Raw genomic sequence first — 72,089 nt, forward strand, 5'->3', positions numbered from 1 at the left:
CCTGCGTTAACTTGTTATTTATATGTTAAAATATTTAAAGTAGGCTCCAAATTCAAAAATGTGTGATTTTAACTTATGATTTTTAGACTAAGAAAGGGTTTTCCCTCAGTTTTTTGATTTTTTTTGAAAGTTCAACATATACTTCCTTAATAAAAAAAGAAACTTAACGTTCAGTAGTCTCATTGCTTTTAAAATTAGCTTAAAAATCAGAAAATTCCAATAATGACTTCTTAAGTGTTAAAAGGTCAAAAGTTTGACCGACTATAACTCAGGAACTACAAATATTTTGATATATATATATATATATATATATATATATATATATATATATATATATATATATATATATATATATATATATATATATATATATATATATATATGTATATATATATATATATATATATATATATATATATATATATATATATATATATATATATATATATATATATATATATATATTTATATATATAGGCTTCTTTTTTAGCCTACCAGCATTACTAGTGTTTTTTTTTTTAACTTTATTCAGGTGCCCCAAGAAGTCTTTACGGTCTTATCACAGAACACCGCGGATGATCATTTAATTGACCCTAAATCAGGTCGCCGAGGACCTCATATTTTTAAATAAACGGTAAATGATTAAATTAAGGTGGAAATTTGATTTTAAGAATCGACAAAATATAAATCATTCTCGAGGCTGTCCATTAATTACATCAATAAAATAGGTAAAGGGGGTCTAAAAATGATGTTTATTTTCTACTTTAAATATATTTAGGGGAGCTGGATAATAAAGTGTTGACAAAATATGGGGGATTTCTGGAAGTTTGACTAGCAGAGGGTGAGGGGGGGGGAAGAGGCAAAAATTGCCTAATAATTGTTGATATAATTTATGGACAGTCCTTACAAGGCAGGGTATATACCTAAAATATTAAAATTTTATGTCATATTTTTATTTACGTAAATAGAGTTTGAAATATATAATGGCGTTGGAAAAAGCTTTACCATGTTTGAGAAATTATTTAATGAAGCCTGGATGTGTGTATATGATAAGACTTTTAGCGATTTCTCTTAGTAAGAGAAAACGCGGAAAAAAAAATCTAAACAAAATTATTTTATGATTACATAAAAAATATATCAGATAAATTTAAAACATATTTAATGATGATAAAATATATTTTGATATTACATTATTAATATATTTACTAAATATATTTAGTTATACTAAATAATTTTGTATATGTTTAACATATTTTCAATATATTTAATAATATTAATTAATAAGTACATGTAAAAAAAAGTTACAAATAAAAGTATTGATACAATAAAATTAATGGCATAATAAAATTTAAAGTTACATATACAAATTTAAGTTAAGTGGCATAATATAATTTTAAGTTATATATATATATATATATATATATATATATATATATATATATATATATATATATATATATATATATATAATATATATAAATTAAGTCAGTGTATTCTACAAATCGATGTGCTCAATGTTCTTTAATAACAGAGCAATAGTAAATTAGTAAAAACACTTATCTAATTTTTTTCTTCAACAGCATGTTTCTCCATCAGTAGGTTCATCAGGAAGCTGATGAACTTCCTGAGCAACCTACTGATGGAGAAACATGTTGTTGAAGAAAAAAATTAGATGAGTGTTTTTTACTGATATATATATATATATATATATATATATATATATATATATATATATATATATATATATATATATATATATATATATATATATATATATATATATATATATATATATATATATATATATATATATATATATATATATATAGATATATAGATATATAAATCAGTGTGTGTATGTGGGTGTGTGTGTGTGTGTGTGTGTGTTTCAAAATCTAAAATAATTTATGCATAAAAAAAATATAAAATCTTTACATAAATTTATATGTATATTTTATTTTTATTCCTAGATCATTCAGTTATTTAAAATATAATTACATTTTGTTTTAATGGAATCAAAAGGCAATCTGTTTGGTTATGGTAGTTCTATATATCCTCCTATATTTGAAAATGAACCCCCTCCACTTGATGAAGAAATTCCTATAAATGATGATTGGTGCAACTTTGACTCAAATCTTGCAACAAGTCATAAAAATATAGAGGAGTTTTATGATTGGACATCTAATAAATATGATAATGAATTTGATGATAAAATAGTTATATGTGACAATGCAATGCCAATGAAAATAAAAGCTGAAAAAGATTTCATAAAGAACGATTGGTGTGACTTTAGTTTACCTGTTGCAAAAAATCATGAAAGCATAGAAGGATTTTCTAATCAGAAATTTGACAAAGAATGTGATGGTAAAACATTTTTATGTGATGATTCAATACCAATAAAACAATTTTCATTTGAAGATAATGAGAAAGTTGAGTGTGTAGGTACTTCAATGCTTGACAAAAAATCATTTGACTTAAACCAAGTAAACACTTTAAATAATTTGAATAGTACACTTTTTGCTGGATCTGCTAATAATTTTCAATCTGAAAAAGAGGGTCCAGTTCTAAAATCTGGAGCGTCGTCATCACACCATGATAATAAAGAGTTATATAGTCAATCATGTTACAAAAAAGTGACAAGTGAATACAATGATGTATTTAATACTAAAAATTCTTTAAATGATATTATAAAAACTATTTCTCTTGCTAAAATATCTCCTAATGAAAAGGAAGAGTTATTAGAATCAAATTTTATTGATAAGGATTTTATGTTTACAGCATTACATGAAAAAAAGTCTGTATCAGATATAGAAGATTCTTGTAGCCATGGTTATACTGAGTGTAATAATAGTAATAATTTGAATTCTACTGAAGAATTTCAAAATTGTCCTGATTCACATTCAGTTTCATTATTAGATAAATTAGATGAACATTTATGTAACAGTGAATTAACGAAAAATAACAACAAATCTCTTGAAGAGAATTTGAAATGTTGTAACAATACTCATGTTTCAACAGTTAATGATGATTTACCCATTGTTACCACTAGTAGTGTTGCAACTGTTAACATAATAACTCTTGATATTTGCAACAAAGAGTTAACCACCAGTGGTGTTATTATACCTGATACAACCACTAATGATGATGCATTAAAATATCATATTTTAAATCTACCTGCTGAGAGTTCTGAAAAAATTCAAGGAGGCTTGAGAGTTTCTAATCAGATATCAGAGTTTTGTGAATTTGGAAAGTTTGATCCAAGTAACTTAAATGCATTTCAATCAAAAGAAACTGATTTTTTTAGTACTGAAAATTTACAAAAATCAAAGGAGAGTGTTATTTCAGATAAATTAGAGAAAAATGTTTCTGCTATGATACAACCAGAGTTAGCAGAGTTTCACGATTTTGGAAACTTTGATACTAGCAACTTAGATGCATTTCAATCAAAAGATATCAGTTTTCCTAGTTCTGAAAATTTACAAAAATCAAAGGAGAGTGTTATGCCAGATCAATTAGAAAAAAATATGTCCACTAAGATACAACCAGAGTTTCATGATTTTGGAAACTTTGATGCAAACAATATAGATACATTTCAATCAAAAGAAATCAATTTTCCTAGCTCTGAAAATATACAAAAATCAAAGGAGAGGGTTATTCCACATCAATTAGAAGAAAATGTTTCCACAATGATGCAACCAAAGTTTGCAGAGCTTTGTGATTTTGAAACTTTTGATACTAGTAACATAGATGCATTTCAATCAAAAGAAATTGATTTGCCTGGTTCCGAAAGTTTACAAAAATCAAAGGAGAACATGTCAGATCAATTAGAAAAAAATGTTTCCACAATGATGCAACCAGAGTTTGCAGAGTTTTCTGATTTTGGAAATTTTGATGCAAACAAAATAGATACATTTCAATCAAAAGAAATTGATTTTTCTGGTTCTGAAAGTTTACATAAACCAAAGAAAAGCATTATACCAGATCAATTAGAAGAAAATTTTTCCACCATTATGCAACCAGAGTTTGCAGAGTTTTGTGATTTTGAAACCTCTGATACTAGTAATATAGATGCATTTCAATCGAAAGAAATTGATTTGTCTGGTTCCGAAAGTTTACAAAGATCAAAGGAGAATATAATGTCAGATCAATTAGAAAAAAATGTTTCCACAATGACGCAACCAGAGTTTCTAGAGTTTTCTGATTTTGCAAACTTTGATGCAATAGATACATTTCAATCAAAAGAAATTGGTTTGTCTGATTCTGAAAATTTACATAAATTAGAGGAGAGTATTATACCAGATCAATTAGAAAACAATTTTTCCACAATGATGCAACCAGAGTTTGCAGAGTTTGGTAATTTTGGAAACTTTGATTCAACTCAGTTTTTTGATTCTTCTGCTTTGAAAATAGAGCAAAATTTGAAGGAAAGCATTGTAATACCAAAATTAGAAAAACAAGACTCCATGATGGTAAAATCAGAGTATTCAAATTTTTCTGGATTTGAAAATTCAGGTAATAGTAACTTAAATCCACTATAGCTATAGTGTTCTGATTTATCTGATTTAAACAAATCTTTTTTGTATTTAGTTTCTATTGCAAAAATAAATACATTGGATAAACCTTTTTTTCAACCAATGCTTGATGTTAATGATGAAAAATATAAAATTAATAAAACTGACAAATATATAATATTTGAATTTGGAAAACAGAATGAAAAGGTATAAATTTTTTGTTATTTTGTTGTGTTAATATATATCTTATATAATTTAATGTCACCAACAACTCAAGAGACATCAAAATGTTATGAAGGTTTCAAAATTATACAGCTGATGTACAGTATATGATGTACGTATGATGTATTCATACGTACATACATTCATAAATACATACATACATACATACATACATACATACATACATACATACATACATACATACATACATACATACATACATACATACATACATATATATATATATATATATATATATATATATATATATATATATATATATATATATATATATATATATATCTATAGTTTGTTGTCTTTGGGAAGAGCGGAAGGAAAAAAGTGATTCTTACGCCAACACAGTCACTTTTAATTACTTTTGACTTTCGTCCAACATTTGCGTGTTGGACAAAAGTAAAAACTATTAATTTAATTACAAATAAATCGTTTTCAAAAAAAACCCACAAAAACGCAAATTTATTTGACCAAAATGTTTTAAAAACATTCTGAATGTTTTTAACAATATAAACAATATTTTTATTTTTTTTAATAAAATATTTTTATTTTTAATTTTTTTAATAAAATGTTTTTATTTTTAATTTTTTTAATAAAATATTTTTATTTTTTATTTTTTTTACTGTAAATCATGCGCGGAGTGTTGCTACATCGACTATCTTATAGCCTGACTCGCAAGGGAGTGCTGCTACATCGACTGACAAATAGCCTGCCCCGCAAGGGAGTGCTGCTACATCTACTATCTTTTAGCCTGACCCGCAAGGGAGTGTTGCTACATCGACTGAGGGTTTGGTTGGGGCAGGCAGTCTATCAATTAATAAAAAAAATAATTCCGGTCTTGCATTTTAATTTTTACTTTTTGTCAACAAAATATGGAAAAAATTTTGGACAACATCTACGGGTTGTATATATATATATATATATATATATATATATATATATATATATATATATATATATATATATATATATATATATATATATATATATATATATATATATTATATTATATATAACTACTAAGGTTTTTAGAGGTAGCTTATCAAAACTGTGATATGTTTTAGAATGTTCAGTAGCTCCTAAACTTGTCTAATTTTCATTTTTACTGGGTCTTCGGTACTTGGTACACTTCTTGAAATAATTTTTTAAGTTTTATTTTCTAAATAGTTCTTAGGTTTTATTTTTTCATTCTCAGAATTATAGGTCAATAGTAGATATTCAATTTAATAAATTGTTATTTATCTAAATGTTAAGATAAAATATTTTTTGATCTTAGGGGAAAAAAAAAATGTTCCAAATAGTTTTTAGCTATTTTAATAAGGTAACTTTTTCCTGACATTTTTTTAAAAAAGATCTACAGTTGACTCTTGATATTTTGAATACTCAAGTTTTTATCTAAATTTTGTACTTGCTTGGGCTAAATCCTCTTGATATCTCAATATTTCAAACTTTTTCTTACTTCAATTTTGGTCTCTGGGCCAATTTTCTTTTGTTATCTTGAACTTTTCAAAATATTTTTTAACAAGTGTTTAATTACATTCCTTTTTTTAAAATTCCAATTTTAAAAAGATATTCCTTAAAAATTTTTTAAAATTTGATTTTTTTAATAATTTGATCTTCTGAAAAATATACCTTTAAAAGTTTAATTAATTGTTTGTAATGAAACTTTTTATCAAACGCAAAAATGTGCCGCTGAATCTTACATTGGTTTAGATTGTGGTGTGGTAATCATCCACAATCTAAACCAATGTAACAGGAAACTCGTAACACGGCCATTTTCAAATTTTGTCATAAAAGAGCATTTAAATGTGATGGCAAAAAGTTCAATTTATCTACAAAAAAAAAATCTGTTCTTAGTACTTAACTGTGCTGTTAGGAAACCAATTCTTAACAAAATATAAAATTTCAATTAAATTTAAAACATTTTTACTTTTTTTGTTTTACGCTACTATGAGAAATTAATTTTTTTTTAATTTAGTTTGTAAAAATACCACTCTATTAGTAAATAATTATTGAAAATTGTTCATAGTGTTTTAAATATTTATTGACTATATTTTAGTAAATTCAATTTTAGTATTTGTTAATGTTTCTAATAAATAGTAATTAAATGTTTAAATAGTTGAAATAATTTTTAATCAATATTCACATTACATATTTATTTATTTATTACATTAATATATTTACATATATTAAATCGTAATATTTGTAAAATTAACAAAATAGTTTTATGTCTTGTATTCGAATAACTATTTGAATAAAAAACATAAACATTTAATAAACATTTACTATTATTTTTATTTTAAAATTTTGATATTAATATTAGCAAATCTGTTTATTTAACTTTTACTAAAGGTTAATAATTTTTAAAGTGATTTTAAGGCGCCTTTTAAATTAAAGATATTTAAAGAAGAGATAATTACAGTAAACATAATTTTAAAAGTATTATATTTTTTGATTAAAAAACATATCATATTTAAAAAAATATTTTTAATCATTAAGTATAATTTAAAAAATAACGTTTAATAAATAAGTTACATTTACTATGGGTTATTTTAAACAGAACTTAATAAAACATGGGTTATTTTAAACAGATCTAAATAAAACATGGGTTATTTTAACAGATCTTAATAAAACTTTTAATAAGTTATTTTAATTGTAATTTGTATTATTTTTCAAAGTCAATAAGAATATGGAAAAGAAACAAAACTTGCTAAAGATCAAAAGTTCATTCATTTGAAAATTAAATTTGCGCGATAGTTATTAAGACTGAAATTTTTTACTTTTGTTCATTTATTATCAAAAACAGCTTACTCTTAATTGCCAAAAACTAAAGTTAACTTAACTCTGAATGGATATTTTAAAATCGTTCTATCTTTCGAAAAAGTAAATTTTTTATACAATCCATTGCTTATAAAATTTTGCAACAAGTTTTTAAAATTATGTTTTGTAATGATATTCATTTTTTTTAACTAACGTTCAATTATTAACAGAAGGACAGTTATGTCATTATGTAAAATAGCAATTTCTTTTTAATTCATTTTATTGACCTGAAGAATAAATAAGGTAGCTAAAATAAACTGAATTTTTTTTTCTATTTTTAATAAAAAAGCAAAAAAAAACTAAAAAATTTTTTTTTGGGGACTTTTTTTTGGGTGCCCATACCGCTGCAGCAGTACTAAAACAAGTCTGGGTTCGTCCCTGGCTTTGTTTTTAAAACTTAGTTTTTTCTGCAATGCCTAATATAAAAAAAACTTGCAAACTGCCATGACCAAGTTGTCTAAAATAAAATACTTATGTGTAGAACTGCTTCTCTTAAAGCTTTCAGATTTTGCGCGAGCTATCTGTTTATTCATTATAAACATAACAAGCATTGTTTATTATGTCGTGAAAAAATTTTTTGCATTAGTGTTTCCTTTTGGTTTTTACACTTTCATTTATTTATTAACAACTTTACTTATTTGGTAAAAAAAATTAAACAAATAAAGAGCTATAAATGTTTTTACTGTTTATAAAAATATTTTTTACATTTTCTTACTGTAATAAAAAGCAGGAAGTTAAAAACTTATTACCCCAATTTACGATTTCTTACTGTAATAAAAAGCAGGAAGTTAAAAAATTATTACCACAATTTACAATTTTACAATAAAAGTGTTTATAGTTATAATTTTTTTTAGCGGAATATTTAAAAGAACGTTTTTTTATTTTACTCAAATTGAGACATATTTAAATAATTCATTATAAATAATATATAAAATATATAATTCATTACGTAATATAAAAATTAATATGCAGTAATTTAGTGTGTAATCATTTTATATTATATATATGAATTTGAGCAACATATAAAAAAAGCAGTTATACCACTCAAAAAGAATCTTTTACTTTTTCAAATGTATTTAAAAAAATGCATAATATGATTATATGATAAACTGAATTTTAAATAACATTAATATGATAAACTGAATTTTAAATAACATCTTTAATAGGAAGACTTAACATTGATGAAGAAAAAAATATACAACAAAATATTATCAATTTATTTTTTCAAAATGGCATTTTTATAAGAAACTGATTTTTTATTTAAGAAACCTGTCAGTTAGTCCAATCTAATTTAAAAATGTTCAATTTTTTTTTTCAATTCAATGCTCTTTAAAATTTTTGTTGTTGTTGCAATAACTGTGTATTTAAAAAAGCATTGCAGTTTATTATACAATTATTGTTTTGTTTCAAAAATGACTAAAATGATAATGGTTTTCTTTTATAAGTAACTTGGTGAACTTGACCATAATGTCATTTATGTTATAGTGTTACGCAAAAAAATAAATAGATAAATAAACAATCACATTTTGTAAGCAAAAAAGTCTGAAGCTCAAACTTTGTCTTTTTTATTTGATGTAGTTCGCAAAAGAATTAATAATTTTTCTAATCAATATCTAAAAAAAAAAATGTTTAATATTTATGAAACAATTATACTTTTGCGAGAGTTGCGAATTGCTCCTGTAAACCACTTTTGGGGAGTGTATATATATATATATATATATATATATATATATATATATATATATATATATATATATATATATATATATATATATATATATATATATATATATATATATGTATATATATATATATATAAATATATATATATATATATATATATATATATATATATATATATACAAACACATACACACATATATGTATATACATCTGGGCTGTAGAGTCGAAGTCGTGGAGTTGCAATAATTTTAGCGGAGTCGGAGTCGCTAAACAAAATTGTGACTTTGACTCCAATAGTAAAACTTCTCGGTATTGCACATACATGTAAATAATATTCAATAACCTTATATTCATATTAAACCTTCAAAGAACTTTTCATAAATTTGGCAAAAAAAATTTTTTTAAATTATTGCGTACTATTTTTTAAAGAATTCAAAGAATTTTTCAAAAATTTGTGCTTTGGAGTTGGAGTCAGAGTTGGAGTATATATATATATACATTTATATATATATATATATATATATATATATATATATATATATATACATTTATATATATATATATATATATGTTGTGTACGTGTATATATATATATGTATATATATATATATATATATATATATATATATATATATATATATATATATATATATATTATACATATATTTTGTTTTTCTTTGGTTGCCATCATGTATGTCTTTTAGCAATGTAAAGATCCCACTACACAGTATTTTGTAATTTATAACGGGTTTTTTTGTTTTTCATTTTGTATCCAATGGCTGATGATTGCCGTATAGGCATAAAACTTAAAGTACCATATAAAAAGTTGTTTTTTCTTCGTTAATATATATATATATATATTAGGGATATGACTTTTTAATTTTTTTTCAAATAAAATGTTTCCTGTATCATAAATCGATGAACTTTTACCTAAAATCATGAAAAAAGGCCCAAATAGCTTTCTGCAACAAAAAAAGGTCACCCCCAAAATAAAAATTTGATTTACCATTTTTATACATTCATTTTTGACCGATGTTTTAATCTTAAGCTTAATTCTCAGCTTAATTCTATTTATTTCATTATTTTGTTATGAATTTATAAATATAACGCCACACGTTACCATGGCAACGAAACGGCCGTGTGCCGGCAAATACTTGGAATTGTTATGTGATGACGTCATTGTGTTACCACGGTGATATAGACGACTGTAACAGACTGTAGAAGATTATAGAACTTAGTAGAACATTCTGGAAGCTCTAAATAATTATATAAGCGAGCTGCTGTCAGAGCTCAGTGTTGATAATGTGAATAGTTCTATGAAGTACTCTGCGTGTAACTGAGCTAATAAGGAACTACTGTAGCGAACTAAAGACGCTGTAAGTGTACGAAGTATAAGTAGTTGTAGCATTATCGTTAGGATACGGACTGGATTATCGAACTGTTATCAACATTGACTGGATTATCGAACTATAATTGGATTACTATACAGTTAAAGTATTTTATTAATTAAACGACTTTATTAAACGGATATTTACGCTCAGCTATCCGTAAAGTCGTAACAATATTATATGATGTCTCACAAGAAAAGTCATACCACAGTAACAAAGAACAAGAAGACTTGGACTAAAAATTTGGTGAGATTTCAAGAGTCACACAGAAGAAGAGGAAGCGTGGCTGTAGAAGAACATTCACTCGATGAAAAATCCAGAATACCACTTCAATTGCAGATCGTAGGAAGATACCAGTTTCTCGGAGCATATGTTAAAGGAAGAAAAGAACGAATAGACCAAATTTCTAAGGAAATTACAAAATTGTGGGACAATAAACTGAATTTTCCACGTGTGTCTGATCAAGTGATAAGAGCAAAGCTTATGAAGGTGCTGAAGGTCTATGATGAATGTGTCAAGCGTGGAAAATATGATGTTCTCAATGCATTATTTGACATCACGAAAGTGAATGGCCAGTGGTTATCCTCGGAAGATAAACGTCTATACCACCTACAAAAAGAAAGTAAAGGACAGGTGGGGTACTCAACAGGACAAGTGGCAAGTAAAGAAACCATTCACCCTTCCAAGAGAAGGAAAGTCCAGTCTGGAACAGCAATACCTTCCACATCACAAGTCCTGTCTACCACAGACAGTGGTACTGAATCTGAAAACTGCAAAAGTAAGAGTGAAGATGATGAAGACGACGACGGTGATAAAGACGATGATGAGGACACTCAGAAAAAAACTAGAAAGCACTACAAAAGTAAATTTGCTGTAAGTATGGTTACATCAAGTGGAGTTTCCACAAAGAAAGCTGCTAAAATATGCAATGTATTATCACAACAAGGTATTGATATTCCAACTCCAAGTCAATCAGCAATTTACAAGTCCATATTCAAAGAGGCAGGTAAATTAAAAAAAGAAATGATACAACAACTTAAAATGGAACAGTGGTCCTTACACTTTGACGGCAAACGAATAGATGATAAGGAATATCAGGTAGTTGTACTTCAGAATGAAAGAACTGACGTGAAACTTGATGCACTGCGTTTAAAAGATGGCAAAGCTGAAACTGTTGCTGAAAAAATTGCCAAACTTATTGATGAATACAATTTGTGGAATTCAATTAAGATGATCATTACTGATACAACAAACGTCAATACTGGGAAGAGAAATGGAGTTGTTGTGAAGTTGCAACGTATGTTTAAATTAAAGGGTGTCACAATACCACAATTTATCGGTTGTCAGCATCACGTACTAGACAGGATTCTCCGTCTGGTGATGGACGAAGAACTTGGGGGTGATACCAAATCTCCAAACATTGAATACCCATTTGTGTCTGAACTGTTGAATAAGTATGATGAACTGAAGGATAAGTTTGTGAATGGAACTGTAGAAATTCTTGATAAATCAGGGTGGAGAGACGATATGAAGTTTTTGTACCGTTTAACAAGAGTGTTTAGGTTCTATGAAGAACAAAGAAACTTCCCTCTGATTCACTTTCAGAACATTCCTAATATGAGCAATGCCAGATGGAACTCAAGAGCCATTCTCGCCATTCTGGCATTCATTCTTATGCCTGAAGCGAGAAAGAATTTGGAGAAGGTTTGCAGGTTCATTTCATATGAGTGGGCAGAACATTGGTTTAGTAGTCAAAAGTACAATGACAATGACTTCAAGAATTTATCTGATGTATTGAAGCCTTACAAAAAGGCATTGCAGTCATTCAAAAATCACTGGAAGAAAGAGCCATCCGTCATCGACATACCACGAAGTAATCAGATAGCTGAACGTGCAATCAAGGTGATGCAAGACCTGTATGCTTCCTGCAGAAAGAAAGACAAACTGCAACTTCGATTCATTCTAAGTAATAAGCGCTAGACTCTTTATGAGACGTGAGCATCATGTGACCCATGTACTAAACACAGTAGGCCTATAGACACAGACAGTTATGTATATTGTTGTACTAGACGCTTTGATACTGTTAATTTTGTAATACTTGTATAATTATATATCACATAATGTTTTTTGTTATATCACAGTACATGTTGCATAAATAAATAAAATAACAACAGGAGTATGACTCTTACAACATCTTCAGCCTTTAATATTCATTTACTGTACAAAAGTGTACCTATTGAAAATTCGATTTTTTGGTTTTGGGGTGACCTTTTTTCAAAATATGTCAAAATGAAACATCTATTCGTTCTTTTTACATAAAAGTTCATTGAATTACGATACAGGCCTAGTAGGTTGCAAAAAAGTCATATCCCTAATATATATATATATATATATATATATATATATATATATATATATATATATATATATATATATATATATATATATATATATATATATATATATATATATATATGTATATTGCTCTATTTGAAATATCTTTTTAATATTGAGCACTCTTTTACATTTATGAGTTTTGTTTTATTATTTTAATACAAAACAGTCTTAAATATCAATATACATATATATATATATATATATATATATATATATATATATATATATATATATATATATATATATATATATATATGCGGCTTTGGTGTTGTGGTAGAGCACTCGCTTTATAAGCGAGAGGTTCCGAGTTCGATCCCCACTACATTCCTGATAGTACCGCGCTCAACTTGTTTCTCTGTGCAGCGACCTTGTTCGTCAAGGTTTGTGTTTCGGAGTTATAGAGTTGAGAGAGGCTTATAACCACAATTAAGTAGCCTCCTCATCTGTAGTGGCCTTCTTGGCCTTGGGGAGGTGAATTGACAAAAAAAATACATATGTATATATATACATATATATATATGTATATATATATATATATATATATATATGTATATATATATATATATATATATATATATATATATATATATATATATATATATATATATATATATATATATATATATATATATATATATATATATATATATATATATATATATATATATATATATATGTATATATATTAGAGTGATTCTTTTTTTTTAAGTTTCAAATTTTGATTGTCCTACCTTTATATATACAAATAATTACTACCAAATATGGGCTCATTTGGAAAAAATTTAGAGGTAGCTCAATTCTCCCTAGTTCCCTTTGGGAGCGAGGCATACTGTAGAAGGGGTTTTCTTTTACCGGGTATGTGTAACTCTTTTCTCTTTATGACCCTGTGTGGTCCTTTATGCACTTTGTTGCTTGTTTTCTCTTGTTGGCTCTTCTGGCCTGTTTATTCCTTCCCATTTATTGGTTGGTTAAATCAACTTAAATGGTATTCTATTAAATGGTAATGCACATGGTAATCTGAATGAAATTCTTTTTTAAAACAAATTAATACAATCTGCAATATAAGGTAACTTTGAATAATGTGAATTTCTTTTTATTTTAGAATATAGAAAAATGCCAGTAGCAACTGGATCTAAACACAGGTGTATCTACTTGGAGATTCTGTGGCTGAACTCACAGGAAGTAAGCTTCCATCTTTGTGTATGGCTCTTGGTTTGTTTTTGTATCACCACATAGACCTGAAAGAAACTGTTTGACAATCATCATCTGTTACAGTTAATGAGATTGCTAAGTTTTGGCAGAAAGCTCGAATTCCGATGAGTGAACATTGAAATTTCCATACAAAACTGGAACAATCGTTTGAAGAATGGCGTTTGCTAAAAAAAAACAAAGGAAGAAAATCTGCAACTCAGCAAGCAAGAGAGGATTCTTTTATCTCCAGATTAGATGATTTATTTGATTTGGCTCATACTAATTGCTGTGAGCATGATTAACATTCAAGAAGACAAAGACTTCTTGTTTGCACAGTGAGAGAATAAAAGGCGAGGATCAATGGCCGAATTAGATCTAACTTTGACAATGAAAGAAAAAAGGGCAGCCGAAAGAAAAAGGAAACTGGATTTCAGGCGTCAACAAATGGAGGATCAGAATATGCAGTACATACAGACTGCAACTAAAAGTTGCTCATCATCCAAAGAAGATAGTTCAAATTAAATAAATTGTAGATAGATTAAATAAATTGTAGATAAATTGAAGATAGTTCAAATTAAATAAACTGAAGATGAGAGTGCCGCTGGAGCAGTTGGAGGCACCACATTTTGTACTCCAGCAAAAAGAAAGAGGGGCACAAAATCTGTTGTTACACCAGGTCTCAGTTGCTCTAGACAGAACCAAATTATCTCACCGCAAAGCTGCATTTGTTATTGCTAAAACAGCTAGAAGTTTGGGTCAAAATATTGACAATCTTGCCATAAATCGAGATTCAATACGCTGACAAAGGCAGGAGCATGGAGCCCAGAGATCAGTAAGTTTAAAAAAACTCATTCCTCATTTGACTGGCAAAGAAAAAGTGGATTGTCTGCCAGTATTGGTTTCTGGCAAAGGTGTTTCTCAACTTTTAACTGTTGCTAAGCTGTTATCTGGAACTGGGGAGGCTTAAGCTTCTGCCGTCTTATGGGCAATTGAAGATTGGAATATAACCAATAGCATCTGAGCAATGTGTTTTGATACGACAAGTTCCAATGCAGGCAGAATTGCTGGTGCGTATGTTCTTCTGGAGCAAAAGCTTGGCAAGGAGCTTCTGTACTTTGCATTCCGACATCATATTATGGAACTCATCATTGGTACCGTCTTACAAGTATGCATGGGGTCAACATCTGCTCCAGAGGTTCTTCTCTTTAAGAGATTTCAAGAGAAATGGGGATTAATGGACACTGACAAATATAAAACTGGAATGGCAAGTGATGTAGCTGATCTAGTGGAAGATATTCGAGAGGGCACAATCGAATTTTGTAACAAGAATCTTCAACAAAATCAACCTAGAGATGACTACAGGGAGTTTTTAGAACTCGTCATTATCTTTCTTGGTGCCATACCTGAAAGAAGAATTTGGTTTATGAGACCAAAAAATGACTTATGGCGAGTGCCATGCAGAATGAAGATTTAGAACAAGATCACACCAAAAGGCTTAGTGTTTCAATGGATGTATTAAGAAACAAGAATTTGGAAGATTTTGTAACTGCCAAATCTATGAAATTTCAATGATGGAATTACCAGATGGATTTCTAAATGTTGATCCTGAATTATGGAATGAATGTGACGATTTCAAACAAGCAACAGAGAAGGTAAAATTATTGAGGGGTAAACAATCATGCAGAACAAGGAGTTGCACTAATCCAGGAGTATAGTGGACTTATCACTCGTGATAAATCCCAGCTTCAGTTTCTGCTACAAGTTGTGGAAGAACATCGTCGAGCCTACCCAGACAGCCAAAAGCAAACTTTGGCAAAGAAGCCAGCAAAAGAGTAGAACATTTAAACTCAAGAGTTATTGTTAATTAATTTTAAAGTTCATATTTTTAATCAAAAATTTTATATTGCATAACATGACAATAATTGCGTATTTTACACAATACTTGTACGACGTAAATTTTGTATCATCTCAAAAATATAGTTTGTGAAATTAATAAACTTATTAAATTTGTTTATGTTTAATCTATGATTGTCAAAAATTATAACATTTTATGATTACTGTGATGTAACAAGAAATGAAAAATAATCGTTAATTTATTCTTTATCTGTCAAATTTTTTAAAACTTTCTAAACTTTGGAGCACTTGAACATAAATATAAATATTTTTTGCTGAAATTTTTATGGGAGTGTTTTCTAATTGAAAGGAACAATTTAAAAAGGTAGGACCATCAAAATTAAAAAAAAAATTTTACTCGCTAAAATAAGCTCCACCCTAATATATATAATATAATATAAAAATGTAGCGGTTATCTGTCTGTCTGTGGACATTTTTGTTTTCCAAGGTAAACTTTAAAACTATGTTTTCGAATGTTACGTAGAAAAAAAGTAAAAAATATGAACTCTGTTTATAATCCATCTGAATGTGATCTTAGCAAAAAAAACAATTTAATAAAGATTTATGGTCATTTTAGTGAGGAAAAAAAAAAGTTTTTAAATTAAAAAAAAAGCGCCATTGCAATTTATGTGATGTCTCTTGACATCAAATTAACATTTACAACTTTTGAATTAATAAAAAGTTGTGAAAATCAGATAATTTAAAAAATTATTATTTTTTATTAAATTTTTTTTTTTGCTTTTTCAACTTTTACTTTTAAATTTTTTATTGTATTATTGTATTTTATATAAAGGTGGGCTACATGCTTAGGTAGTAGCTATGTAGTATGTATGAGTGGGGTATATAGTAACTATATAACAGGTTATGTAATAGGTATATAAAAGGTTGTGTTGTAGCACTTGAAAAAAAGCCATGTATTGGGCGAGTACCCGCAAGCTATGTAGTACCTATATATTGGGCTGTTTAAAAGCTATATATAGTGGGCTATGTAGTAGTTATATCCTAAAAGTATAAAATAAAAATTACAGCCAAATTTAAACTTGAACTAATTCTTTCATTTGATTGGGTAGGCTATCCTACAAATTAAATCAATGTGGATAACTTTTGACTTGATATTGCTAAAGTTAAGTAATGTATTAATTAAATTTTTTTTTACTTTTGCAACTTTTGTTTTTACGGCACTAATGGTAGCGTCAAATATTTTATAAAAATTTATATAAAACATATTGTATTATATATTTTATATTGGTAGGCATTAGTGATGTGCCATCGGCTAATGTCGATTGTGGCTAATAATAGGTTTAATGTATTTATTTAAGGGTATTATAATAATATTAAAGATTTAAGTTACATATTTAACATGTTCCTATTCATCAGAAGTGATTCGACCTACTAGCCTATGTTATTGGTAACCAGCAACCAATTAATTGGCTTAACCATTGGCCGATTAATCGGCCGATGGTATCGGTTGATTAATCGGCATTGGCCGATGCATCGGTATTGACTATTAACCCAAACTAAACAGGTGCAAAGCACACCTTATATATGCAAGTTGCATAACTAATATTAGGATATTACCTTTATATACATACATTAAACCCTGTAATTAGCCTTAATCGGCCTTTGGCAATGGCACATCACTAGTAGGCATGTAGCAGGTTGTTTTGTTTTTTCATAGCTACTGCATAAATATGTAGCAGGCTGCATACTTATGTAGTAGCAATGTTTCAGAACACAGGCTATGTAGTAGCTATGTAGCTGGCTATGTAGTAGCTATGAGTGTGTTACTTAATTGCTATATAACAGGTTATGTAATAGCTGTATAAAAGGGTAATGTTAAATTATGTTGAATCTTTGCTATGTAGTGGGTGGGTAGCCTGCAGGCTATGTAGTACCTGCTATGTAGCTTGCTATATAGTAGCTGTATAGGGAGCTATGTAGTAACTATGTCTTAGAAAGAATAAAAATTTATTAATTCTTATTTAAAGCATTAACTAATTATTCCTGCGAATGCGCGGGCTATTTTACTAGTATATATATAATTTAACGTACAATCAGGATGTAATTTGGAAAATGCACTAAACTATTATTTCATAAAATCATTTAAATTTTGAAAAAGCATTTTAAAAAGTTTTATGATTTATATGCTTCTATAATTTGCTTTGTTGGCGAATATTATAAATGGTGTAAATTATATATATATATTCATTTTTTGACTTATTTAAATTTATTTTACTGGTGATGAAAATCTTTTTTTTCATAAATGATTGAAGTACTTATTTTATTACTATTTTCATAAAAAAAAGTTCATATATTACAGACCTTGTTTTAAAGTGTTAAGTTTAGAGTGATTTAGGTACGCCTTAAGTGATTTTTACTTAAGCAGTAAGTGATTTCGGTTAAGCTACTTTTTATCATTATTTAACTTTAATATTATACTATAAGCGGTAAGATAAAAGAAGTAATTAATTTTAAAAAAGTCACATTAACTTTTGAATGACGCTTATGCAAAAATATTTGTTACAAAAGTTTAAATGACAATTATTTTGATATAAGCGCTATCTAAATAAAAATTTAAATAATAAATTTTTTCATCAGTAAATATTTACTAATGAAAAAAACTCAGATAAAATTAAAAAGTTTATTTTTATTTTTTATTTGCTTGATCATAAAAACATAAATTAACTCTGATAAAAATATATATGATTTAATTTAAAACTAATTTAATAAAAGTATATAATTTTATTCTGATTAAAAAAAAAGAAGTTTAATTTAGATTTAAAAAGTATATAATTTAATTTTGATTTAAATAATATATTTAAGTTTATTAAAATTAAAGTTAATGCTTTGGGTTTAACTTAACTGTCATATCTATTTAAAAATATTAATATTGTTCAAATTTTAAATTTTATTATTTCTTAAAAAAAAATCAATTTATTTTTATCGCAATTGCTTTTCGTTTTTCCTTCTTAAACATTTTTTTTTTGGACTCAAAATTAAATTTTAAATATATGGCTGCATCAAAAGTTTGCACAAAATGTAAGTTAAATTTTTTTTTTATAACTAATTTAAATCACAGCAATTATTTTTTAATAAACAATATATTCAGCGATGTAATTTTAATAATAAACTAATAAACTTTAAATAAATAAAGTAAATAAATTAATGTAATTTTTTTATTTGTTACTCTCTAATTTTTTTAAAATAAAAAATCATTTGTAGTTAAAAAGCCGCTATTAGAAATTTAAGAAATAATCATTTTAAAAACTCAAAAATTTAACATATTTTAATTCATTTATGCAAATGTCGAGAAAAGAAAGAAATTTGTTAATACCAAACATTTTTAAAAATGCAGTATTAAATTTAATTATTTAATATTTATAAAAAAACAACAAAAAAACATTCTTTTATAGTAATAAAAAAGCTGTTAAATAACACTTGACTCATTTTGCAGTAATTAATATTATTGCTGTAATTTAAAAAACTTAATGTCTTAAAAAAATAAAAAATAAAGCATTAAGCATTTTTTATTTAAAACATTAAATAAAAAATGCTTAATGCATTAACCTAATGCGGCCTGTATTATTTAAATAATAATATATAAAAATTGCTGTATTTAACTAAAGAACATTTTTTCTTTCAATTTTACTTTGTCATTTTGTTTTTTTGTTTTTAAATCTTTTTATTTATTTTCTTGAAAGTTTTTGCTGTAAGTTGCAAAAAATGAGTGATTTTTAAATAAATTTAAAGTTACTACTTGCACGTTAGCGCTATTTTTTCTATAAGGATTATATATAAAATTAAAAAAATAAATATATTGAGTAAAAATCTTGTTTTATGTAACATTTTTTTTTTTAAAATCTGATTCACTCCCAACAAGGCTGCAAACAACCACTATTAATTTGGGAGTTACTAGAAAAATAATAGAGTTATGGAGCTAGGAAATGGTTGACAGAAGACTTAAAAAGTTGAAGGTTGTATGAATGAGGAAAACATGAAGCTGAGAGAGAGAGAGAGTTCCAAAGTGTTGAGGTGCAGGGAAAAAAATTAGACAAATAAAAGTATTTAGAGCATGCAGGGACAGATACAGTAAAATAATGAGACTTTGCTGAATGATGAGTCAAGCGAGAATGAGTTTTAATTGATGGAACTAGAAATGATAGCTCCTTTGAGCAGCGACCATGATAGTGTTTGATGATAGAAAAGAGAAAGAGATGCAACTTTATGATGATGGTAAAAGGCCCAAATTTAGCAGGTAGAGTGGGTCCAACTACATTTACAATGTGTATTTGGACCTTTTCAAGAAGAGAAAGAGCATCATTAGAAGAACCAGCCCAAATATGACATTAGTATTCCATACAGGGACAAATAAGAGATTTGTAGAGGTAGAGAATGGAATCACCTTAGCAGAGAGAAAATGGCAAGTATGATAAAGAGAAGCAACCTTAGCAGATGCTAATTTAGCAATCGATTATATTTTTGGTTTCCATAAGAGGTCATTAGTAAACATTATTTCAAGAAGACCTAAAGGAGAGGACTCAGTGAGAGGGTTGCCATTCATTAATTTAAAAATTTCAACAATACTGCGATTGTTATTTGCAGTAAACTGCTGAGTTTTGTTGCGGTTAAAATTTACAAGCCACTGTGAGCCCCAATCTGTTACAGAAATGAGATCAGATTCAAGATCAGCTGCCTGTTCTAAGCATTGGTAATTTTTATAGTAGTGTTTCATTAAACAATTGTCTTCTTATTATTAAGTGTTGAGTTTAAATAGTGCACACAAGAATTAATAACATTACTAATATTAGCAATTTTTAAAATGATTTTAATGAGCAGAAATGATATGTACATTATTTTTCTTCTTTAAAGTCATTAACTTTAAAGTTTGATTTTTTTGTTTTATTATTTTTTTAAATGTTGAGTGAAACTAATAAAATTTTCTTTTCCAACTTTTTTATTTATTTTTTCAACTGAACTTTTTTATTTATTTTTCTTTTACCGCCTTAAGCAAAGTCATTTCAATAAATAAATTTTTTAATTTATTTAAAATATTAATTGCGTGTTGGTACATTTCATTTTGTTTATGTTGTTTATGTAACATAAGTAATTTTTATAGTAGAATTTCATAGTATTAAGTTTAAACTTTTTCAATATTTTATAAAAATTGTTTTAAAATTAAAAAAAAAATTTCAGCATTAAATTACTTTGTTTAAAATTATTATTTAACAATTTAAAAGCATTAAATTTTTAAAATTGTTTTTGTATTTATAAAGTTCATTAATGAAGAAATAATACTATGATAAAAATTTAAACAAAGAAAAAATTAAAAATTTTAAATTAGTGTGTTAGCCAGTATAATTTTTTTTTTTAAATTTTAAGTGGAGTGTACTACAGTTGTGCGGTACTACCAGGGATGTGAAGTGAATTGATCGCTCGCATTCAATTTCTTACTTTCCACGCTGTATACATGTGTATATATATATATATATATATATATATATATATATATATATATATATATATATATATATATATATATATATATATATATATATATATTAATATTAAAGACTGGAAAAAGTTTGAAAACTTTTTTTTTAATTATTTGATAGACTAACTAAACTTTTTATTATTTGATAGACTGCCTTCCCAAACCCTCAGTCAATGTAGTGGCACTTCCTTTTAGCAGCAGGCTATAAGATAGTCAAATTAGCAGCAGGCTACGATATTATAAATAAAGGTTATAAAAAATTTATAGATAGATTTTGTAAGTTACCTATAAGATGTTATTCTTAAACTTAATTTATGTTCAGAAATAAATTACATCAAAAGAACTTAACGCAATATTGAAATAATGAGAAACAAAAAAATTTAAATACATTTGTGAAAAGAATTCTCTTAAACAAAAATTTTCTCCTTTTTTATTAGAAAAAAAAGTTTTTTATTATCTTTCACATTTAATCTATGATGAAGAACTTTATGTTTTATGTAATGAATTGGAATATATAAACAGTTTTTTGAAGGAGTTTATGTGGAAAATATTATACAGTAATTAATTGTTGTAAAAAACAACTGCAGTTGTGAAATAATTTTTTTTGTGATAAAAAAAACAGATAGTTGAATAATTTTTTTCTACTTTCAAATTTTAACAACTTTTTAATTTAAATTTATTTTATTATATTTAAATTAAATTTATTATTACATATTAGTAAATTTAAATTTATTTAATTTAATCTAACTTTTTAAAAATATTTAAAAAGCTTCGTTACAATTATTTTTTACTTTTAAAGTTTTCAAACTATGTTAAAGAAAAGAAAATTCTTTTTGTCAAATTTTATATAAGCTACTTTTTTATATTTAATTTACATTCAACTATTTTGTTTATTTATAGTTTAAATCAAAAAAAATTTTTCATCTGTTACGAAAGTGCTTATATACAAAAGTTGTTAATGCTTATAACTGTATATAAATGCATTGGCGAATAAACCATAATCGAGCTTGTAGGAAAAATTATTTTAAAGAATTTTTTGAGTAAACTTTATATAACAAATTTTTGAAAAGATTTTTTTAATTTTGAAATTGCTTTTTAATAAAAGTTTTTTCGTTATCATTAATTTTTTAGATTGATCATAGAATTAATGGCTATTAGAAATAATTATCTAGCTTATAAGTAGTTAGCAAAAATTTTGTCAAACTTAAAATGTTGAAAAAAATTCTTGATAATTTTTTATAATTTTTTTAACCATTAAGAAATTCAGCTATGAACAGTTTTTCCCTAAGAAAAAAAGACAAACTATTTAATTAAATGAATGAATTCATTATCATTCAATATCAAATAGTCTTTTTATTAACGTTTAATTTTTATGAATTATAATCTGTTTTTGTCCTCGATTGTATTAATTTTTGGGTGGCCGGTTCTAGACAAGAATTCAGGAAAGCCTTTCTAGGAAAGAAACATGAAAATTCTTGCTATGATAGAAAAAAACATGATTACTTTTTAGGATAGAATAATTGAAGGATAGAAAAGAAGAAAGAAATACATATATTCTTTCTGGCAAAGAAAAATGAAAAACTTGCTAGCAAAGACTTTTTTAGGATAGAAATCGCACAAGTAAAAGTCATTTTCTTTCTAGCAAAGAAAATTGGAAAAACCTACTAGCAAAGAAATTTTAGAAAAGAAATTTTAAAAACGTGCTAGCAAAGAAATTTTAAGAAAGAATTTGTGCGCAATTTGGTAATTACAGTTATGATTTTTAATTGAATAAATGTTAAATAAGTATAATATAATTCTAACAAAATCTTTGTGAAATAATAAAGATTATCTGAAATTTCTGAATCATTCATCAGTGATTCACTTTTATTATAAATGGTAATTCTGTCCTAGCAAGTTTTTTTGGATTAATGAAATAAAATTCTGTCGTAGCAAGTTTTTTAGATTTATTAAATAAAATTCTTTCCAAGCAAGTTGTTTACGTTTATTAAAAAATATTCTTTCTTAGAAAGTATTTCAAGTTTCTTTTCAAAATTTCTGCCAAAAAATATTCTTTTGTAAAAATTCTTTTCTAGTAAGGTTTCTTTATTTCTATCATAAAACATTCTATTCTGAAATTATTCTTTCCTAGTTTTCTATCCTCATTTTATTCTTGTCTAGCATGGCACACCAATTTTTGTAGCAGAAAATAACAACCACCCTAAAAAAAAACTAAAAAAAAAAAAACAGTAAAATAATTATGTAATTTTTTGTTTTTTTGAAAAACATTTTTAAATTTAAAATTTTTTAGATTATTTAGATATTCTCTTACAGATATAGATTTTGTTTTATTTTTTTAGTTTTGGTTTTTTTTTATCTTCATTTTTTTTAGCTTTTGTTAAGCATTTTTTTATATATTATAAAGTGTTTTTTTATAAAGTGTTTTTTTTATAAAGTGTTTTTTTATAAAGTGTTTTTTTTATAAAGTGTTTTTAAAGTGTTTTTTTAAAGTGTTTTTTTTTGAAGCACTTAATAATATATAAAAAAGTAGACAATTTGTCTAAAAAAATTATTTTGTGCGTGGACAAACAAAGTGTGTGATTGCACACAGTTCCTGTAACAGCCTGCCACCTGTTCACCAGCCACTGATGGCGAAATCATTGCTTAGATTTTAGACCCTACATGACCTACTTAAATACATGGCTGGACTTGTTGCTTATAAGTCTGATAATTATTAGGCCAGTTTTTAATCAAGTTTTTTATTTGCCTAAAGTGGTTTTTTTTTTAATTTTCTTTTTCTTTTTTTTATTTTATTTCTTTTAGGTTCTCAAAAGAATTACAACTATAGTTATTGGAATAAAAAAAAAATCTTTTTGTATTATTTATTTGTCTTATAAAATGCCTAAAAAGTGCTGTGTAGTTGCTTACAAAAGCGGTTACAAAAAGAAAAAAAGTTGATGATATTGAAGAGGGTTTTATAACTAAAACAGTATTTAATTTTCCCTCAGACATAGATTTATGCTCCCGGTGGATCAAGTTTATAAACATAATTAATTCGAAACCATCCTAAATTCACTGGAATATGTATTGATCATTTTGAAAAAAAATTTATTAAACTAGGCAAATGAAATACACTAGACTTTACAAAAAATCCTATTCCAACAATTCATAAAAATAAAGATTGTTTTTTAAAGCCTTTACTTCCTAAACCTACAACTTTAAGAAAGATTCCTACAAGAGCTTATTCTCATTAATTGCTAGATGAAACAGTGGTTTTCAAAAAACTGGATAAGATTTGTTCAATTAATGACTTGACAGAACAAGTTTTTCCTCAAAATTTTTGAAAATATATGACGGCGTTATTTATTATCATGTTATTATTGAAAATATAACATCATCAACTAACATTGAAAGCATGTTGATTCAAATCTGCATGTAATATTATATCTCTTCCCTAATGGTTTTTTCAAAACAATAAATTTACACGACAAGTATAAGCATGTTAGAAAATTTAGTTTCTTATATGAGAAATCGGGTTGAAAAAAAAGAAAAATATTTTGAATGAATTTTTCAGTTTTATGTATTATGAATCACATGGCAAAGAGTTATATAGTAATACCTCAAGACAAGCCTACAACTTGTTATTAGATGAATTTACTTTTCCTTCATTTTCATATTTAAAGCATTAACTCAGGGTGGAATCGAACCAATTAAAGCATTAAAATATTTATTAAAAGAACAAAAAATAAGCTCAGATTCAGTTTTGCTAATTGATGAAATGTACTTGCAAAAGAGTGTTCATGGTGCTAAATTTGTTGGAAAAGATGAGAAAACTTTTATTCAGGAGTTTTTATGTTGGTATTAAACTTTCTATACCTTTTGTTGTTAAATGTCCTGAAACAATCATTTCTGGAAATAGGTTGATGGCTGAAATTGATGAGTGTCTAACAAATCTTTTTAATGCTAATTTTAAAATCTGTGCTATCATCACAGACAACCTTTCAATCAATACACTTGCACTTAAAAAACTCATAAAACTACAGTTCTACAGAAAACTTACATTTTATTTGATAATGTACATATTTTAAAAAACATCAGAAATAATCTATTACATTTAAAGAGGTTTATTTTTCCAACATTTAATTTTGATAAATTTGAGGATTCAATTAATGTTGAAGCTGGAGATATTTGTTGACAGTTATTTCACCAAGTTAAAGAAAATGATAACTTACAGCCTACTAATTTAAAGAAAGCTTACAAACATTTCCAACTGGTTTACAACCAGGTAAAAGTAAACAAAGTGTTAAGCTCGCTTTGCAAATTAAGTATAATCAGTATAAAATCTCTAATTAAAGAAACTCTGGCATCAAATGGTTTAATAGTGAAGTACGAGTAAATAATGATGCAAAAGAACTAGAAACAGCTTTACTTTTATTACAAAATGAAATATGAAGAATATGGTTTATGTGAAAGTTCAAAGTAAGTTGCTATTTATGTTGCTGGGTATAAAACAAAAAAAAAATCCAAATTTAAATGCTCTTTGTGTCAAAATCTTCTTCAAACTGACAAAATATCTTCACATTATATGGAGGATCAAACATATTCTACTGTGTTTTCACTAGGTTCAGTTAAACCTCTCAAGGGGAGGTTTAACTGAACCTAGTGAAAACACAGTAGAATATGTTTGATCCTTATTTTGCATATTAGGCATCACTAAAGAATTATTATTAACTAAATATTCCAACAAATTGAAAAGTTCAGCTCTAGCTGTACTTTAAGTGTTCATTTAACTTTTAATAGATAATATCAATTTTTGGATTTGGATAATATTAGCTTTAATATTTGGATATAGCTAGTTTAATAAATAATAATTAAATCATAAAAACTGGTTTTTCGGACTTGTAAGCAACAAGTCCAGCCGTGTATTTAATTAGGCCAGGGACTCTAATTTTAAAAATGGCGATAGTAAGGTTGAAGGTAGTATTGATAAAGATATAAATGTTGAAGCCCTGCCACATGTATCTGATTAATAATTAGAAAAAGGCATTAGAATGCATTTTCTAATGCATTCAAATGTATTTGAAAAACATTCTGAAACTAACTATTGCCATTGAAACCTAAAGATCTAATGAAACCTAAGGATCTAATGAAACCTAAGGATCTAATGAAACCTAAGGATCTAATAAAACCTAAGGATCTAATGAAGATGGAAAAGTTAAATAATTTTAGCTGATATTATTCCAAAAGTTGTAGCTTTTGTTTTAGTAATTTTTTTCTGATAGAAAGTGTTTTTAGTAAAAATTTGATTTTACTTACTATTTTACGTTAAATGAATTATTTTAAAATACTTTCAAAAAATTTGAGTTAAATTGAAGTTTTTTAAAATGTTTTTAAAAATGTATTTCCATGTAATAGCATTTTTTTTGTGAGTTTGAGATGATATACATCTTTTACTTTAATAGTTGAGTGTTATTTTGGTAAAAAACCATCAATTATAAAAAGTCTTTTATAATTGATGCGATACATTTATTCAACCAATTCAAAGTGTTATTTGTTGAAGAATGTAACAACTTGATATTTAGTGTTCTTGTTATACAGAGTAAATTTATATTTTTATACTTTATATTTTTGTTTATTTACATTTACCCTAAATCCTTTTATCCAAGAGTTTGAGGATGTACCATTAGTTGTTTCTCTGTTTTTGCAATTAAACATGAATAATTTGTGCATATTTTTTCCTATAATTACTCAACACTAAACTCTTTCCCTTAATAATTCAACACTAAACTCTTTCCTATAATAATTCAACAGCAAATTCTTTCCTATAATAACCCAACACTAAACTCTTTCCTATATTAACTCTGAATCCCCCTATCATCGTACCTCTTACAACTACCTTAAAGCTGACTGAGCCTCTTTCTGTAATTTTCTTCGTGATGGCCCTTGGGTAAAAATCTTTCATCTTCCTGCTAACAAATAAGCTTCTTACATAACTTCTTGGATTCAGGCTAGCATGGAATCTTTTTTTCCCTCTCGACGATTCCAGGTCAAGCCTCACTCTTCTCCATGGTTTTCCTCACATTGTGCTGCAATTTCCAATTGAAACCATTACTTCCATATCTATCAGCAAAACAATTCTCCAGAAAACAGATGTCTGTTTATTACTGCTAGGAACCATTGTAAAAAGTTTTTGTCTAACGCCAAAGCCTGCTATTCTCAAGTAATGAAATCTTATATTTTATCACAAAAGTTAATCTCTTGTGACTTCTGGAGAATCTTTAACAGTATCATTAATAAAGGCAAATCTTTAATTCCACCTCTCTTGTATGGTTCAGACTTTGTCACCTCACCTAAAGACAAAGCTGAATCATTTCCTAAAAACTTTTCATCAATATCATCTCTTGATCTTCCACCTGTTGCGTTCTACCTGATATTGCGGTCAAACAGATTGATCCATTGCTTGATATTTGTATCACTCCAGCTTTTGCATTTTAAGTGATTTCCTGCTTAGACTCTTCCGCAGCTTGTGGTCCAGACAACATACCTGTTATAGTCTTGCAGAAGTGTTCTCTAAAGCTGTCATCTATATTTTCAAAACTATTTAACAAGTGCTTATCAGAGTCTTGTTTTCCAGCCTGCTGCAAAGAGGCATCTGTTATCCCTATCTTCAAAAATTCTAGAGAGCGATCTGATTCGTCTAACTACCCTCCCATTAGTCTTCTTCCTATCATAAGCAAGGTTTTGAATCTTTAATTAATAAACACTTAATTTCTTGAATCTTCCTTTCTGACCATCAATATATGGATTTCCATCTTCTCGTTCTACAGTTGATTTGCTAACAGTAATAACCAATAGATTTTATTGTGCATTAGATAAAGGTGGAGAGGTTAAGGCCATGGCTCTTGACGTTTCTAAAGCTTTTGATAAAGTTTGGCATGCTGGTCTTCTCCGTAAGCTTTCTTCTTACGGTATATCTGGTAACATCTTTAAGATTATCGAATCCTTCCTTTCTAATCGTATTATAAAAGTTATCCTTGATGGACTGCACTTTTCTTCATATTCTGTTACTTCAAGGGTTCCTCAAGGTTCTATCCTTGACCCTCTACTCTATTTAATTTACATTAACGATCTTTCAGATATTCTCACATCCAAGGTGGCATTGTTCGCTGATGATACTGCCATTTATTCTTGTCATGATAAGAAGCCAACGCTCCCTGATTGCTTGGAGGGGACGTTTGAGCTTGAAAAGGAGCATGGGACTCACAGTGGCTGGTGAACTTTAATTCAGATAAAACTCAATTTTTTTCAGCCAATCGTAATCACAATAATTTAGATCTTCCTATATTTATGAGTGGTAATGTACTCAATGAGTTATCTATCCTTCATCTTCTAGGATTAACTCTCACTTCTGATCTTTATAGGAAACCATATATCAAATCCGTTGCAAAATTGGCATCTGCTAAGGTTGGATCTCTTTATCTAGCTCTACACTTTCTTTTTACCAGATTCTATTCTTTATCTCTATAAACCTCAAATTCGGCCTTGTATGGAATACTGTTGCCATATCTGGGGCGGATCTTCTAATGATGCTCTTTCTCTTTTAGACAAGGTGCAAAAATGCATTGTAAATGTAGTTGGACCTGCTCTTGCATCCAACCTCCAATCATTATCACATTGTCGTAATGTTACTTGTCTTTCTTTTTTCTACAAATACTATAATGGGCACTGCTCTAAAGAACTAGCGTCTCTTGTGCCATCTACTAAAAATCATTTTTGTAGTCTCATCCTTTTTCTGTGACTGTTCCTAAGTGCTCCAAAACCTCTCATTCGTCTAGTTTTTTTCCTCGGACATCAGCTCTTCGGAATTTGCTTCCTTCATCTCGCTTTCCTGATTCATATAATTTGCAATCTTTTAAGTCGTCTATCAATCGTTATCTTGCTCTACAGTCTTCAACTTTTCTCTCCCAGTAACTTCCAACTCTAATAGTGGTTGCTTGCAGCCTTGTTGGAAGCAAAGATGTTTAAAGAAATACTAAACAAAAAAAAAACTCAACACTAAACTCTTTCCTATAATAACTCAACGCTAAACTTTTTACCATTATAACTCAACATTAACTCTTTACCATAATATTGGGTTGAAAAACTGGGTACAACAGTTTTTTAGAAGATATAAAAGTTGCTTCTTTGCAGTAAACTTTTTCCTAAAACAACTTAATGCTAAACTCTTTAAAATAAGTTTCTAAGAAAACTAAAATATTTTCAGGAATTTTCACTAAACAATCAAACAATTTTTTTTATTGCACATAAAAATTTTATGGATTTTTTAAATTTACGTGAAATAAAAAGTTTTTTCTCAAAGTATATTTTCAAAAAATATTTTCAAATATAAAAAATGTACAAATGTTTAAAACATGTTTATTAAAGGTTGCTGTGCTTTAAAAATTTGTCAATCTACTATATTATACAATGTTTGCCACTTTATGCTATTATGTTGTTATTATGCTATTACGTTGTGTTGTGTATTGTTGTTATTGTCATAGGTTGCTGCACTTTATTCAAGAGCCTCAAAAGTATTACTTGAATGTTTTCCTGCTATAGAAATAACTTCAAAACGCCTTTATGATTTGTATTGTCATCTTAATAACAGTTTCTTACCTGAGTAAGTTATTTATTTTTTATTTCTTTATAAAAATTTTTTTTTTAAACTTTTTAAATCTTTTTCTTTAAATTTTTTATTCTATCATTATTTTTAATTTAAAATAATAACATTTATTTAGAAAACAGTAAATTATAAACAATGTAAAAATCATTTTAACTGCAATTGTGAAATGATCTTTAATCTTGATTAAAATCTGTACATTAAACTCCCAGTTATTCGAACCTCCAAAGGAACAAAAATTTACTTCGAATAACTGAAAGTTTAAATAGCTGAAAATTTTCTTTAAAGTGACCTATTTCAAGTTACCAAATTTTAACAGAAGAGTTAGAAAAGAAACTCTGAAATAAGATGCTGTTTAAGTTTTTACCTTCTAAAAAAGAAATTTCAAATAGAAAATAAAATCTTTACAATTTTTCAGAAAAATCACTGAAGTCCATTTTCGATTGCTTTTTTGTTTCTAAAGAATGTTTATCAAACATCTTTGATACTTAGCGATTGTTGGATTTTGATGCCATTGTTTTCAAAAAGAGACCAACAAATTCTCGATTGCACGTGCAATCTCTGATAATTTTGGCTTTTCTGGAGACAAATCGTTTGACTCTTCATCTATCTCCTCATCTACCTTAACACAATCATTGATTAAGATTTCTTGATCTGTGATAGCAGTTGCTTTACTTGTACAATATTAAAATGTTTACATAATCTTCAACAGCAAAAGCTTTGTCTACTAAACCATGTAATCCAAGCTTGTTGGCGTTCTCTTCAATTCAAAAAGATCATCTTCATCATTTATACTTGCAATCTGTATTTCCTGCGAGATGCCTGCTTTTCTAAAATAATTAATTACAGTGTTTGTTGATACAGCATTCCATGACTTGACCGACATACTCATAGCTTCAAGAATGCTGGTACTTGGGGTTGTTTTACCAGTATTTGATCTGACGCCTTACAACATTCGTGCCATAAAAAGCCTTCAATGCCCTTATGACTCCCTGGTCCATTGGTTGAGTTTTGGAGGTTTTGTTTTGTGGTAAAAGTACTAGTTCAATTGTTTTGAGATTGTCAACATTAGGATGAGCTGGGCAGTTATCTATGGTTAGAGCAATTTTTCTAGCCTTATTATTAAACTTTGCGTCACTTCTTACATAATCACTAAAGATTTTAGAGTCTATCCAGGATATATTTTGGAACTTGTACTGACAAGGTAGACTTTTAACACCTTTGAAGCATCATGGTTTTTCTGCCTTTCCAATTATAAACATTGGTAGCTTTTCACCAACCCTATTTCCTCCTGCACATCATTCACCTTTTAGATGAAAGGTTTTAGTCAGAGGCTGTTGATAAAATAAACCAAACTCATCAGCATTGTAAATATTTTTTTTTTTTTTTTTTTTTTTTTGTTATTCACCTCCTCAAGGCCGAAAAGGCCACTACAGATGAGGAGGCTACTTAATAGTGGTTATAACCCTCTCTCAACTCTATAACTCCGAAACACGAACATTGATGAACAAGGCCGCTGTGCGGAGAAGCAAGTTGAGCGCGGTACTACCAGAGACGTGGTGGGGATCAAACTCGGAATCTCTTGCTTATAAAGCAAGCGGTTTACCACTACACCACTACCGCAAATATACCTCGAGGAACACTAAAATTTTTGGCAACATTTTTTTTAGTTTGTCTTTTTTCTAAATCTTTAAGAGCAAGATATTTTTCTATTTAATGTCAGAACTGTCTTCTTTTGTGTAGATGCCTGTGTTGCAATGTGTTTGATTTTTTAATTATATTTTAATAACATTATTTTGTTTGTTATATTTTGATAATGTTCCAAAATGTTACATTTTAATATGCAATGGAATGGTATCAATCGAAAAAAACTTCGAACTGTCAGGGATTTTGTCAGTTATTCGAAGTAAAATATTGTCCATTATTCGAGGAGTAAAGTTTTGTCTGTTATTTGAGGGGGTAAAATTTTTTCTATTATTCGAGGAGTAAAAATTTGTCCGTTGTTCTAGGAGTAAAATTTTGTCCGTTATTCGTGGAGTAAAAAATCATTTCGAAAAACTAAAATTTGGAATAATTGCAGGTTCAAATAAATGATGGATATTTGCATGAGTTTGTTAAGGAAAATTCAGAAAACTAATTTTTTAATTAGTCTTGTTATGAAATTTGATTGAAAGTTGTTTTAATGTTCATTTTATAATCAATGGTTTGTTTATTTGATTATTGTTTTGCATAGCTTAACCTATGGTTGTACCGAGCCACCCATTTACCTATGAGCTAATCTCCCTCTGTATAAAAGTCAATCAAAGCAATAGGTGCAACTATGTCTAGTAAATTGCAATAACAATTAAAAAATCTAGTTGAAAAATTGCTCTTTGTAGGAATTTAAACTCAGCTGTCTTAACTTCTTAGTTGCTATTATTCTTTTATTCACAAAAACTTCAATATAAGTTCAGGTCAAGCATGTGACTCCAGTCACATGCTTGACTTGGACAATATGGATTTTGATCAATATTGTCCATCATGGATCAAAATGGATTTTGATCTATATTGATCCATATCTCTCTGACAATATGGATTTTGATCCTTTTGTTTGACTGCTGACTTGTTAACCCTTATGACAGATTTTATTGTGCAATAAATAGAAACGGAGAAGTAAAGAGTATTGCTCTTGGCATATTGAAAGCTTTTAATAAAGTCTGGCATGCTAGTTTTTTCTAGCTCTTTTCAAATGGTGTATTTAGAACAGTTATTGAGTCATTCATATATATGTTAATCTTACTTGTTGCTCTGTCTACTGTAGATACAGTTGCTCTGTCTACTATTGATACAGCTATATAATCCAGTCCAAAAAATCATTATTTTGCTCAGAACAGGTTAGATTAGAATTGCTTGAAACATGCAGGTGATCTTGAATATTATCTCACATCTGTGACAGCTTGTAACACAAGTTTCCAGTGATGATTTAAACTTAAACTCTAACTAATTGTTATTGCTACAATCATATTAATGGTGATGCAACACTCTTTTTGCGTTCTTTATTTCTTGGATTATCTTTCACTAGTAACTTCTTGTGGAAACCATGGAAACCATATATCCAATCCAAAGTTAGCATCTTCAAAGGTTGTTATTCTTTGTCATACTTGCAATTTTCTTACTCCTGATTTCATTTTCTACCTCTTTAAATCTTATATTTGTTCTTGTAAACTGAAATTAAAAATTAGTTAAACTACTGTATGTTTTTATAATGTATGTTGGTGAAATAACATACTTTGTGACCATAATAATCTTTTGTTTGAAATAAAAATGCAAGCATTCCCTTGACGATATTAATATAAAGAATTATTATAAGTTTTTATTGGTCAGAAAAACTTTGTGAACATAAAACAACAATAAACAAAATAAAGTATTTCTGGTTTTTCTGGTTTTAGGCTATTTAAAAATTATTTAAAAATTAGATTCTGTTACTATTATTATTAGAAATTTTAGAAAGTTTAATTTATATTTCATTTATACTTATTTCATAATCATAATAAATATAAATCATAAAACAGATTCGCAAAACAAATAAAAATTTAATGTAATAATAAATTTCATGTCTTTTGCAAATTATTGGAAGAATTTGAAGCAGAAAATATGAGTTAAAGTGTACTTTATCTGAAAAAAAAATATTTTTTTTCAATCTTGAAGTTACTTTATTATTAAATTTAGTTTTTGATATTTAAAACTCATTAAAAGCAAAAACTTATTTAGCACATAGATTATTTATGCATATATAAATTAGGTTTAGGTGTCTCCTTTTACAATTTTTTCATTTCAGTATATTAATATTGATTGGCAACCTATGAATAATTATTTTGAGTGTTGTATATGTAAAAAAGTTTTTATATATTTTTCTAAGGAATGAGTTAAATCTATGGTCAGAACTTCAACTATCTGGGGAAGACGCAGGAAGGTGGTTGGTTCAATATCATTTATCAGAACATTTCAAAAAACAAATTTTGTCATTTAATATCAGTTTTCAACCAAACAGCGTAAGTTTTTTTTTTGTTAATTATTTTTAGTTTATTTTTTATTTTTTTATTGGTTATTATCTTCAAAGGATCCATTCGGAACTCCGTCTCGCTGGATTTTTCTCGGTTTTTCGGAGTTTCGGAGTTCGAGAGAAATCAAGAAACCTTGACGGAACTTTAACGAGGTTTTTAGAAAATATCAATTTTTACTTGTAAGATAATTAAATTCTTATTTTATTTCTACGGTGCTTTTACAATAGTTTATGTTGTTTTCAAAATATAAGTGTTCTCTTTGTTCAATGTCAACACTAATTTACATCACAAAGCAATTAGTAATGCACAGTGGTGGTGGTGGAAAAAACCTCAAAAAAAAAGCTTATTCTATTCAAAACCATATAATAAAACATTCCATTAACTATTTCTCTTTTGAGTATAATAGTATCTTTTTAATAATAAAGTTTTTAAATCCACAAAAATCAGTTGTGGTATAATAAAATGTAATGCATAATAATATTTCTTTTTTTGTCAAAAAAGCAAGAATTTTTTAATTTTTAAGCAAAGATATTGTAAACAGTAACTTTTAAAATATTATGCATGTGTGATATTAGTTTATGTATTTTGACTATTTAATAGTTTACCTTTACAAAAAAAAAATTTAAGTCAAGATCATTATTTATAATATATACAAAAACTGGTCTTAAAATAACAAGGTAAGTTTTAAACATATAACACATTTTTTTTTACAATAATGTTGTATATCGTATGATCAAAATAACTAATAAATGTCCACCATAAGTCTAATATTCAGCCCACTGTGCATTGTGGCGAAATTATGTAATAAAATGTTATCACTGATAACAAATAATAATAATTAATGTTTCATTATACTTACCTATTAGAATAAATAACTTAATTAATAACTTAAAATGTGATAACTTATCACAATTAAAATAAAATTAGAAACAAATATCTATCGCAGTCAAATTGAAAATTTTTCTTTTATAGAGAAGAATGGTTTTGGAAGTGTGGAAATACTTTGATAAAGTTGTGATAAATGATAAGAAATACGGAGATTGCAAAAAATGCCATAAAAGAATCTCTTGTCCAGGAAGCAGCACAAACGGCCTAATTGGTCACGTCAAAAATTGCAAGAAAATAGATTTAAAACCATCCAGTTCCAGACCAGTTTTGACTAAGATGTCGTTAAACTATCTTCTTGCCAAGTTGACAGCTCTTGATAGATATTCGATTAGGTCCATAACTCAATCTGAAACACTTAGAATGCTTTTTAAAAATTATGGGCATAGTTTGCCCAAGTCAGCGTTAAAAATTTCAGAACAAATTAAGATGTTTCATGCTGATGCCAAATGTTTAATGATAGGTGAATTGACTACATTAAAAGCAAAAAGAAAAAAATTTGGACTAACAGGTGACGAATGGTGTAGCAATAGAGGTAGAAGATACTACAATTTAAATGTTCATCACGAGCAAACATATTGTTTAGGAATGGTAAGATTGCCAACTCCTTATTCTGCCTTAAACATTAAACATTTTGATAATGCAAAAATTAAAAGAGTTCGGTATATGATGAAGGTGTTGCAGGTAAAACTACGGATGGCTGTAGCTGGATAATGAAATTGGGTACTATATTTAAGTTTCACATCAAATCTGCCAGAATCATTCAATTCATTTGAGTGTTTGTGATTTAATATACGCTAAAATAGATTGTCGCGAAATTGTGAACAAAGAAACTGAATGGGATGTTGAAACAGAAACGGAAACTGATGGAGAGACTGAAGGAGAATTTTTTATTGAATATTCGGAGAATGAGATTGAATATGAAGAAAATATCGAAAAAAATCTACAGAAACTTTGAATACTAATTAAGTTTTTAAAATATTCATCGTTTCGATATGAAGTTCTTAAAAGAATAATACACAAAATTTACGGATCTTTGCATGACAAAGGACTGTTGCTCGACAACCGCACTAGATTTAACAGTGTTTTTCAGATGATCAAAAGATTTTTAGATTGCTTAGAAGCTGTGAAAAAAACACTCGAAGAACTAAACTGCTTATACATGTTAGATGAAATTGACTTGGATTTCTTAAAATTGCTGTCTGACTTATTGGAAGTCATTGCTGACGCTGCAGTTCGCTTGGAAAAACCAAATACAACAATTTTGGAGTGTGACATCGTTATGGAAACGTTAGTAAGGAAATTGAAGGTTGTAGAAACTAACATCAGTTCTAATTTTGTAGAGGCGTTAATCTCCAGATACGAAAATCGTAAAAACATTATGTTGGCATCATTGAGTCGTTATTTGCACAATCCTGATTTAAAAAAAAATAAAAGCCACACATTATTTTACGCTTCTAAAAAAGATATTCAAGTTTATGCTGCAAAATTATTTGATCAACTATTTGCAGCAAAAGAAAATAGTCTCCAAACAAAATCAGATGATTGCGCTAAAAGCAAACAAGAAGAACCATCACAATCGACATCTTTTTTTGTCGAAATTCAAGTTTTATTTCAAAATCTATCAACAGCTAAAAAGCCAAAAAAAGTCAAGACCTTCACCGATCAGTTAAAAGAATACGAAATAACTGGTGTGAAATCAGAAGCAGTTTTGAAATTTGTAATAGCCATCCACAGAATTTAAGCAACTTCCTCGGAAGCAGAAAGAGTTTTCTCCTCGTCTTCCAGATTTGTCACAAAGTTTCGTAGTTCGCTTTCTGATGAAATGATAGATGTTTTCATCTTTTAAAAATATTATTTTAAAAGATCTTCAGAATAAATACTGTTTTAAATTTTTTTTTGAGTTTTTACTATAGGTACCTTAAGAAGTCTTTATTACAGAGCACCGCGGAAGGGTGTTTAACTGAAGTTCATGCCTTCTTCCTAACCGATGCCGGTTAGAAAGCCATTTATTAAATATAACTTGTTCGTTAAAAGATTGTGATAAGAAAAATATTTAAGTAATAAGAAATATAAAAACATAAATTTTTTAAAAATTTATTATTAGTTATAAGTCGAAATATATAAAATTAAAAAAAATAAATATAAGAACAATGTTTAATTATAAACTAGAATTTAATTTTTTAATTCATAACAAAGTTTTATTGAAACTCCGATTTTTTATCGACTCCGATGGAGTTTTTTCTCGATTTTTCTCAACTCTGTTTTTTCTCGATTTTGGATCCTTTGATTATCTTATATTATAGTTTTTGTTTACTAGTTATTTTTGATTGCTATTTTATAATTTTATTTACTGTCATTGTTTTTTTTTTTTTTTTGTGATCTTTTAAAAGTTAGAATAATTACCAAAATATTTTTTTTTGTAACCTTGACAACAAACCAAACCACTTGTAACAACTAACTGCTTGTAATTTTGAATCATCTTGTAATAGTGTTTACGTTTACAATGTTTGTTTATATTTTATAAACATGACTTATATCTTTTAAAACTTCAAAATTTTAGGATGAAAAAGTTAAGAAGTTTTTTGAGAAATCTGTTTCTCCGTCTTCATCCATTGGAAGTTTTGTAAGATTGACTTTAATTGTTGCACACAGCGGCGTATCTAATAGGACTGCATTTCCACCAAATTTCAGTGGAGTTTGTGCCCTAAAAAATTTTAGCAGTGGCTGCAGTCCCCCAAAATATTATTTAAGCTGAAGTCCCCCAAAGTTTCATTAAAGCTGCAGTCTACAAAAATTTTAGAAAAATATTTCCTAGAGTTTGTCCATAAATTATGTCATTCCATTTTTGACTGTTTTTGATCCCTTTCCTCCTTGTCACAATATCATAACTCTTTAGTAACAAGTCCCATATGAGTCCCTTACCTTTCCTAGAGTTTGACGCAATTAAAATTTGTACTTTTTTTAAATTAAAAAGAATTATTTTGTATTTTCTCTATAAAAGTTAAAAAAATTTGGTTAAATACTTTTGTATGATTAATACATGGAAGGGAATGTTTATGAAATTTTGGAAAAATTTCCCACTGACTCCAACCTTATCAAGTCTTCCACTTCCTTTCCTCCCCCACCCCCTCTATTTATTAATTATTTACTTTTTATCAACAAAATAATTGTGTACCTATAGAAAAATCTTGTAAATCTCTATTTAAAAAAAACAAGTTTTGGTTCCTCACCATAAAACTTATTAATAATGCTATATGAAATAAAATTTAGTAATAATGCTGTAATGGAATAATTTTTTGTTTATTTGATCATCATTTCAAAACATTTACAAAATAATAAAATTGTTTAGTTTTTCTAAAAGGTTTCTATAATTTAATAATTTTTTTTCGGTAAAATATTTTATGTTAAAACTATTGTTAAATTTAATACAGATCATTGGAGAACCTGGGATATGGAAGAAATATGATGTATCAATGATTATATTTTTATATTAAACAATGTATCAGTCTTGTTAATGTTGTAGTTAATATGCTATTTTTAGATCATTTAACAAATAAATACTAATTTTTAATTTAAACATAGACAACTTGTAAGATTAAATATTTCTAGTTTCTGAATTATTACAAGATATTTAAAAATGACAGATGTATTATTATTACAACAATAAAAGATAAAGGAAATAATAAAGTTTTAAGATAAAATATAAATTTTAAGAAAACTAATAAATAAAGTTTTAAGATAAAATATAGAAAACTAGTAAATAGTAGTAAAAAAAAAGATTTAAGAAAAAGAAATAAAATAATATAATAAATTTACTTAAAATTTGAAAATGTAAATGAAAGTTTAGAATGAAAGTTTAAAAAAAAGTTTATATTAATGCTAAATTTAACAGTAGTATTATTAGTAGTGCCCACTCATGCATGTTTGTGAACATGTGAACAAATGAACAAATGTTTATGCAAGTATCTAATTTATGCAAACTTTGTTTTAGCGTAATGTTAAAACATATATCATATATTACTGTTTTAATCGAAAGTTGCAATATCTCATTAATTTTGATTTAAGCATCTATGGTTTTATAAAGTCTTTTGTTGGTTAATTAGTGTTGAAATTATTATCAAACAATACGTCTTAGTGGTTGAAGTGGTTAGCTTGTTGCGTTTCTGATGTGGATTGCTGTGGTTCAAATCCTTATGCTTTCACATTTAATTTTTTTAAGTATATTTTTAAATTTTCAAAATACAAAATAAAACATTTTTGAAGTTCTATAGATATTGTATGCATAACATATATAAAGATATTATATACTATAACAAACAAAAGGGAGAGAGTTTATAAAAAAGCTTAAAATTTCTAAAACATCGAAACAATTCTGTGTTTATTATAAAGTATGCCTTCATTCTTAATTAAACTCAATTTTTATATTAACAATTATATATACAAATATCACATTTTTTATATTGTCTATTACTTTTAATTTAGGATATTTTGATACCTGAACAAGTATGTTTACCTGCATCTAAAAATACCCTGCTTGCAAAAAGTCAAGAAAAAAAGGTTTAAAATCATTAATAGTTATTATTTTTATTATAGTTACTTTAAAAAGTTAGTTGACAGTTGTATTTATTAATTTGTCATTTTTTGTTTATTTAAATATCTTGGTTTTACCTGGTTTTTTAAGGTCTTGTTTATTTAATGTCTTGATTGTATCTGCTCATTTAATGTCTTGATTATATCTGTTTTATGATATCTTGATTTATTGGAAATTTTGCAGAAACATTATTTTGATGCTTTGTAATATCTATTACATATATTGATCAATCTCTAGTTTTAATTTTAACATTTTATATTTGATACTATTTTAATTGCTTTTTTGTAGCTGCATTATTTGTAAATAAAAAAAATTTTTCAACTTTGTATGTAAATAAAAAAAGGTTTCAACTTTGTGAGTAAATAAAAAATGTTTTAACTTGTATGTAAATAAAAAAAATATTTCAACTTCTAAGTAAATAAAAATTTTTTTTGCCTTAATAACTTATTATACTTTAAAAAAGTTTAGAAAAAGAAATTTATTTTTAATAATTCAATATTTAATATCATGCTTTATATTTAATATCATTCAAATTTTATTCATTATGCTTAGATTACTAAATCTCATATTTTATTTCAAGAATTAGATTCTGGAGATATTTTAACCTTTGATCTAACATTATATTTCTTATTCAAGGGTTTGATCTAATTATCTCCCCCAAAGATAACACAAAGCTATTTGTAAAGAGTTTTTTTTTTAATTAATCTTATAAATCTAATGACTACAATGTTTTTCCCAGAGAATTAATCCATTGTTGACATCCCAGAGAGTTAATCCATTGTTGACAACTCTTGCAGTCTTGAAAACATGTCATTGTCATGCAAAAATGTTCTCCAGAAATGTCTTCAATACTATCTAAGCTATTTAAAATGTGCCTAACAAAAATTTATTTTTCTGTCTGCTGTAAAATGGCATCTGTGGTTTTCAAAAACTATCAACCCCTTATAATTATTAGTGTATTGTTTTACATTTATATCAATGTTTTCATCTATAATTAATGTTTTCCCTTTTATTAAAAGTCTTGTAAAGTGGTATTATTTTCTAATGACACAATAGTAAATGACACAATAATATACTCCAGTCTTGACGAAAATTGCTTTTTCATTACCTTTTAATTGGTTTGAACATCTGATCTTGAATGTAATTACTTTTCTGCAAAAACATAGGACTTACAGCGGCTAGTGAATTTGCAGTGATGATTTGCAACACAACAGCAGTGAATCTTTTACTGCTTTTATTGTTATTTTGCAATATTATTGATATTTCTGTATTGACAAATGGCAACACTCTAAAGTGGCAACACTTTAAGAGTTTTTTTTACTTCTTTTCGGATTATCTTTCACCGCTAATCCCTCATGGAAACTGTATACTCAATATATTGCAAAAGTTTACAACCTTGGCTGATGAAAAACTCCTCTTCAATTAATTCTTAATGATGATAAGTTATTAATTTGAGCTGTTTGAAAAACTTTATTTGTAGAATTGCCATTTACTTCAATACAAAAATCTTTTGAAATAATTTGTTTTTCTACTTCAGAGTTTGTTACTTACCACTTCTTGAAACTTTAGTAGTTTCTCTTCTTAAATTAAGCGCCAGATAACTTTTAAATAAATAGTTGGTGGCTCCATTTCAAGGTTGTTTTATTTGATTATTTGATTATTACTTTATTATTTTTCTTTTTATTGTACTTACTATTTTTTACCTCCTAATGCTATTTTCTGACAATTTAAATTAACTCTAATCCATCCTTGTAGCAAATACTGATATCATGTTTGGGCTGATTCTTTTAACGGGACCCTTTCTCTGCAAGGTACAAAAATAAGTTGTCAATTCTTGATGCTACTTGATCTAGCTACCAAGCTTTAACCTCCGTTTTATTGTTGTAAACTTGACCATAGCAAAACTTGCATTCTTTTCTAAAAATACTACCATAGTTGCTGCTTAAGTGAGTTATCATCTTATGTTCTATTAACCAAAACAGAACTTAGCATGAATCTTGATTAAAAAAAGTTTGCATACTTTTACTGTAACTGTTCCTTCACGCTCAAAAAAGTTTGTATATCTAGTTTTTTGGTAATGTGGTAATGGTGCAGTTTCAGAACACTTGCTTCATAAGCTAGAAGTTTCAAGTTTGATCCCCACCATAGAAAAAAATTTAGATTACTTTATATATTATATTTTTATGCTTACATTTACTATTTATTAAATGCTGGCGTATGCGTATATTTATATATCTTTAAACTCTTATTTACTTCCAACCACTATTAAGTTACAAGTTACTTTAAAATAGAGGATATGGTTAAAAAGCTAGTAAATGGTTAACTAAAGATTTAAAAAGTTGTAGGTTGTTAAAAAAAAAAACGTAAAGAGGGTAAGAGTTATAAGGTTTTTTTGATGTGAAAGGAAAAAAACTGGATTAATAAAAGTTTTCATGCATGAAGGGACAGATAAAGTAAAAGTATGCAAGTTGTTAAATAAAAGCCAAGCAAGAATGAGTTTTGGTTTGTCATAACTAAGATAATAGTTTGTTTGAGCATTGACCATGATAGTATTTGTAGAAAAAAGAAAAAAATGCAACCTTACGACGATAGGAGAGTGGCTCAAGCTAGGCAGATAAAGAAGGTCTAATTACATTTACAATGTGGTTTTAGACTTTGTCTGAGAGTTAGAGAGTTGTTATTTGTCAATAGAGAAACGCCAACAATATTGCAATATTTTTTTGCAGTAAATGCAAAAATGAGTTAGGTTGTCTAACAAAAATTTTGGGCTTAGATTTAAAATCCACAAGCCAATCCAAGCATTAAGCTGTTACAGAAAAGAGATCAGATTAAAAATTTGCTGCTTGTTTTAAGCAATCAAAAAGTAAAGACTTTTTGTCAAGAAAAGAGTATGAAGTTGAGTAGTCAGCAAATAGAGCCACTTTAGATGTAAAATTTTTATGAAGATTGTTATTGTAGATAAGAAACAATGCAGGAGCAAAAATAGAACCTTGTGGTACCCTTAAAGTTACTCAAAATGAAGAAGAGTGTAGGCCTTCCAGAATAACTTTAATACTGCAGTTTACTATAGAAATGATTTAACAATCTCAAAAACTTGATATAAAGAAACTAATAAAAGAGTGAAGGCTAATTGTAGGATAGTTGGAGAGTTCTAAGTGTTTTCTAGAGTTTTAAATAATTTGAACCACTTATTTAGCACTTTTTAATAGTTTAGTAAAAGTTAGAGAGAGTTCTGGAGAACACTTTTTGAAAACTATGATGGAAACTTATTTGAAGCACAAACTGTAGAAGTGTTTAATTGAGAATTAACTTTAGCATTGGAAGCCAGAGTGATTTGGATGTTTAAAAATAGGTTAATCTGTTTAACTGTTATGACAGAAAGAATATGGCCATTAGATTCAAGAGTCAAGTTAGAGAAAAAGTTTATTCCAAATAACTCTGCCCTATTCTAGGGAGAAGTAAAAAGATCAGACCCATGAATTAGAGATTAAATGTTAGACTTACTTTAGTTAATAACACTGTTGAAGACTTTCCAAAAGTCTCTAGAACCTAACATCTGAGATAAGATACAAGATTTAGTAAACTGAGAATAACAGAGTTTAACATCAGACAGGACCTTTTTACATTGGCTCAAATTTCAACCTCGGTTGTTAACTATGGCTTTGGTGAGGTGAATAATTTTAAAATAATAATAATAACAATAATAACTTTTGCAGAAGGTTTATAATTTTTATAATTTTATAATTTTTTGGCAATTTTTTGTTTAGTCTTGTAGATTATTTTAAGATAATAACAAAAGAAAAAGTCCAGAATTATTTTATATCAGGTTGTCAAATAAATTAAAAATGCATTCTTATATATTGAAATTAAAAAACAAAATAAAAGAAAATAGTGCAACAATAACAATGTCTTTAATGTACCAACTATTCAACACAAAACATGTCTTTCATGCCTTTGGAACTTTTATGTTAACATTTTTTATGTTTTATGTAAAAAAACACACAGTAATCCAAACTATTTGTCACGTTTTGAAAAAACTGCTCAATTTGTTTTATTTTTTGTTATTTATGTTACATCATACAGTAGTCAAATTTATGTTGTATTGGAATTATTAGTTATCGTTAATGTCATTTAAAAGTCATTCAAAATATTTTCACAAGCTGATGGGGTCATAATAGTTGAGGAGGGTTTGTTAATTGTATTTAATGCCATTTAAAAGTCGTTTAATATATGTTACAGGCCAAGGGGGTCACAATAGTTAAGGAGGATACAATTATTTATTGTTATAATCTCTTAACCCTATTACTATGTGCAGAGAAACTTCTACTGTTGTAGTGTGTTTAAACTCTGTAGTTAAAGCAACCACATTACCGCAATACTAAAATATGCCATCAAGTTCCTTGCCATTTAAAAAAAATACAAGTTCCTTGCCATCTATGAAGAGCACAAGTTCATATTTACACCATTTCATATTTATCACAAATTTATCACACTTAACACTAACATCCCACTCAACAAGGTCATTGAAGTAGTAAAGTTTAGGTGGACAGAACAGCCATTGGTGTGAACAGCCATTGGTGTGCTACCTCTTAAATGGCCATTATCAAACATCATCTCTATTATACTTGACGCCATGCTAATCAATATGAAATTCAAATTCAACAAAGTACGTTATTGACAAATCCTTGTTCAAGAATGAGAATGTGCATGGCTACTCCTTAAGCCAACCTTTTTATAGGATTTTGCTTGGTCAGTTTGTCTCTTTTGCACATTTAACTAGCTGGACTCTTAAAACAACATTTTTAAATTTTAAATTTTTTTTTTCTTAATTTCTGCCACTTGTGTTTTACATACATTATTTTACATTCAGTGTTTTACATTCTTTTTAGATACATTGTTCCTTGTAATAGTTTTATTACGCTGTATCACATATTCTGTTTATTTTTTACTTAGTTTACCAAATAGTTACCAGTATTTACTTATTGAATATGGTAAATTATCTTTATACACCTGCTTATTTTTTTATTGCTTTTAACAGGTTTTTACCTTTTACTAATAGTTTTTACTACCTGTTAATTTTATCATTTTATTATTTAACCTCATTGTATTACATGGTACTTTTTGGTGTTCTTAGTTTTATATCATTGTGTATTACATATTTTGAGTATATGTTTATTTTAGTTCTAAATAGTTTTATTTATTTCTACTATGCAACTATTGCATACCAAATTGAGCTGTCTAGTCAGGTAGTGGTAGTTCTAAAAACAGTTTGTAGATTATTTTAGCATTGAGCATTTTAAATGAATGTTTTAAAATGCATGAATGCTATGAGTTCATTAATGTGTAATAATCTATTAAACATTTTTTTTGATATCTATGTGTATTCATATTATAAAATTATTGATAGTTATATATATATATATATATATATATATATATATATATATATATATATATATATATATATATATATATATATTCATTCTTTTTATAAAATTATTGATAGTTATATATATATATATATATATATATATATATATATATATATATATATATATATATATATATATATATATATATATATATATATATATATATATATATATATATATATATATATATATATATATATATATATATATAATACACATATACATACTTATTTCTTATATTTATAGAGTTTCAATGAAAATATTTCATTGTCTAAATCAATTCTCGGTTAGTTTTGTTATTTTTTTAGATTTATTTACAAGACATGTATTAATTGTATTTAAATGTTGTACATTTTTTGTGAAGGACAAGTAAAACATTTCTTAGTTGCTATGGTTATTGGTAGTCTTGTAAATTTTAAATTTTTGTTTGGAATTTTTTCATACTCTCAACAAGTTATTGAAATCAATCATCAATCCTTAACTTTTTTAAATGAAAGAATGTCATTAGTGAAAATAATTTTGTTTCTAAAAAGAAATGATCTTTATTTAAAATTAGTTAATTTTATTAATTTTTGTTAAAATAGAGCAACTTCTTTTTTAAGAAATAAAGACATGATTTATTTGCTGTTTTTTTTAAGAATAAAAGGTTGTTTTTTTTCATCCTTTTCTTTTATTTTTAGATTTTTTTTTTAGAATTATTGTAGTTAATCAGTTAATGTTTATTGTTATGACAAGGTAAAAAAAAAGTATTTTGGTTGGATGGTTTTAAACATTTGACCAAACCTTTTATTGGACTTTTTTTAGGTTTTATAAAAAATAATTTATAAAAAGTTTATTCAAGTTTTTATTATTTAGAAAATGTGTCAGGGCCTCCTTCAGAGACAACTTCTTTAGATTTGGATTTTTTTGTAAGCAATAGTACTGCTATCAGTGGAGAATTAAGTAAGTATTTTAGACTTGTTTTTTTTTTTTCTTTTTCATTTTTTCTCTAACACTGACCTAGGCTTTATTTTTTTCTGCAATACACAGACCAAAGATTTATTTTTTTCTCTAATAACATGGACCAAGAATTTATTGAGAGCTTTATTGCTTAATTTTGCAAGTTTTAAAAATTCAGCAATCAAAATTCGAACTTAAAAAATTAGAAATAAAAGTTAAGTGTTTTTTGCAATAGTTTAATGGCACCAAATGGAAACTATTGTTGTTATAAATCATTTTTTTAAATATGGAAATAAAAGGATCTGATGTCCAGTTATGGCCAAAAGGATTTGACCACTCATAAAAGCTATACTCTGCCCGTATATTTCACATCCTGTTGCAGCAAAGGAGTGTTGCTACATCAACTGAGGTTTTGGGATGGGGCAGCAATCTTTTTTTTATTATTCTTTCTTTTTTTCATCTTTTTCTGAAAAAGCTACATGCTATAAAGATATAGCAATACTAGTAAGCAATTTCTGCTCTACATATGCTATAGTAGATAATATATATATATATATATATATATATATATATATATATATATATATATATATATATATATATATATATATATATATATATATATATTGCATTTAAAAGCAATTATGATAGTAATTATTACTTATGTATGCAATATATATATATGCAAAGTATGCTTGTCGGCAATTTACACCAAATTACACTTTTGGGTGATGTGTGTTTATATCAAACAATAGGAAATTATCATGTATGCTCAATATACAATAAAACGTGTAATTCAATATTATTATCTTAAACAGCTGAACATGAACAACTAGAACTGGAAGACAGTCTGTACGAATCCTACACATTTGAAGATACCTAAGAGAACTGTTCATGATATCATTCATTGCATCAAGTCAACAAATAGCATTTATCAAGAAAAATCCTGTGAAGAGCCAAGAATTAGCATTACAAAAACCGTAAATATGATAAGTGGCTTTAAAGGACAAAAGATTTCAAGCTCACATATTCTTACTCAATTGCCTCCTATTGTGAATGTTAGTGCCCAGTTCAAAGATACCTTACTAAGGACTTTATTCTTTAATTGTATGGTGCTGCATTATTGCCTCTTTCTCAAATATATGTTGTGATTCCCTCAAATTTGGCAAAGAACACAAGGTATGGACTGTTAAAATGTGGTTAAAATGTCATGTTATGAGATTTATAGACAGAGAATGAAATTCAGAGTAAGAAAGTTGTGACCACAATAAAGAGATACTAACTTTACAGTGAGTTGTATTTATGGCTTCCATGAGAGTTCAGTAGTGAATGATAATCTAAGAAGAGATAAGGTGGTGGACTTAATAAAAGTGTTGACATTTATCAATATACCAACAAAATTGCAATAGTTATAAACAGTAAACAACTTGTCTTTGTTTGAGTTAAAGTTCACCAGTTACTACAAGCTGTAAAGAGTGTTCAGGTTCAAGACTAGGTGTTTATATCAATCAAAAAGTAATTTTTAAGATATGTATAACCTTTGATCATTACATTGTGCATCAAGTATTTAACAGCATAATATTAATATAAGTATATAATATAAAGCAATATATGTGATACTTTAAGAATGTTTCCATATATAATTTACTTTTTTTTTCTTTTTTTAATAAAGCATATTAAGAAATGCTATCAAAGGATAGTATTTTGTTGAGTACAAAATCGTTAAAATATTCATTTTTATTACGTTTTGGTAAGACTGTAATAGTTAGAAATAAAAGGTTTTAAAAAAATAGAAATTCGATCAATAATTCATTCAACAAATTAGTTAAACAGTGAATGAATAAAATTTGTCTGCAGTAAAAAAAAACATAGATTCTATTTATTTAAAAAAACACAAGAGCCAAGAGCCGCTCAATTTTTGTGGCTCCGGCTTCACCACAAAGTATTGGAAATAAAGGAGAGTGGTGTCTGTTAAGAACCAATTTCAACCAGTTAATTGTGCCTAAAAAACAATGATTCATCCTTAAATTTTTACAGATACATACCACATGAAGCAAGCTTATAGAGAAGACAAGCAGCAGTTTACTTAACAGTTTACTCTGACAGTCAAAATGGATCTTTATCCTTTCGAGAAGTAATAAGATCAGATCCATGTATGACTGGAATTTTAGACTTGGTTTTATTAATGACATTGTTAAAGTTTTTCCAAAAGTCTCCAAAACCTAATTTGTGAAATAAAATGCAAAATTTAGTAATCTAAGAATAATGATCTTAGCGTCACATGATAACTTTTAACACCAATTTTTTCAATTATGAATTTTTAGTTATTTCTGCTTTTATATTTTAAATATCTTTTGATCTAATATTTGAAATAGTTTGAATATTTCAGGATGCTATAGAGGTGTATTGTTATTGAAGTGTATTGGTATTGGAGTGTATTGTTATTGAAGTGTATTGTTATTGAAGTGTATTGTTATCGAGTTAGAGCAACTTCAAAACAAGTTTTTTCAAAAATGTGGATTTTATTGGTCTATTTTAACAAGCCCCAAGTGAACTTTTACCCCTTTTTAAGAACTGTTGTAATATTTATTGTAAAACAAGTTTAACATTTATTCTCCAAAAGTTGTTTTTGTGAAAAAGATTTTAAAAAAATGACTGCACAAGAAGCAGAAAAGCATGGAAGTGAGGTCTGGCTTAAAACATAGGGTGAGGCAAATATATGGTCAAATCTACTGGTAAATACTACTATATATTACGAGGCAAAGGAAAGTATGCTAAAGTTGTTTACAATAAACTAATCACACGTGATTTTTAAGCATATTTTATTTTTATTATTTTCATTTTCTTTTAACTTTATTAAAATCTGAAAATGGATTCAAACCAAATAATTAATTTTGAACCAAGTTCATTTAACTTTTTTCAAACTAATGATTTTATACTTGATTAGATGATTTTTATCATTATTAGAATGGACTTTATTGCTACTAAATACTACTAGTAAAAAAAATTTTGATACTTTTAAGATGAAAAACTTCATATTAAAACAAACATTGATTTCAATTGTAGAATTGTATAACAAAGTGGTATTTATAAAAGTTATAGATAACTTTGTTATAAAATAATAATTATTTATGAAATTGGTATTAAAATAGTCAAGCATTTTGATCTTTATATTCGTCTCTTAATTTTATAACTCTGAAATACAAATCACTAAAAAACTTCAAATGCAAACAAATTAAAATTACGATGAATTCAATGCGATTTGGTCTTGAGACCCAAAGACAACTGCATCACTACTGCTTCTTGTATATTTAACCTATGAAAGAAAAATTGTAAAAAAAGTTTCTTTACTTCCTTGAATAGCACACTTTTTTCATTCTAGTCTTTTTAAAAAATCTTTTTGAAAATTTAAAAGAAGCATAATTTTCAGGAATGATATAAAAGACATCAGCTTAAAGACAATCATGAAAAAAATTACAAAAAGAATGGCTGTCTAAAATCTAAAAATTTTAATCCTAAGTCTAAATCTGATACAGAAAGGTAATTGATAAATTTGCATTGGCAGATTTTTTTATTTTTTCGGATAGCGATGTGGTGCAGCAGAAAGCCTTCTTTTTTTTTGTTTTAACTTCTTACATTGTCTTTCTTAATTGATGGAGTTCCAAGGCAAATCCATGAAATAAAAAATTTTTCAATACAAGATTCATATTGCTTACAAAACAAGCAGCGTAATCTTACAACATCATTTCCCTTGACATTATACTCAAACTTTGGGATCTATTAGGGAGGGGGGGGGGTACTAATGTCTCAAATTTTGATTCGAGAGAATGTGAATTTTGATATTGACTAACATTGACTGTGTGTCAGGTTTTCCAGCAAATATACAATGTTATGGTGCTAAAGGGGCATTAACATAAGTTAATTAAATTACTAAAAGTTGGTTGCTCTCCTCCCCTTTCCTTTGGGGAAGGGGGGAGTGTCACCAATATCTGGGACCTATTACGACCACTGATCACCTATAATAAAATAGAATTTAAAGAAATAACACTTTTAATTTAAAACTAGCTTAGATATTAAGTATCTAAATATCTAAATTAATTTAGAGACCTTCATTTAAACGATAATGAAGATCTCCAAAAAGTTACTGCCCTTTTATTACAACCATATCTTTCTTTTTTTAAAAGATGACTTTTAACTAGTTGCACCCCTCACATAGGCCAGTAGGCAGATTAGAGGGGCACTGGTTTCCAATAACACATTCAACTGTTGATAATTAAAAAGTTATTTAAAAATGCTGGTATTTTTGGTGTGAATTTGACAAGTTTATAATGTTTGCATTTTCAGATAGTTAAGTCTAATGGTCTTATATGCTGTTAATATTAGACCAAGTGTTAGAAAAACTCACAAGCATCTCAAAATGGCTGAAAATTGGAGTTTTTAGACAAATGGACATTTTGCTTTTAGATATATTTGAGTTCTAAACTGCAACAAGCTGCCTATATTTTGCCCATTTATTGCAGACAGTAGTAGCTAATCAAAAATCTTATCTGTAAAGACTTGTGGGGTGAATAGAAAAATGCTGCAGTTAATTTCATTTTGGCATATTTTTGGATTTTTTCAAAAGTTGAGGAAGTCATAGTTTTTCTCCAAATATAATACAAGTTAATAAAAACCATTTTTTTAAAGAGAGAACTATCCTGAAAATAGTTCTAGAAAAATAAAGACACTTTTAAGTTTTTTTTTTTTTTTTTTTCTTCTCAATATTAGCATTTAAGTATGTAAGTTATTTGATAATTAACAATAAATATATAATAATAATAGATGTAATAATAAATAGACTGTTTTAAAAGTTTGTTTTACTCAGAATTATGTTAAAATATTTTTATGTTTTTTTGTTTGTTTTAGATCGTACAGTTTCACCAGTTTTAGATTTGTCAAATCTTGACCTGTCGGATAAAATGAAAATAATTGATTTTAATTCAGAAAAAGCAGATAAGGAATATTCTAGAGAAATATCAAAAATAAATTTTGATGATGATAAAAACATTTTCTCCTTTAAAAGTTTTAAAGAACCAGGTGACAAAACTACTGTGGGTTCCAATTTTTCAAGTCCATTCAATAGTTTTTCAAGTCCATTCAATAGGAAAAATGTAACTAATGAAGATTTTTCACAACAAATTGGTTTTGAAGAAAAGAAAGATTCTTTATCAGCAAACTTTGATATAGAAAATGATTCTAAAAAAATTTTTTTGATTGAGCAATTTGTTCCTAGCAAGGAAATGGAAAATGATTTTAAGTCACCTGACTTCTGTTATGAAAATCAAAAAAATTTTGACACTGAGTGTTTTGCAAAAAACACAGTAAAGCTGAGTAGTAATGGTGGTGCGTTTGAGAACAATAAGCTTTCTGATGAAATTAGAAACGATCCTGGTACTGAGTCACAGTTCAGTGGTTTTGAGTCATCGCAACCTAGTTCTAAAGACTTTAGTGATTCTACTGAAGTTGAAAAAAGTTGCTTAAATAGTAAAAAGATAGAATTAAATAATTATAAAACATTTAATGAAACCAAGGACATTGACTCTAAGGCTTGCAATGACACTGGGAACAATATTTTTCAAACGTTTAGTGAAGCTAAAAGTATTGGTAATCAATCTTTTACAGATGAAATTGATTTTAAAGCAATTAATGATGCAATTAACATTGGCCATGATGCATACCAGGAAAATAAAAATGTTGATTTTCAAACATTTACAGGAACAACAAAAATTGATTTACATGCATTTAATGACGCAAATAACTTAGATTTTAAGGCATTTTATGATACAGAGAAGATTGATTTTAAAGCATTCAGTGAGACCAGTGACATTGATTTCCAAACTTTTAACAACACTAAAAGCATTGGTTTTCAAACATTTGCTGACACCAAGAAAATCAATTTTCAAGAATTTAATGAAGCAAACAACTTAGAATTCAAAGCATTTAATTACACAGAAAATGTTGACTCTAAGGCATGTAATGAGACCAGTGACATTCATTTCCAAACTTTTAATAACACTAAGAGCATTGATTTTCAAACATTTGCTGACACCAAGAAAATCAATTTTCAAGAATTTAATGAAGCAAACAACTTAGAATTCAAAGCATTTAATTACACAGAAAATGTTGACTCTAAGGCATGTAATGAGACCAGTGACATTCATTTCCAAATTTTTAATAACACTAAGAGCATTGATTTTCAAACATTTGCTGACACCAAGAAAATCAATTTTCAAGCATTTAATGATATAAACAACTTAGAATTTAAGGCCTTTAATAACACAGAAAATATTGACTTTAAGGCATTCAATGATCCCAAAGACACTGATTTCCAAACTTGGAACAACTTCAAAAGTATTGGTTCTCAATCATTTGATGACAATAAGAAAATCAATTTTCAAACATTTAATGATGCAAACTACTTAGAATTCAAGGCATTTAATAACACAGAAAATATTGACTCTATGGCATTCAATGAGACCAATGACTTTGATTTCCAAAATATTAACAACGCTAAAAGTATTGATTTTCAAACATTTGCTGACACCAAGAAAATCAATTTTCAAGCATTTAATGACACAAACAACTTAGAATTCAAGGCTTTTAATAACACAAAAAATATTGACTTTAAGGCATTCAATGACGCTAATGACATTGGTTCTCAATCATTTGATGACAATAAGAAAATTAATTTTCAAACATTTAATGACACAAATAATTTGGATTTTAAGACATTCAATAGTGCATTCAATAATGCAGAGAATAAGGCTTTTAATGACACCAATGATTTCCAAACTTTAAATAACATCAAAAGCCTTCAAACATTCAATGATCAGAGTAGTAAATCAAAAAATATAACTAACACCGTGAATTTTAATGCATCAAGTGATGCCAGTAATATTGATTTTCTATCTTACTGTGATGATTCATGTAGCGAAAAATTAAACCATGTATTTCCAACTCAAAATATAAATCAAAACTTTTTATCTAGTGTTCAATCTTATAATACTATAAAAAAATTTGACACCAATATTGACACTGAGATGACACCTAAGGTGCTCCCTGTTTCTTTTACAGGGTTGAGCTTATGCCATTCAACTAAAATGGATGAAGAACACCTTAATAAGCCATTATTTTCAACTTTGGATTGGACTGACCATAGTAGCAAAAGTTCTGACTCACAAAATTTATTTTTTGACTTGTCTAAAAGTAAAATAAGTAATAATGCAGAAGATTTAAATAAAAGATTTATGTCAAAAGTGAATGTTTCAAAAGCTCCTTGCACTGTTGCTGTTTGTGAAACATTGTCAAATGCTTTTTATCCAAATAGTTCTTTCATGCATGAAAATAGTTCACAATATTTGCCAAACTTAACAGGTTGTAGTAACCCAATATTTAGTGTATCATCACAAGCCAATAGACTTTCTTCGGTCACGGTTTCTTCGACAGAAAATAATTTTGCAGACAAATATACTGTACTTAAAAGTCTAGATGAAAATAAAAGCTTTAGTGACTTTAGTTTCGAAAATATAAAAAAGGATGAAAACATAAAAGAACCCAATATAGTATTTTCAAAAGAATCAAACATGTTTTTTGAAGAACAAATGTGTCAGACTGTTGTGCAGCCTGGATTGTCTTTATCAACACAAAATACAAGTGCAGTTTTAAGCTCAGTAGATTTACAAGAAAATATAGAAGTAAAGAATGTAGAATTTGGAGATTTTGTCGAAAGTAAAATGATCGTTTCAACTTCTTCAAATGATACTTTTAATTATAACTATCTTCAAAGTATGCCTGATTATCAATTAAGCCAGAAACAGTTTCAGTCTATATCTCAAAAGCAGCCATATACCTTCAATACTCACCCTAATGATGCTCAATTTATACTTCCACAGGTGCATCAAAATCAATTGCATCAGAATCATCATATATTACCCAATAAAGATGATCAGTTTAAGTGTTTTATATCGAATAATCAAGAAAATCAGCTAAATCAATTATCTACTTTAAACATCCAGCAATCTGCATTCTTACAACATTCTGCCACACACAACGCACAACATCCTCCCGCGCCAAAGACTAACTATTTTGTTTCACAAAACACTCAACATTCTGCTCTTCAAAATACTCAACATTCTGTTCTGCAAAACACTCAACATTCTGCTCCACATAACACTCAACATTTTACTCCACAAAATACTCAACATTATGCTTCACAAAGAATTAATAATGGTCAATACATTCAAGACTTTTCGCAGTTTCGTTTGCAGCAAAATCAGTTTCAGCATTATGATAGATTACAAAATCAAAATTCTCTTGACGGGTTTCATTTTCAACAACAAATATCTACCTCGAATACTCAAACATTTACCTCGAATACTCAAACATTTGCTACTCAAATCAATAATCAGTACCCTCAGAGTTTTCCACAGTTTCAGTCAAATCAGATTCAATTTCAATATCTTGGCAGTTTAGCAAAACAGGATAACCAATATCAGCATCACGATAATTTCAATCAAAATTATTACTTTCAGAATTTTGATAAATCACATAATCAGAACAACCAATGTATTGAAAGATTACCTAATCAGAATCTATTTCAGAATACCGAAGGAATACAAAACCAATTTTTTCAAAATAGTGATGTATTACACAATCAGAAAAGTATGTATTCTGTTAACCAAAATATTCAGCAACCTCGTAAGTCGGCCAAAACGTTTCCTTCTTCTAATGATCCATTTTCAGCATTTTCAATGGAGAACAGCGCAAAACAGTTATCTCTACCAGCAGCTAATAAAATCACATTAAAAAATGAAAAGGTCAAGCTCAAAGATATGCCTTCTTTAAAAAAATAAATATGCTTTTAATATTTTTATCTATTTTTTTATCAACTATTTTTTCTCAAATAAATTTTTGTTTTGTATTTTTTTTAAAAATTCTATTGTATTTTTCTGCTTTTTTTTTTTTTTACAATCAAGTTTGATTTGAATTTTTATTTCTGTATTTAACAAGATGTTAATAAATTACTGTAAGTTTTTTTTTTGATTTTTTTTTTTTTTTTCATTCGTTAATTATTGTTATTATCATTAATATCGTTAATATCATGATTATTTTATAACAGTAAAGTAATATAATATGAATTTTTTGAGAAATTTTTAATGAGAATTCTTTATTGTCTTTATTGCTAAAACTGGTATCGAAAAAAAAAACAAGAATCGAAAAAAAAATTGGCATCTAATTTTTGTGAGATTTTTTTGAACTGTTGTATCAAAAGTAGGTATCAAAAAATAAAAGTTGGAAAATATTTGGAACAATCTCCCAAATCGAAATTAACTTCGTATGTGGGTGCAATATGACTTTAAGAAAGCTAAGCTTTATAAAAGTGTACACTGGCCTAAACGCCGTAATATCATAAATTTTAGTTTATAAACCAAGTTAGACAAATAGAAAATCAATTTAAAATATTTATTCATACATTAAAAAAAGGTTTATGATAAAAAACTATATCATAAACACTGATGTACATACATTTTATTGTCATTAAATATAAAACCTGCTTTTGAGTATTTCTGGGATGCGGAATTAAAAAATCATGTTTGTTTTCTCTGGTTGGCGCTGCACTCTTTCAAGATATTATTGAGAGCATGAAAGTTTAAGGGGCTGTGGCGCAATGGTTAGAGTTCTGACTCAGAACCAAGATAAGACCAGTCAAGTAATTATTTGCTTGGATAAAGGCGTAAATTTCGTTAAATGCTCTCCCTAGGTGCTATGTAATAAGACCGTAAGGCACGGTTAGCTTGGATCGTGATAATGCCAACCTAGCTGACCCAAGAACACCACTTATATAGGGTGATAGCGTACACATATAAGTACCTTCTGATGCAAACTTTGAAATCTTTTAATTTTGTCCGTGGAAAATAAATTAGTTAGAATGTTCAATTAAGTAACTTTATAGTGCGACGATAAAAACACCTCTAGAATAAGAACACTTCATATAATTTGATAAAAGTTGGTGCAAATGTAGCATATGGCCGCACCAAACTCAAAATAAAATTTTAGTCGGATTAGTTTACTGGTTATAGATTTATGGCAATTTTAATTTGTATTTTGTTAGTTTTTTGCTACTTATACTTCGTAACTTGATTACTGTGGTATTTGGTCACTTTTTTCAAAATAATAGTTACGTGACTGTTCTACAATATAATACCAATAAATTTTTTTACAATTGTTTTATTGCTACAACTACAATTTTTATTTTATAGATCAAAATATTGATTTGCTATTTAAAACGTAGTTTGAGTTGGCTTATTGTATTGCGTGAAAATATTAGCATTTTCTAAGGTATAAACTACTGTAAAAATGCATGAAAATGTTAGAAAAATTTTCAAAAGGTTTTACAAAGTTACTTACATACAAAAAATACAAAAATTTAGATAAAATAATTGACAAATAAAAAATTTGGAGTGTCAGTCAGTGGTTTGGAGGGGCGGTCAGCGGAAAATCGAAAGGGAAAGTAGTGCTTTGAAGAGTAAATAAAAATCTTTTGTAGGATTGCGTCATCAAATATAATCTCATCTAAATTGTCCATAAGTATGACAAGTCTCATTAATTTAAATAATTATTTTCTTTAAAGAAAAGAATAATTTAAGTAATTATTTTCTTGATTTTAAACGTTTGTAATTAATAATATTTGTTGGTATGAAATGGATTATTATCCAATATAAGTTCGGGTTAAATTTTGTAAAAGAGATAGTTTGATTTAGTAAAGTTAGATTTAGTGAATTACCTCAATGCCGAATCAAGCAAAGGTTCACAATGAAAATCTAAAATTTGTGTGGTTGCTTTGTCTGAAAAAATGTTTAAGACACCTTACTGCTTTCTTAGCAGATCGTATATGCAAACTGTACAAGGTAAAGATCAATATCAGTAATTCTCTGGTACCACAATGACTCTGCGAATCGTGTAGAGTAATGTTGCGCAGGAAACAAGAAGGGAAAAAAGCTATACTCCCTCATTTTTTTAATTTCAATTCAATAGAAGCGAGACCTAAAACAAGAAGCACAATGTGTTAATGCCTAATCTGCTAAATTGGTCGTTTAAAGCTGCAAGAAAAACATTATCTTAAAGAACAAACCACCATTGAGAAAGAACAAAATGTACATTACAACACACACCTTGCTCTTTAGGAAAAAATCTGCCCCACCAATGCTCTCAAATAAATTTCAGGGAAACCCTTCAATCTTAGGCAGCGGAAGATGCCAGAGTAGCCGAACAAATTGCGCTTTGACTTATTTTTAATAAAGAATTATCCCCTGAACAAACTATTTGACTTGCTAAAGCATCTAGTGGGTTTCCACTTACAATTACCCCACGTAAATATTTGTACTTAAATAATTTTTACATATATATTCAAAGAAAATTTTTTAAAAAAGAGACAACATAAATCTCGGGAAGTATAATTTAAAAAATTTTATAATCAATTTAAAAACCATTAATTTGAAAGTTTTAAACAAACTTTATAAAAAAAGTTTAATACAAAGATAAAATGTATGTTTTGGTTTAAGCGTAAACTAATTTTGGCTTGTGATAATAGTGTTGCAAATATAGTTTGCCGTCTTTAAACCCATTCAAGTATGCACCCTTGTACATTGTGTGACATCAAATCTAAGTGTCTTGCTAAATCTGGAAACTTGCGAACACTGGGCTAAATCAAATCTATCCTCAATCCTCCTCTAAATCTATCAAATCCTATCCTCTTCAATCGATTATTTTTACTTGCGCAAAGGTGTTTAGCAATGTCATTTGAAAGCCAATTATCAGGAGGCCTGTCAATGTTCTGATTTTGGAAATAATCCCACAAATGGAATTGCATCTCCTTATAGGAATTGTCAACCATCATGATACTTAAAACTCCTTGGATAGAAGCTGTCAAGTTGCCAGCTGCCCTTCATATTCAACAAACTGTGTGTGCTACACACAATTTGTTGTATAACTTGCTTATACAAAAATAATTCCCAACATTGTTCACATAATTGAAGCATTCAAAAGTTTAAAATATTTTTCTGTAATAATTGAAAACTTCAAAAGGTGTTTCTTAATGATAACTGGTACAAGTATAATATCCAAAATTCATATCGTCTTCTACTGGATCCCTCTTTTGATAGTTAGTTCACTATTGGATCCCTCTTGGGCCCAATAGTGAACTAACTATCAAAATTGCTCATCAAGGTTTTTATAAGCATTGGTTAAGGTATAAATGAAACAATAATCATCCAGAGTACAAAGAAAAGTTGTTATGCTGCTTAACTAATCGGAGCAGTAAGCATTTTTAATGAGCGGCTACCAGAGTTACTATAATTTGATTTATTAGATTAAACAGAAGAAAAACATAGCTTACGGTTTATAATGAACCATTTAACTTTAATCCTTAACTGCTGTTAGCAGTTATGAATTTTAACTTGCAGGTAAAAATATTGAAGAGTATTTGTCTAAAAGAATATATTAAGCTATTTTGAATAAATTTCTTGTGGAGAAAATCAAAGACCATTTTAAACAATTTAATCAGATGCAACTCAATGGTTATATAATATAAAAGAATAGGGTTTATATAGTTATTTTTCCACTTCATTTTGAAAGTATTTAAGAAGGCTTCAAGGGCCAATAAAGATTCTTTTAACAGAAACGTTTTTTTTTTTGTTTTATCAACTGATAGTCCTTTTGCCAGGTTTTGTACTTTTTTTATCACTTTTTTTTTGCGTTTTGGCAGCAGTTTATACTTTAGGAAATGTTTAGATATTTACGCTATGCATAAGCCAATTCACATCACACTTCAAATAGCAAATCAATATTTTTGTCTATAGAATAAAAATGGTACATGTAGCAATAAAACAATTATAATAAAAAAATGTTGATCTTACATGTTGAACATGATGTTAAATGTTGAACATTCATGTAAACTTTATTTTAAAAATAGTGATCGAATATCACAGTAATTGGTAACATTTTGAGGTATAAGTAGCAAAAAAGTAACAAAATATATACAAAAACTTAATATTCTATAACCATAAGTCTATAACCAGTAAACCTATCCGACTGAAATTTTATTCAGGGTTTAGTGTAGTCATATGATACATTTGCACCAACTTTTATCACTTTATATGTAGTGATTCTTATTCTAGAGGTGTTTTTATTGTCGCACTATAAAGTCAACATTATTGAACATTCAAACTAATTTATTTTCCACAGACAAAATAAAAAGATTTCCAAATTTGCATCATCGGCTACTTTGATGTGTACACTATCACCCCATCGGGTCAGTTATGTTAGCATTATCAGGATCCGTGCACATTGGATTGCACGTGCTAACCTTGGAGCACATTAATAACCAGAACAATAACAACAAAAGTTTCAATTGTGATTGTAATTGTACATATGTAATTAAAGTTTTAATTGTGATTGTAATTGTACATATGTTATTAAAGTTTTAATTGTAATTGTAATTGTACATTGTAATTAAAGTTTTAATTGTGATTACTTGTAATTGTACATATGTAATTAAGATGTAACTGATCCATACATGATACATTCATAAAATGTAATTAAGATGTAAACGGAAACATAATTATTAAGTTAATAATGATGATATTTAAGAAACATAAAGTTGTGAAGACAAATAATAGGCCGGGTGAATAAAAAAATAGCAATTGCTTTTACTCAGCGTTTTTGGAGTAATTGTTCAGCTTTACGTGAATAAAAATTTGAACAATCTTGCTCATGTTTTTATTTACGTTGAGCTGAGCAATTACTTAGCGTTTTTGGAGTAAATTGCTCAGCTTTATGTGAATAAAATTTATTGAGCGGTATCAAGGGCGGATCCAGCAGTTCCTGTTATTTGAGATAACTAACTTCCACACATAAAACAAGCTTTAAACATATGTTTATACTTATGTCAAATTAGGATGCTTTGCAAAAAATCGCGATAATATATTCATTGATAAATTTTAAGTTTCGTCTTAAATCTCCCTTGATTTGAGAGGGTTACAAATTGAATGTTAAAACATTGTACGAAATTTAAAAACTATCCCACATTTGGGGGAGTTGTGGCCAAAATTTTAGGGTTTTTTTTTGTTCCTAAGCTCCAATAATCGCAATTTTTTGCAAGCATCTTTATTTAACATAAATATAAACATATGAATGTTTGGTGTTTGCTACATGTCAGAAAGTTAGCTCAAACACCAAAAAATGCTGAATCCGCCCCTAGATTTTGCTCAAATTTTTATTCTCGTAAAGCTGAGCAATTACTCCAATAACGCTAAGTAAAAGCAATTGCTTTTTTTTATTCAACCGGCCTAATACAACAACAATGCATCGGAAACTCTCAGCCAACATACGCTTGCGTACCCGGACACAAACTAATTACAAAAAAAAAATGAAAAAACATTTAAAGTTTGGTTGTGCAGTGGTAAATAAAAAATCCAGTCGAGTGTCAAATAATTTTTTTATAATTTCAAATGAAACTTCACATAATTGTGAAGTTTCTTTTAAATATACTCAATAAACAGCGCAATAAATAAAACTGTAACTGTAATTTAACTTTTAATTGTAAAGTCATTCTGAAAATGAATTAAATACCAACTTGGAAGTTTTCTCTAATATTTGTTGCGTTATGGGTAATAATGTGTTACGTAGCACGTGCAGAATCACCCCATTAGTAGATAGCTTGCCGCAGAAACAACATTTTATGAATAATTCATCCGTTGTTTCACATTCCCAGAAAAGGAAGCAACGGCTTTCTACTATCACGGCTAAATTCTTTATACAAACCCAAATATTACCAACTGGTGAAACATAGGCAGTATCCACTTCTTACATAAATTTGCATTAGTTGGCGTTTTTGAATTTTTCTACAAAAAGAGTTAAAATTTATTTTACCCAGCCGGACCATCTGGCAACCATTTGCGACATGTTTTTAATGCGTCTCACATATTCAGCTTTTTGTTTGTTTTTATTACTTTTCATTGTACTCTTTAAGAACTTTTTTCAATAAAACATTTACTTCCAAGATGCTTGTGATGAAGCTAACATTAAATTGTATTAATAACTTTGCTTTGATGGCCGCCATTATGAGTTGATATTCATTTTCAATCCACGTTACCGTAAGTTCGATTTGATTTTTTCTTAATTCTTTTTCATTTAAAATTCCCTTTTTGATAGAATTTTTTTTGCCTTCTTATCCCAAATAAAAAACATGTACATGAGCGAAAACTATAAGCATATGTGTATAGATGACTACTTTAGGCGATATTTAAGTGACTACTTTAGGCGGTCTGTTTACATACCAGTTTATGTCTATAGTAAATTATTGTGATACTAGTTTTTCACTTTAGGACATTTGAGATAATTAGTTATGTTAACAGCTGCTAAAGTCAATCCTGTTTATATAAATGGAGATTATAATAACATGTCTAACTACCGTTCAATTTCCCTCCTACCAGTGTTCTCTAATGTTTATAAAAAAGTAATCTACAATTGAATTTATTATTAGTTGAAGCTAAACAAACTTTTATTTAAAAATCAATTTGGTTTTCAAAAAGTTGTTTAACAGAGCATGCTATCATTGAACTTACAAATAAATTATTTCAATTTTTCACAAGAAGAGCACATAATGGCAGTATTTATAGACCTTTCAAAGATATTTGATACAGTTGACCTCGGCATCTTAGGACTAATGTATAAAAGTGGGTAAATCTAAGTAACAGAGAGCAATTTATAATAAACAAAGATTCAAGTGTTCTAGATATTGAGTTCTGGGTCCCTCAAAGCAACTGTTGTTGTTTTTAATTTACATCAATGATATGCATAAAGCATCATCTATAGTATCTTTAATAATGTATGCTGATGACACAACTTTGTTTTATAATTTATTATGTCTTCTTCTTGGCCCCGACATTTTTTTATTTTACAAATACGATAGTTGTAATTATTTTAAACGGCAAATTTAAAATAATAAAATAAATTAAAAAAATAAAAAATTATGGTAAGTTAAAATTGATATTAGGAACAATGAATATTGAACTGAAAAACTTTAATTTATGGTTCAGAGCAAAAAAATTATCCTTTAACTGTGAAAAAAATAAATTCATTTTGTTTCACAAAACAGGTCAATCAATGTCTCTTCCGTTAAATATTCCAGAGTTGCTCCATTAACAACATAACAATAAAACGGGAAAAGCATGCAAAGTTTTTTGGTGTTTATATTGATGAAAAATTATCATGGAAAATCATATTGGGCACATTTATTAAAAATTCCGTCTGCAATAGGTGTTTTATATAAATTCGCGCATTTTTGATTTCTGTTCAAGGAAAAAACTTTACTTTAGTCTAATTCATAGTCATCTCACATATGCTAATATAGTGTGGGCTAATACACACAAAAGAAAATTAATCAAACTACAAGGCTTGCAAAACCATGCTTGTAGACCAGTTCATTATCTAAATAGAATGGACAATCCTTCTAGTGTGATGACAAATATGAAAGTCTTAAACTTAGAAAAAATTAATTTTTATCATATTTATATTTTTATGTTCAAATATAAAAATAATATGCTACCGAATTCTTTTTTAGATATATTCTCATCACCACTTTCTCAAACTTATAATTTGCAATCAAATAGTTTTCATAACTATTATATTAAAAAAACAAAAACCCGATATTTTGAATTTTCAATTATGTCACAAGGCAAAAAACATAAAAACTTGAACTATCAAAAATATGAAGGGCTAAATGGAATATCGTCGTTTAAATGGCAAGCAAAGCTGCATATTTTTGGTTTGTAAAAATGACTGCAATAAATAAATAAATAAAAATAGGTATTAACAAAAAAACAAAAAAAAAACATTAATAGCAATCAAAATAGTAATTGCAAAGATAGTTACAAAAAAATTATTACTGCAAAAAGATTTTTTTTTTGGAGCTTTATATCCAAAACTACGAAACCTTTTTTGATTTCCTTTTTTAGGTATTATAGTTTGGAAAAATCAATATATATAATAACAAAATTTATATTAAAGTTTGTATCAATATTATATAAATGTATTTTTATTAATGTGTTACTTAATAATTAATAATAATGCGTAGTTATTATTAATTACGCATTATTATTAATTATTATGTAACAAACCCTTCCTCTCCACTCTTTTGCGAGATTGTGCTTTCCCTAATTACACCACTGCATGTAATTTAAGTGCACAATATATTCATATAGTAAACAATTTATTATATCAAAGGAGGAATTAATCAATTTTCGCATAATTTATTCAATTATTTGATCATTTTATGTTTAAATAATACTAAGGTTTTATATATTAGTAAGGTAATTTATGCTACCTATTATAATTTATTATTAACTATTATTATTTACGCAAAACCTTTTATGTTAATTCTACGTTTCTTTCTATAAAACTATTTCAAATGGAATCTGTTTATTTAATGCTTGTTCCACATCGCTATTCGGCAATAAATCAGAATACCTTAGTGTCTAATAAGAATCAAACTATATGAATGTCGATTTTTTCATTTTTTTACTAAACTGTGTTTTTTTACTAAACCAAATTTCGAACCATTAATTAAACTGTTTTTTATTATTAGAATTTTCCACAAAGAATTTATTTCTTTTGTAAAACAAGCAAAATATCAAGTATCACATCAGTGTCTGTTTATGTTACTACAGCCTTAATTAATTTTCACTTTCTTAATTTTCACTTTTTTAATTGTTTGTCTTTTCGAGTATTGTTGGAATTGAATCATACTGTTCTTATAAACAATTGAATTATACTGTTCTTATAAACATGATATAAAAAATGAAAACTGCTTAAGAAATATCTTTTAATTGCTCTTTTTGACTTGATCATTGTTTATACGCATCTTCAAAAAAAAGTACACATTTACTACGAAATACATATTCGTTAGTTATTGTAGGCTTTAAATAGATCTTTAATATATCAGTTAAAGACTACTTTGTTCCTCTCATATTCTCAAAATACAACATCCTCCAAAAGATAAGAAACCAAAATAAAAATTTTATTTTTTTAATTTCAGTTACTGAAAACAACTTTTTTTTTTTTTTTTTAAAAAAACTCTTTAAATAGAATCAGAGTGTTACATATAAAGTAATACGTTGTTAACAAAATTTTTGCATATAAGGAAAAGATTTGTGCATCATATGATCTTAAAATGTATAAACGTGCTGTTTAACATGTATTGACATTTCAATGTAAAATGGTCTTCCCAAAACGTTAGCAAATTTTTTATGACTGCTAAAAATTAAAACTATGAAAACTAATATATAATGGATCCTTTACTTTTTAGGATCAACGAACAACTTTTTGCCTTAGACTCGATGAGTTTATCAGTTTTTTACTTGTGCAACCTCATTCCCTGTGGCTTCCATAGCTTTATATAACTCATGGGCATTTTTTAGTATCTTTTGTGATTTAGAGAGAGTTTAAACTGATTCTAAAAACTTCAATAACATTAAAATCAGGTGATTGAGCTGGCTACTTCATTACTTCAATTTGATTTGTTTTAAAGAATGATTTTAGACGTGTGTTTTGCGTCATTGTACTGTTGAAATACTAATAGAAGAGAAATATTACTGTTTTTTATCTTATTTTTATTGTCTTTTTCTCAAGAATATTTAAAAAAAATTGATCCTAAAATGCTATTTATTCAATGGATCTCTTATTCGAACGTCTCACTTCATTAAATCTAAAAAAACAACCATAAACGACTGCACTTTTTACACCACCTTAATTAAACGCTCATCTTGTATTTAAGATCTTTAGGATCAAACCATTCATATTTAGGTCTACATATTGAAATTGCTATCAGAACCTTTCAAACTGTTCTTTGATTCATTGCTCTACAATGCTCTTTTACAATTATCAAAAATCCAGTTTTTATGAGCATTTGTAAATTGATTCTTCGGAGAAATGAAAGGCTTTTTTGCTGCTCTGGAGCTCAGAAAAAGTCCTAAAAGTTGTAACTGTCAGCAAACTGCTTTTTTCGATTACAAATGTTTTGATGTTTGAATGATATCATTAGTTGTTAGTTTTCCGCCGTCGCACAGTGGGACGAAATCCCGATTTCGTGGCCAAAAGTCAAATTTTTAAGTTTTATATTTTCGTCTTTTTACGTTCAGATCTTGTTTACAGATAGTCCTAGAACAAAATTCAGAACAGGGCAGGTATATACCTGCTCTAGGGTGGCCTGGGCGTCAGTTGACATTTAGCCTCCGCACTAAACAAGTGGACACGTCGAAAAATTCTTGCCTGTTTTAAAGTGCTGTTAAACTGAAGAAACTATTTCAATTGGAATTCGGCAAAATGGAATCACTTTCTGGAGGCATGTAGAATATATGGTTATACACTGTTATTGCTAATTTTAATTTTTTTCATATTTAAATCGCGCGACAAGTAAACATAAAAAATTGTAAATTTTTTATCTGAAATCGATTTTCTAATGTCGTTTTTAAAATTTAACCGCGGTTATCCACCTTCTTTTGACAAGTAACTGATCGCGTATAGTGTTAAATATAAGATATTAAAAAACTGGCTGCCATTGAGTGCCATTTTAATAATGAGACTAGTTTTTATGGAGGAATGTGTGGTGCGACATTAAACTATGTTAATAGATTAATGTAGCACCACACATTAATGATCATGGAAATTAGTGAATTAACATTATTTAATAGCACTAATTACATTTTAATGCAACAATTTTTTATTTTAAATATATGCTTTAAAACTTACTTCGCATTCCGTTTTATGATAATCTCGAAGTTTTATAAAATAGTCCTCAAAGAACTTTCAGCAGTTATTACTGTATTTTTTTTTACAGAGTCTTCCAAATCTTCAAATATGGAATTTTCAAGAAAAAATATATTCCTTATGGTGAAAGACAGTTTAAAAAATGAATATAAATTCATCATTGATGTTTTGACAGATGCAATTTTCAAAAAAACAGAACATGTGATACAAGTAGGCGAGGATGAAATGTCATTATCACGGTTATTTTCAAATTTTCGATCGAGATGGAGAGCAGCAGGATGATGGGAAGATTTTTTTCTGAAAAAAAATGAAGAATGGTTGAAGGGCACCGTACAATTTTCAAAATTATCCAATACTGAATGCACAACACCTGAGAAGATTGTGAAGAGTGCTAATAAAAAAGGAACATGTATGCAACTTTCGCAATCCTTTGCTTCATCTAGTGAAAGATCAAAGAGGCAAAAGACTCAAGAAGTACGTTCTACTTTTTCTACAGAAGAATTGGCTTATGCTGCTCAAATGAGTTTAAGGACTTCTGGTCAAGTACATGCTGCTCAAGTTGTTAAAGATGTCACATTAACAACCCCAACAAGAGCCTCAAAATATATATCCGCTGTTAGTTCACAAAATGAAGTACCTTTAAACCCAGATAAAGCACTTTCTTTAATGATCGAGAAAGGAGAATCAAAGCACTCTTATCAACTATCAAGAAATGTAGCTAGAGCACATAAATGCAAGTTATACCCATCATACCTTGAAGTAGAAAAAGCAAAAAAACGTTGTTATCCATCAGTTGTGTACACAACTGTTAGTGAGTCGTGCGCACAGATTGAACTACAGGCTTTACTTGATCATACCACATCTAGAATAATACAACTTCAGGCTGATGTCATTGATACTCTAAATCCGGAACTTCTGCAAAAATTAGTACTTTACTGTAAATGGGGATGTGATGGAAGCAGCGGTCAAAGTGTTTATAAACAAAAACTTACTGAGACTGGAAAATCTGATGACAGCACTTTTTATACTTCTCTTGTACCTTTACAATTAATACACAACAACCACGAGACGGGTGAAGCAACTATTGTGTGAAAAAATCCTAGACCATCATTTCCGCGATTCTGCAGACCAATACAATTGCAGTTTGTACATGAAGATGTACAGTCAACATTGAAAGAAGTTAGCGACATTGAACTGCAGATTGAGGGTCTTGCACCATATGCTAATGAACAAAATGGAAAATCCATCTCAGTAACTTATTGTATGTCATTTACGATGATAGACGGTAAAGCCTGTAATGCAGTAACTGGTACCACTGCTACACAACGCTGCTTCCTGTGCAAAGCTTCCTCTAAAGAATTTAATGGCATCAACAACATTATAAAAATGGACATTACAACAGATAATTTAAGATTTGGTATATCTACATTGCATGCATGGATTCGTTTTTTCGAGTGCTGTTTGCATCTGTCGTATAAGCTAACAACTGAAAAGTGGCAAGCTCGTCGAGAGGAAGATAAAAAGAATGTGAAAATACGTAAGGAAGAAATGCAGACTCAATTTAGGATAAAACTGGGGCTCATCGTTGATCGACCAAAGCCAGGATATGGAAGCTCTAACGATGGAAATACAGCAAGCAGGTTTTTTTAAAATGCTGCTATATCTGCTGAAATAACAGGAGTCGATGAAAAACTAATTCACCAATTTCATGTTATTTTGCAGGTAATTTCGAGCGGGTTTGATATAGATAATGAAAAATTCAAAGACTATTGTGTAAATACCGCCCATTTATTTGTTGCTTTATATCCGTGGTATTACATGCCTACATCTGTACATAAATTGCTGCTCCATGGAGCAGAAATTGTAAAGTATGCCCTTTTACCGATTGGACAACTTTCTGAAGATGCATAGAGTCACGCAATAAGGACATTAAAAACTTCAGATTACATCATTCAAGAAAATGCTCAAGAGAATCGAGTATGGAGACATTTTTAACAGGCTCTTTTTAACATCAGATCCATTTCTCTCGAGCATCAGGAAATTGTCCCAGAGACCGGTAAAATCTCTACATCAAGAAGCTATACAATTATTAAAACAACCTGAAGTCACCAGACAAGAGACAAGGAACGATTTCGATTTAGATACAAGCGGTTCAACATCGGATTCCGAATCCAATGATTCGAACATTGATGAATATGACATACGTGATTTTTGTTACTAGGATTAAAGAAACAATTTTTTTACATATATGTGAGTTAATCTTTTACCAATTTAAAAAAAAAAAAAAAAATTAAAATTACAAATTTCTGTTTTTTTATTAAAAGTATAAATTTGAAAATAATTTTGCAATGTATTTGCTCTAATTTAACTCCTGAATCATTAGCAATGACCTTGAAAACCAAACTACATAAGATTTCATATTTTCAACGTATGAACAGTTTTGGCCGCCATATTGGAGCCGCCATTTTGAATTTTTTAAATCTGACCTCAGATTCCTAATCAGCGACCTCGAAAACCCTTATGTAGGTAATTTGGGAATTTTGGCCACATAATCAGGATTTCGTCCCACTGTGCGTCGATGTCTTCCTTTTTTTTTTGTTTTTTTTTTCTTTGATTGCATTTTCAATAAGTTGGTCACATATCATGTTTCGAAGTTTCATTTTTTTTTTTGTGGAGGTGAAGTAAAAGAGTATCCATCCCAGATAAAAAGATTTTAAACTTAGTATAGAGTACCTGTATAGTTTTTTTTTAAATTTAATTAATTTTTTTTTGAAACCAATTAAAATTTTTTTTAAGTTAATCAGTCCAATGTTGGGTTTTATTTATAATATCAAATCTTTTCAGCTTTTTTAATAAAAAGTTTTGTCATTGTAGATAAAACCTTAATTTGAAACAACGAATTGGTAACAATATTATAGTCTTTGATGAAATTAAAATCCCAGCAAATCCCAGCAAACATGCTATAGCGGGTTTTCAGTGGACCTATATAAGTATTTTGAGCGGACCGCTGTAGTTTTGCTCATCGGTTACTCAGTGGACCATTAGTGGCAGCCGCCAAAAGTGGCTAGTCGATGACAGCCACTATTAAAATGTCGGGAAATTATCGGCTTGTCATTTGAAGCGGCTGTCGCTAATGGTCCACTAAGAAACCGAAGAGCAAAACTCCAATGAACCACTAAAAAATGCCTATATAGGTCCACTGCAAATTCACTAAAACAATGTTTACTGGGATGCTATGATTTTGTTGATTGTCGTATAGATTCTTCAAATATTATAGAGAGAGGGGTTCACAAAACCAAATTTAAATTTCTTTATTAACATCATAAACACTAAATGTTTTTGGTATTTTACATTTAAATGTAAAGAATAATATTATTTTTGTCTCTAAGTGTATTTATAAATCTTGATCTCAGTTTTTTATAAACATTTATCTTATACTTTTATAAACGTTTATGTTTTTCAAAATGTGATAAGATTGTAAATTTATAAGACCAAGTGATCATCCAGAAGTCTCGCCAAAAATATATGAAATGAGAATCTGTAAGTATTACTTAAACAAAAAAAAAAAAAAAAAAAAGAATTAGATAAAATTGTATTTTATAGAACAAATGATGGATTTATGTTTTGAAGAACATGCAACTTGTTCATATTGTTGGACCTAACAGCGTGCCCCAAAATAAATTATGTAACAACGTAAATCATTGACATAATACAAATAAAGAATCTAAATCGCATGAGTTAATTTTACTCTTAAAGATCTTATCATTGACATCAACAACATCGAAAAGCAACAGATTCCAATTATAAACAATTCAGTAAGGTAAACTTTATTTGCGAATATCTAGTCAAAATTGTTGTTTGTGCATCTTATATTTATATACCTCGCGTGTTTTCAAAAAAAAAAGAATACAGATTTATCAATTGAGATTAAAGTTTTGCAAAATTTTGAAGCAACTCGATAAGTCATGTTTAAATTGTCTTGTCTCAAGCAACTCCAAATCAAGCAACTGAAGTCGTCTATAGTAGGTTAAATTGTTTAGGTGAAGGGTTTTTTATTTGAAACTATATTGCATGTTTTAAACTGTTTTTATTAGTTCAATTTGATATGGCAACCAAATTGGGGAGCAATATTCTAATATTGGTCTAATAGATGTAGTAAAGACTATTGCAAAGATACTAGGTATGCTCTAGTATTAGCTGCATTGATAACGTTTGAAATGTTTTTTATCATTCTGGGTGAGAACTCAGAGTTACACAAATACCATTCTGGTTAGAAAATCAAGCTAAAGAATGATCTCCTAACTTATAGTTGAAATTATTATATTTGCTCAATGAAGCAGACGCAACTCTATGTGTGAAACACTTACTATTAGCTATATGTAGTTGCCATGTTTCTGACCATAATATAATTTTATTAGGAACATTAACTAAGTGATGGCTATGACCTGTATTGCGAAAGTAACTATATAAGTTGATGTCACTGGCAATCAAGATTGTAAACTATAGAGGTTATATCGTTAATATATAGTAAGAATAAAGTCAAAAATCGAATGCCAATATATTTAACCATTGTTGTTAAATGTTTGCCTTTTGCAATACTTTAATAAATGATTGGAGTATTGCACTTAATAAACATTTAACAACAGATTCTAAAAGATTTGTTAAAGTAAAACGCTTTGAAGGAATTATGGATGTCACTGTAATTATACAAATAAATTATATATATCACCGTTATTCACACTTTTTAGTTCACTTATGTTCCTCTCTAATATCTTTTTCCTTTTTTTCAATCAAATTTTTCATAGTTTTAAAAAAAGAATACAGATTAACACGCATTAACTTTTAAAATAACCAGGAAATAGAACAAGTGACAGCTTTTTTTCAAAATACTTTTTGTTTTTTTCAACAAAAAATTCTGCATAGGTCCTTGATAAAGAGACACAAATAGAGTGAAAATCTAATAAAGGGGGAGGGGACATGTTACACATTACTTTAACATTTGTTAAACAGTGCAGATATTTCTGCAAAATACCTTATCGTTAAACTGTGACTTAAATTTATTCAAGACAACTAGCAGCAAAAGAGTTTAGTTTAGAAATAGGTTTAGCAATTAAAGCCAGTGTAATTTGGATATTTAGCAAGAAATTAACCCTTTTCTATGAGAAAGAGCTTGGTTATTAGATTGAAGTGATAAACTTATTACTTAGAGCAAAAACAATTTACAAACGCGTTACTTTATCATTGAGTGACCTATTTATAAGAGATGAAAAGTTAGTTTATCAGTTATGACACCATTAAAGATTTTTAAGAAGCATCCCGAGCATAATCTCTGAGATTTAATAATGTGAAAATAATGGACCTTAACATCAGACAATACATTTTTGAATTAAATTTATGAAATGATGAAAAGACATTTGTTCTTTAAAGAGTTCATTTAAAAATTGCAATTAGAAAAACCAGTTGCACAAGGTGTAGAAAAAGATATAGTGAAGACTTTAAACTGACGAACAGGAATGAAGGCTTCCATATCTGTCTAAATCGAAGAAATTACGTAGGAGACGCGATTTTCAGTACAGAGATAAAAGGCACCAGTTTAAGGACCATTGCACAGCAAATAACGAAAGGCATCTTTTAAGATAAAAGTTTTAAAATAAGAAGTGTATTTAAAAAGTGAACCTGATGTAGAAGTATGAGATAAAAGTTTTAGCAAGTTCATAAAATGGTCTAAGTCACTTAAATGGAAAACAAAGAGAAACTGAGCACTTATAATTTGGAATGTCTGGAGAATGATTCACAAAGTTAATTATTTTGGATTTTAGTACCAACAGGGTCAGTAAGTCACTAATAAAAACCATGTCGGTATATAAATAAAGGAAAGGGTGTACACACTGTGCTCTCCTGAGACCGCCGGGGTAAATTTTGGTTTACTCTAAAAATTTTTGTTTATTTACTATTATTGGGTTAAATAAAGTATTTTAAAATAATTTTTAAAATCTAAACTAACTTTCAAACATAGAAATTTTAGATTTAATTAATTAAAATGTCTAAAATAAATTGCGTGATTTTATGATTACACTATCTATT

The 72,089-nt window shown here is 27.8% G+C and overlaps 1 protein-coding gene across 2 annotated transcripts; it reads left to right on the forward strand.

The window, feature by feature from the left end:
* Nucleotides 1–1,957: 1,957 nt before the first annotated feature.
* LOC101237799 (putative uncharacterized protein DDB_G0282133) lies at nucleotides 1,958–55,343 on the forward strand. 2 transcript variants are annotated; one of them, XM_065806234.1, is made up of 9 exons: nucleotides 1,958–4,512; nucleotides 4,588–4,718; nucleotides 30,131–30,249; nucleotides 34,148–34,280; nucleotides 37,741–37,803; nucleotides 39,663–39,737; nucleotides 45,450–45,489; nucleotides 46,059–46,145; nucleotides 51,048–55,343. In XM_065806234.1, exons 1-9 carry the CDS (start codon nucleotides 2,010–2,012, stop codon nucleotides 55,031–55,033), a joined length of 7,137 nt encoding a protein of 2,378 aa, XP_065662306.1. In that variant the 5' UTR covers nucleotides 1,958–2,009; the 3' UTR covers nucleotides 55,034–55,343. The 2 variants fall into 2 exon arrangements, with proteins under 2 accessions (XP_065662306.1, XP_065662307.1); XM_065806235.1 differs by lacking the exon at nucleotides 37,741–37,803 and having other exon boundaries at nucleotides 1,968–4,512.
* The last annotated feature ends 16,746 nt before the right edge of the window (nucleotides 55,344–72,089 follow it).

This window comes from Hydra vulgaris, chromosome 09, assembly GCF_038396675.1.
Source record: "Hydra vulgaris chromosome 09, alternate assembly HydraT2T_AEP".
Taxonomy (NCBI): domain Eukaryota; kingdom Metazoa; phylum Cnidaria; class Hydrozoa; order Anthoathecata; family Hydridae; genus Hydra; species Hydra vulgaris.

Excerpts from the sequence above, each read along its gene's own strand:
- LOC101237799 (XM_065806234.1), top strand. The coding sequence starts at position 2,010 with ATGGAATCAAAAGGCAATCTGTTTGGTTATGGTAGTTCTATATATCCT. Across the intron at positions 4,719-30,130 it reads TTGGAAAACAGAATGAAAAG|GTTGCTGCACTTTATTCAAG; the intron begins GTATAAATTTTT and ends TTATTGTCATAG. Across the intron at positions 37,804-39,662 it reads CTTCATCCATTGGAAGTTTT|GATATTTTGATACCTGAACA; the intron begins GTAAGATTGACT and ends CTTTTAATTTAG.